Source organism: Triticum urartu, chromosome 2A (assembly GCF_056163025.1).
Source record: "Triticum urartu cultivar PI428250 chromosome 2A, HENAU_Tu73, whole genome shotgun sequence".
Classification (NCBI taxonomy): domain Eukaryota; kingdom Viridiplantae; phylum Streptophyta; class Magnoliopsida; order Poales; family Poaceae; genus Triticum; species Triticum urartu.
The window spans coordinates 11,735,657-11,807,563 of NC_141874.1; the positions used below are offsets into that span (position 1 = coordinate 11,735,657).

A 71,907-nucleotide genomic window follows, 5' to 3' on the forward strand; every position below is an offset into this window, starting at 1 on the left:
AAGAGTTCAATTTACACCCTCAAACTATCCAGCAGTAGCACTTTGCTATCCTCTAAACATTTGTAAGTGATGGCGCCAAGAAGCTCGTTGATTGCGTAAACAGGTAGACAAATAAATTATCAACTGCCTGTTAGAATAAATCTGGGGCGCTCAAGGACCAAGCAATCACACGAGCACGACACCGAGATTTGTTAACGACGTTCACCATCATGGCTACATCCCCGGGGCCTGACTACGGGCGCTCCTCCCCATGAAACCGTCACAATACTGCACCCCAGCGGCCCGAGCGCCGGCACATGATGTCGGCTCCCCCTGCGTGCCTGTGCTATTATGTTGGCATAGGTTATATCGTGTGTCTACCCTCTCATTATATAAGAGGCCTAGGATACAAGTGTCCTGTTAGGACACAACTCCTACTCTGTCTACACACAGTTCAAAACCAAGTCCAACTGTAACCTACCTTGTACAATAATATTCGACACAACTCTAACAAACTCCATCTTGACGAATATTCTTCACAACCTTAGATTCATCCATGTGTCGAACCTCCATGTACATTGGATTTGAGATACGCGAGCACCACTGCGACTCCAGACTCCATGTGACTCCACCTGCAATTGTAGTCCCTTCTTGTCTTCTTCACAGTCAACACTCGAGCAAAATTAAATTCCCCTTTACTCTACTCTGTGCTCCCAACTTCCGAATTATCGGCTCAACGCCATCACACACCGATCATTGACCTGTGTGAAAGTGAAAACTCACATATTGGGTGTCACACATAAGAGTTACATGGACTCAACATCATCGCTCCTTCTTCACTGTTTGTCTAAAGCCTGAAAGAATTTCACCGTCACCCTGTGTCACCCTGAGTCAAATTCACAGTTGCCTCATCCTTTTTCCCCAGATAGTCTTTGACATGTCCCACTGCTATAGCACTCTGCCTCCTTCTGTACTTGTCATCCGCACTTTTTCATGTGCGCTGGACACCACCGAATATACGGCCATGTACTCTTAGCTCTTGACAATTTTAGACTTTTTGCCACTTTCTTAAATTCCACTCTATCAACTCCAGTCCATCAACCGGCACCGATAGACCCAGTCACCAACTTGAATCTCATGGTGGAGCTGATGAGCGGGCAGACTTATGCCTGGTTTGCTCTGATAACACTTGTTAGAATAAATCCGAGGCGCTCCATCGATCTACCGAGGACCAAGTAATCACACGAGCACGACACCAAGATTTGTTAACGAGGTTCACCATCATGGTTACATCCTCGGGCCTGACTACGGGCGCTCCTCCCCTGACACCGTCACAATTCCGCACCCCGGCCACCCGGGCGCCGGCACACGCCGCCGGCTCCCCTTGCGCGCCTATGCTATTATGTTGGCATAGGTTACATCGTGCGTCTACCCTCTCATTATATAATTGGCCTAGGATACAAGTGTCCTATTAGGACACAATTCCTACCCTACACACAGTCCAAAATCAAGTCCAACTGTAACCTACCTTATACAATAATATTCGACTCAACTCTAACATTGCCATTGTTAGGATATCTACATGGGTGATATTGGGAGCTAAAATGTACTAGGAGAGATGATTCACCTCATTGATTGAACTCTTGGATTTGAGGAGGATAAGGTAGGAATTCTGACCAAAAAGTTCAGCAGCAAAGCAGATGATTGATCTAATGAAGAGTACTAGTCCCACCGGAATCTTATCCTTGGCTTCTGGGAAGTGCTTTTGCAGTTTACCTATGAATTCGACTTTGCAAATCTAACTTTCCATGCACCTTTGGGAGGTCTAATTTATGCAACTACTGTGCACCCAGGGTGTCATGAGGGTCTTGGTTTTCGAATGTATTAGCTAGTGTAGCACAAATCCAACTGAAGCTAGTCCTAAGAAAAATTACCTGATGCTGGTTGACCTTATGTATGTATGCTTTGTGTGTAGTTACATTGCAACAGTGCCATAGTATGACTCAACTTGTAAATTACGTAACGAACTCTGCACCTATTTGGTAGCAAAGCAATTGATGTACCCAATTGCTTTGTGATTTCTGTTGACTACCAGACATGTTCTACTCAAGCTGAACTGTGAGGCCTTCTCTTTGGAACCGTGAGGCCTCAAGAGAAATTTGAGGTACATGCATGGACGTCTCACCTGCCTCCTTACTATGATTACATGTTTGACTGTGAGATTCAGTGGCCACAGCTTGCGTTCACCAAGAACAAGTGCTGTCAGAGTGTACAGTAGCAGCTGATTAGTTGTCTAGTCTTTAATTTTTTTCTTTATTATGATTTGAATTGCGCTAAGCCAAGACTCCAGGCTCATGCATGGTTGATGGTGTCAAGATGTGAGTGGTGACTTCTCTCTGTACTGAAATACACCTACTAGTTTGTTTCCTTTCTAGAGAATTGAGAAATAATGCAAATTTCATTGTTATTTTTGTTGTAGTTTTATCAAGGGCCAGAAGTTTTGGAAGTTCCTTTTGGTGGGTGATCTCTCACCCAGGGCCATGTAGCTTTGTTTCTTCTACCCTATCTTGTATACTGACTGGTAAAATGCCATGCAAGTTTCTTTGAATGTTTTCATTTTGTCTGCCTAATAATCTTTTTCTTGATAGAACAATGCCTGTGTGTTGCAACGGGGTATAAATATTCTAGTACGTTAGCTTGTGATTTACCTTTCAATAATAATGCGATTGTGTAAATAAGTGTTCATCAAATTCTAACCGTGAATTACCTTTATATTTTGATTAGAAGTTTGGTAGGAAAATTAAAATGGAATTGGTTCAGAAGGTAAGTAAATTAAGGTGATTGATTATCATATACATGGAAGGTTGGACGAAGGAGTGGTGGGAAGAAAGGTGAAATGGAAACCTTAAGTTTTTTTAAAGTAGTAGAGATTATTATGATTTGAATTGCGCTAAGCCAAGACTCCAGGCTCATGCATGGTTGATGGTGTCAAGATGTGAGTGGTGACTGCTCTCTGTATTGAAATACACCTACTAGTTTGTTTCCTTTCTAGAGAATTGAGAAATAATGCAAATTTCACTGTTATTTTTGTTGTAGTTTTATCAAGGTCCAGAAGTTTTGGAAGTTCCTTTTGGTGGGTAATCTCTCACCCAGGGCCATGTAGCTTGGTTTCTTCTACCCTGTCTTGTATACTGACTGGTAAAAAGCCATACAAGTTTCTTTGACTGTTTTCATTTTGTCCGCCTAATAATATTTTTCTTGATAGAACAATGACCATGCGTTGCAACGCGGTATAAATATTCTAGTACGTTAGCTTTTGATTTACCTGTCAATAATAATGTGGTTGTGTAAATAAATATTCATTAAATTCTGACCGTGAATTACCTTTATATTTTGATTAGATGTTTGGTAAGTAAATTAAAGTGGAATTGGTTCAGAAGGTAAGTAAATTAAGGTGATTGATTGTCATATACATGGAAGGTTGGACGAAGGAGTGGTGGGAAGAAAGGTGAAATGGAAACCTTACATTTTTTTTAAGTAGTAGAGAAATTTGCTCTACATCCGCACCAGAAAAGGGGATGCGACAAACCCAGCTGTGATAAAACCAATCCAAGAGATTCCAAAAGGGCATCACAACTTAAACAGTTGGAGACCTTTCAGATTCTACAATTCACCAGTTAACTTTAGAGACGGTGACAAGTCAAACATGTACATTTGTTTTTGGAAGTAAGGACTATTTTTATGGGACCCAGCATTCAGCGCTTGCCATGATTAGTAAGAACCGATTGCTAATCTCGTTCGTTTGTTCTCGTGAAGAAGTCTTGTTTCCGGTAACCACGAGGTGCTCTTCTGCTCTTGCTCAATGTCGCATGCTGCGCGGAGCCCGTGGTCGCGGACAACGGTTGTTGCAGTGCAGCGCGTGGAGGGGTGCGGAGCCTCCCGCCGCGATGTGGTTACTGCTCCAAGATCTTGCTTCTCGGTATTTGAATCTGAACTGGTTTCAGTAGCTTTCTTAATCTAGTCGAAACCTAGGAAATGCAAATATGGCCCAGCTAGCCTGTGCAACGCACTGCTAATTTGAGCCTAGAACATATACAGCTTCCTTTTTGTTGTAGAACCTTAAAAATTAAACACATGTATAATATTGTTGGCTTTCCTTGTGTGGTCTCAGTAATAGCAAACGTTAATGAAAATCATGATTACTTCCTTTATCCAACAGGTTTATTCTGATGACACTATTTCTCATGGCGGCTTTTCTTTACGGGGAATTGGTGGAAAGGTTTATTCTGATGACACTGTTTCCCATGAGACATAGACTCCAAGACAAATCAAGCTCTGATCATGCTATAATTCATAACTTAGTGCTGTTGGAGCTGTCTTCGCTACTGAGTAGGTAGATATGTGACAATAGTAAGTGACCGGTCCATATCTTAATTAATCAAGCCACTATGACATTACTTTTTGTTAAGTATGGTTGAAGGCTTCCATGCGCACCCCTTTCTTTCTTTTTGTTTTCTAATGAAGGAAAAAGGTGCATAATATTCCAATCTTGCACACCTGCTACAATCCACTTTCTAGTGCCATCCACCTCGTACAGCAGCAGTTGCATGATCTGGAATTAAAGCATTAGTTGTTTGGATAGAACCTTAAAAGTACACACATATACTATTGTTGAGTGATCTTGTATGGTCTTAATAATAACAAATGTTCATGACAATCATGATTTCTTCCACGCTAGAGTGAATAATTATATTTCCAACGGGGACTGGTTTGCCAAAATAAATAAATAGAGGAGGGCAAGGTTGTTCTCTGAGAAATGATTTCTGATGGTAGATTCGTAATTTCTTTTGGTTTCTCGCAATATTTCCAACGGGGACTGGTTTGCCAAAATAAATAAATATAGGAGGGCAAGGTTGTTCTTTGAGAAATGATTTATGATGGTAGATTCGTAATTTCTTTTGGTTCTCGCAGGCGCATATTGAATTTATGCTCCAGCCAACTTATCCAAATGTCTGAATTGATGGAGAGAGGTGGGCAAAATATTTCAACACGTCCCTTCATGTCTAGGCTATTTTAGTCCATAGATGTGGGACGCATAATCTCTTTTAATACTGCGATGGCAGGTCAGTCCTCGTGGCTTTGATACCATATTGAATTCATGCTCCAGCCAACTAACCCAAAAGTCCAAACTGATGGAGAGAAGTGGACAATATATTTCAACAACTGAGTATTGTGTGGTGAAACACTGAAACTAGAGATACAAGACAATTGAAGAGGTGTTTCTTTAGAGGAAAAATTGTGGAGAGTTTTACGAGGATGAGAATTTCTTGATTCCGATGCAGACCAAGGTAGATATGTAGGTAGATATGTAGCAAGGCAAATTTTAACATGGTCCCTCTTACCTCCTTTTTTTACATGTGAGGTAAGAAGGTAAGAGTCAATCAAACCATTCATTGATGAGATCAACGGCTAAGATCTATTTTATACTTTTACCTCTCATGTGAAAAGAGGGGGTAAGAGGGACCATGTTAAAACTGCTCATGTAGCAATCATGCGTGACTGGTACATGTCTTAATATACTAAACCACTGACATCACATTGTACATTGAACTAGCACATCACTTTTTTTGGTAATAAAGAAAAAATGGGTGCATATTATTCCAATTGGGAATTCTGGTACTTAAGTACCAGCCAGGCACTGTCCTAAATGCCACCATCTCTCTCTGCTGCCAGTGGTCGTCCCCCCCTGGCTCCGCTGCTGCGACTTCGTGCTTGGACTTTGGTACTAGCTAGTGTTTCTGTTACAGGTATCACCACTTCCTCTCGTCACATTTCACTGCACTCTATATTCATTTTGATTATTGATTGTATCTATGCTACTTACTTGGGCCTGTCTTATACCAGCTTATAGTTTCTTATGAGTCATTAAAACATTGCGGTAAATCCATTAATTTACACCGATCTTCATGGGACCTAGTGTTGAGCTCCTGTTACCAGAAATCAATCCCGAATTTCCCATTGCAGCTGCGCTCCTGCTCCAGGCAGCAGAGTGGGATTCACCCTCGTGGCCTCCCCGCCGTTGGTCTGACCTGGCCAGGTGTATACAATGTAAAAATAATATAAAAAATAGAATCCCAGTAGTAAAATATACAGAATTGCACACCTGTCTTCCTACCAAAGGGATATGTTGGTGCTTGCTTTGATAGCCTGGCATAACTTATGGCTGTAGTGCACTCCTGTTGATTTGCCATCTCTTCAGAATTGCCATGTATCTGTTTTTCGTTTTTCAGTCCTGTCAGCAAAGTTTTTGCAAGCAGTGCGACTAGAATCAAGAATGCCATAGCCGCCGACACGAAGATGCTGATAAATTTTGTCTGCCGTTGTCTGCTCCCGGTAGCAAAGGCGCCCATAGGTACTTGTTTGCCAGAGTGATACAATCGTACAAACAATTTTGCTAATTCTCAGACAACTCAATATTTTTGCAATCTCAATGGCTAGGCGCACGGGTTGACACAAGTTAACGTAATCACGACAGTGGTTGCTTCTCTGCCATGCAAAGTGTTACTATCTTCTAACCATGGTGCCGAAAAACCCTACGCGATACAAATACAATTATTTTGATGCTAGTGAATGTAACCCTGAATAATACAATCCTTTGTATCAAGAAGGAAAACAAACATAATTCCAAACCAGTCTTTTTTTATTAAGGTACTCCCTCTATCAAAAATATAAGACCTTCTAGATCACTACTACATGTTTAGAGAATGTGGACTTGTAGTAAAAAGATGTGAAATCGTGTCTTCTGTAAGAAAGATTTACAATTGTGTTTTTCATACGGAAGATGTGCAGCTCATAGTGGCTTAAGTTACAGTTCTGTATGAAGATAAGGATAAGTATTCTGATACCACTATAACAACCTAGATTGGAGCAAAGAATCCTAGGGAGTAAGCACATATCTCTATGAAATCTGCACATGCTTGCACAGTTGCACTAGCCAGCCAGTGGATGCTACACAGCTAGTTAAACAGTATAAAATTAGCCAAACCGTTTTCATGGGACAGCTCCCTTGTTTACGGTAGCTGCTATCTTGATCACTTTGTACATATTCCTTTCTAAACGAGCTTAACCCACGCCGGCCTGTATGTTATCTTGGACCATAGCTCGTCTTGATCTCTCAAGCTTGCAGCATTCATCATCTAGCTAGTTGTAGATGCATTGGGTACGTGCCTAGTTAGATTGCATATGCGATATGTAATCATATATATGATTTTGATTGCAGTGCAGGAGATTGATCGTGCCACCGATTAATGGAAGAACAGGGATGGATGAATCGGGTGGCCCAGTTGCTGAATTTATGGGAGATCCGGGTCGCGGTCCTTTCGAGCTTCGTCGCACATCTTCTACTCGTGCTCCTCTCCAGCATCCGTCGGCGTAAAGCCTCTGGAGTGCTGATGCTCATCCTTTGGCTGGCATACCAGTTCTCCAGCTGGGTCGCTCCATACACTCTCAGCAACCTGTCCCTCGGCAACACTTCGTCACGGAGGCAGCAGCTGGTGGCCTTCTGGACGACGTTCCTCCTGCACCATCTCGGCGGCAGTGATAACATCAGCGCCTTCTCCCTAGAGGACAATAAGCTCTCTGCGCGCGAAGCACTTAATGTCATCTCGCGGGTTGCTGGAGCCAGCTATGTCCTATACAAGCATGTGTACATTGGTGGCGGAGGCGGGACTTTGATCCAGGTGTCCATCATCATTTTCGCCATCGGTGCTGCCAAGTACCTGGAGAGGGCATGTGCACTGTGGCAAGGCAACTTGGGCAACATCTCGAGCTCGAGCAAAAAGAAGCAAGCAAGTAGACTGTTCACTGGTGGTTCGTCGATCAGAACAGGAACGGATTGTCAGCTGGACGATGAGGATGCCCTTATGGTCGCACATGACATGCTCCCGCTCTGCAAGCGTGCCATGGCTGATTCTTCGGTCGACACCGAGTCACCTGAGAATAATAACCTTGATACAAGCAGGAAAATATTCACTATGAGGTGGGACAAGACGTGCAAGGTGGTGGAGATGGAGCTCTCACTCATGTATGACATCCTCTACACCAAGGCGGCCGTCATCCACACTCCGCTTGGATACAGCATCCGTGTCGCCTCACCTCTCGCCATTGGCGCCGCGACTGTGCTCTTTGGGTTCTACTACAACAAAGAAGGCCAGACCATACCGGATGTGATTATCACCTACGCCTTGCTGGTAGTTACTCTCCTCCTGGATACTAGATGGCTGTTGCGGGCACTGGGGTCAACCTGGACGCACGCATTCTTGGATGCTAGGCCACAGTCCTGGCTTCACCATGAGCTTTTGTGCTCTGGGAGATGGCGCCGGCTCCGTCGTTTCGTTGTTTCTCTCGATCTTGGCCGGCTATGCCTCACGGGTCCTCCAAGGAGTCCAAGTAGCCACAGAAGGTGGTCCGGCACTGTTGGGCAGTACAGCGTGCTGCAAGAGTGCATGCGGAAGATCAGTGTTTGCGGCGCAGCAGCGAAGGCGATCGGATTGGAAGACGTTTGGAATGAATACCAGCACTCCAAAGGACACAAGTTTTCACAAGATGTCAAGCGGGTGGTGTTCACAAGGGTAAGCAAAGTTCTGAGGTCAACATACGAGGAAGACAATGATGGCAGCTACTCTATGAAGGACATCACGACGTCCTGGGGTCAGGAGACAGCCAAGAGGTACAAGGAGAAAAATACCCCGAAGGGTGAGGAGGAGAAATTCGTTCTGGCCTTTGGCCGTGAATTCCAGGAGGACATCCTTGTGTGGCACATCGCCACCAAAATTTTCCTCGTCCATGCAGAGAAGAAAGGGACCCTTGTCGACGCGATCGTTGCGCTGTCCGAGCATCTCATGTTCCTCATGGCCGTGCGCCCGTACATGCTACCCGGCCTTGCACTCCGCAGCCTGTATGAAGCAACCCTCAAATCTTTGCAGGGGTTATGTTCCAGTAGTCGGACAACTGGAGAGGAGAAGCTTGCAAGGATCCTGGTCAACAAGGACGAAGATGGCAACTGGATTTTCCATGAAGAAATAACTCTTCTGGTCTTGGAGGGGGCTAATATTGCGGTGGAGCTGCTCAAGGCTGACGATTTGAACATGCCAAAACTGTTGGAGCTCGTCTTCAACATTTGGGTGGATAAGCTGTTGTATGCAGGCACCCGATGCAGCAGGGAATCCCATGCCAGGCAGCTCGGCCGTGGCGGTGACCTCACGACCATTGTATGGATTATGGCAGAGCATGCTGGCCCATTTCGAACTGGCGAAGATGGTCCAGATGTTGACGGTGATGAGATGCCAGCTGATGAAAAGCAACGAGCAGAAAAGAAGAAGCCAGATGAAAAGAAGCGAGATGAGAAGAAGTCAGAAGAAAAGAAGAAGGCAGACGAAAAGAAGGATGGAGATAAATATGAACCGAAAGCAGAATGGTCACCTTACCCACCTCAGTTTCCTTTCTACCCAACATACGGAGGACTACCGATGTTTCCACAGATCCCAGAGGACCAGCAGGCATACGGTGGAGCATGGACGGATCAGCCGACACCCGACAGACCACCGGTAGCCGCGCTGACTCCGCCCAAACCACCCAAAGGCCGCCGTAGAAGGTATGCTACGCTGTATCCAGTGTAGTGACGCCCATCGTTCTCACAGGAAAACAGTGTAATTAATAGTACTAAAAGAACGCCCGTGCGTTGCAACGGGGCCACATTAACTTTAAGAGTTCAATATTACGACATTGGCGACCTTTTTAACCATCAAATCCTCACACACAGAGACACACACTCTCCCTCCCTCTTCCTCACTCTCTATCCCCCTCTCCCTCTCTCTCTAGCACACACACATATCCATCTTATTGGGTACGGGACCATAATTCATCCATTTCACACATACACGCTAGTGCATAACAATATGGATTATGTGTATTATATTTGCCACCAGAACTGAGGGAATTAATTTCATGTAAATCGACCAGCCACAGCTCCAAGAATACGCGGACGAGGTGGCTCGGGTCGGCGTCGGCGCCGTCCAGCGCGGGCCACGGGCCCGCTTCCAAGTGCACGTGCAATGCACGTCTTCACAAATATTATAACCAGATGTGAGAAATCACATGCATAGAAAAGACATTCTGATAGCAATTCAAATACCATACTCAATTGAATACCTAACCTGGACAATACTCTTATTTCTATGCGCCAGAAAAAATGGAATAGCAAAGCTAAGTATGCCTACATACGCTCAGATTATATATAAGAATCTTGGGTGAACAATTGCAACAAAGCACTAAGCAGCGATAAATTTAAATAAAAAATCCATTAACTATGCAAGCAGCAGGCTTGTTACAACATAGAGAGATAGGAAAATGTCACCTCCAGTAATGTAGCGCAAAGGAGTGGAACGAAGCATGAATGAGCGGTTGTCTGTTCTTCTCCATGTACATGGATCAGCAGTAGAGGCCAAGTATATAAGTACTTGACTGAACTCCACTCTTCGTGTACGGAGAGCCATGTCACCTTCTCACCGCTGCAGCATGGGAGGACGGCTGGTTCACGTGACCCTCCAGCTGGGGGATCCATGGTGGCTGACCATCGAGCTCGAGGCAGAGAAGTTGAGGGCAGCAGTGGCGAGATCCATGCCGGCCAACCGGGCGAAGAGGAGGTCGTCGGGGAGGGACACATCGGCAAGATCCGGTCACCACGCGACCTGAAGAGCAACAGTGATCTCCACAAGCTGTAGGCCGACGGCGTGCTCCATCCCCTACAATGGGGTGACCATGGCGGTGGCCACAGCTCCTCATGCTCGCCTCGATCTCGGCGACACACCCTGAGTGTAGGAGGCAGCAACGACCTCGACGAAATCATGGCCTCCATCCCGGAACGCATGAAGGACCTCGGCCCCGTCGCTACTCCTCCCGCCGTAGCCGCACACGGCAGCGGACTGTGGGTAGGAGGGCAGGCGGCGTCGCCTCGGCTGACGGCAGGGAGCAGCGTTGATTTCGGGTAGGTGGCATCGCGAGGACGGCCGCGGCCGCGGGGAAGCACCCCGATCATGCTGCCAGGCCAATCCTTCTCCTCCGATCCCCTATCCCCGAAGATTGCGCCGCCGCCCCGGTCGTGTTGTTTCCATATGCCATTTTTTCCTGTACCTAAACAAACGTGGGCGAGCGGATGGCAGAGTTTTGGTCCGCCCTCTAAAATTGCTAAATGCACTTTTGGTGAGGATTATTGTTAATAAATGAATTCAATCATGTCGCTCTAAATAAATGGATTCAATCATGTGACTCTAATTACTTCGGATTGTTATGTGCACACTAAGCGGGGTGCAGTTAGGAAAGAAAATGTTTTCTAATTAAAGTGATTTAGTGATTTAAGGTAAGGTTAATTAATTTAGATTTGATTTTTAGTGATTGTTAGTAAAGTATGATGGTCTTTAAAATCTTTTATTTGTTTTCTTAAAATCTATTATTTGTTTCCTAAAGAAATTTGCAATAATGGAAGGTATCGGTTGATTTGGATAAGTTAGTAAATTTAGATCCGTGATTGCGTGCACGTTTGGAAAGTGCTGATTTGCAAGGAAAGAGCTGAGGGGTAAATAAACCAGTGAATAAGAAACCAACATCGAAAAAAATCTACGACGGTTAACCTAGAAAAAAACCGGACGAAAATGGTGGGACGAAAAAAAACCTGGAAGCGAGACCACCAACTGCTTCATTAGGAGTAGAGATTGGGTAATGCGTCACAGTTATACGCACGCTTCAACTTTCTGTGTCTCAACTCAGAGAGAGAGTGTGTTAGACTAGGTATATTGTAGATATACGTGTTATAACACAATACATGTACATGTACTTCTCTTCTATATATACATGACAACTGTACCCGCTTAGGGTATCGAGTATTGTTCCAACCCTAGTTTGTCTAACATGGTATTAGACGACTCGTTTGATCCGCGCCGTGCTTCCGCCTCCTCTGCCGCCGCCGCGTCGGCCTCCGCCGCCATGCCGCCTCCGTCAACCCTGGCGATGGAATCGCCTTTCATGGCATCCTCCCCGCTCGCCTGGGCTCGTCCGGTTGCATCGGGCTCGCATCCTCAAGCTTCCCGATCCATGCATCCATCGATCTCCCACGCCCGTGATGCATCTCTGCCGCCGACTGCAATGCATCCATCGATCTCCCATGATGCACCTGTGCCGCCGAACTCCTACGGCACCGCTGCGCATCCATCGATCGTTCGTGATGTGTCTCTGCCGCTGCACTCCTACGGCCCCTCTACGCAGCTGCCCTACGGCGGGACTCCCGCTTCGGCCCGTGATGCGTCTCTGCAGCCGGCTCCAGGCCCCAATGGTGCCCCCGTCCAGGTGCCCTACGGGCCGTATCCCGCGCCGTACGTCGCGCCATCGCCGGCGCCGTATGCTTCATCCTCCGCAGTGCCCTACTGCCCTACGAGGCGCCGTATGGCGCACCCTACGCCGCTCCTGCGCCGTACGTCGCGCCTCCCCTGCAGCCCTACGGCGTGTCTCCTACAGCGCCCTACAGTCATCACCAACACTATCGTGCGTCTCCGTCGGTTGATGCGCTGATTCCATACAGTGCTCCTCTGACGTACGACTCGCAGCTCTCCGCATCAGTGGCTGAATCAGGACCGTTTCACTTCGCTTATCTGGTGACTGTGAAACTCTCTGCCGATAACTATCTCTTGTGGCGCGCTCAGGTGTTGCCGCTGATGCGTAGTCACTATCTTGAGGGATATGTTGACGGTACGCTGCTGTGTCCTCCGGCCATGGTTCCGGTGCCCTCGGCCACTGGTGGCTCCGTCATGGTGCCGAACCCTGCTCATCGTTGGTGGATCGCTCAGGATCAAGCTATTCTTGGTGCAATTCAGTCCTCGCTCACTCCCTCCGTGGCCGGCATGGTGGTCTTTGCCGCGACGTCGAGGGATGCATGGGCCACGCTTGACTCCAGCTTCTCCTCACAGTCATTGGCACGGTCATCTGCTATTCGTAATCAGCTGGGTGAGGTCAAGAAGCATAATCTCTCTGTCACGGCCTTCTTCAACAAAGTCAAGAATCTGGCTGATACATTGTCTTTCATTGGGAAGCCTCTCCTCTCCGTGATGAGGAGTTCACCTCATTCATTCTCAATGGCCTTGATGAGGATTATGATTCTCTGGTGGAAAATATTAATGGACGTGACACACCAATGCCACCCTGTGATCTCTACGCGCGGCTCCTGAACACAGAACAGCGGCTTGCTGCTCGTCGCTCTGTTGGGGTCTATACTGAGGGCTCGTCTGTGAATGTTGCTCACCGTGGGGGACCTCGTGGTGCCAAACAACCCCCGCCGGCCACACCAACCCAGCAGTCCCGCCAGTCTGCTCCCACTCCCCTGATGATCGGGCGCAAGCGACTTCACTACCAGGCATGTGGTGGTGGGGTTGAGTGTCAACTCTGCGGCATCGAGGGGCATTTGGCGTCTCGCTGCCATCGTCGCTTCAAACGTGATTTCCTTGGCATTGGGAACAACGGGAAAGGCAATGAGAAACAAGCTGCCCTCGCTACACAGGAGCCTGGGTTTACTCCTTCATATTCTGTGGATCCTGCCTGGTACATGGACACAGGTGCCACGGACCATCTGACGAACCAGCTCGACAAGCTGACCACTCGCCAGCCCTATACTGGTCATGACCAGGTCCGCACTGCCAATGGATCAGGTATGCCCATCTCACATATTGGTTAGGCATCTCTTCTTTCACGTATCACTAAAACCTTGTGTCTCCTTGATGTTCTTCGTGTTCCTTCAGTCACACGTAGTTTGCTCTTGGTTCCTAAATTAACTCTTGACAACAATGTGTTTGTTGAGTTTCACCCGTTCCATTTTTTTGTTAAGGACCGGGACACGAGGGACGTTCTTCTTAGTGGTCGAGCTCGCCTTGGCCTATATGCTCTTGATGTGCCACCTGTTTCTGAAGTTTTCAGTGGTGTTCGGGTGTCGTCGTCGCAGTGGCATTCTCGCGTCGGTCATCCTGGCACTCCCGTGGTGCGCCATGTGCTTCATCGCCATAGTCTTCCTGTTGAGTCCAGCAATAAAGAGTTTTTAGTATGCTATGCCTGTCAACAAGGCAAGAGTCATCAGTTACCTTTCTCTGTATCGAGTCGTGTTGTCAAGGCTCCTCTTGAACTTGTGTTTTCGGATGTGTGGGGCTATGACCAAACTTCTGTTAGTGGTCACAACTACTATGTCAGTTTCATTGATGCCTTTAGTCGCTTTACTTGGATTTATCTTATTAAGCGCAAATCTGATGTGTTCCATGTCTTTATGCAATTTCAAGCCCATGTTGAGCGGTTTCTTAATTGCAAAATTGTCCATGTTCAGTCTGATTGGGGGGGGGGCGAATATCGCAATCTTAATACCTTCTTTCAGAAACTTGGCATCTCGCATCACGTGTCTTGCCCTCATACACATCAGCAGAACTGTACAGCTGAGCGCAAGCACCGTCACATTGTTGAAACTGGCCTAACACTGCTTCCACATGCCTCTGTCCCATTCCGGTTCTGGAGAGATGCCTTTGTTACTGCTTGTTTTTTGATCAATAGGCTTCCCACACGACTTCTTCACATGAAATCTCCTCTAGAGGTATTACTCAATGAAACTTCAGATTACTCCCTTCTCAAAGTGTTTGGTTGTGCTTGCTGGCCACATCTTCGTCTGTAAAATAAGCATAAACTCGAGTTTCGATCTAAGAAGTGTGTGTTTCTTGGGTACAGTCCTCTTCACAAAGGTTACAAGTGTCTTCACTTTCCGACGAATCGTGTTTACATTTCCCGCGATGTTGTGTTCGATGAGACAGTTTTCCCTTTTTCCATGCTCTCACCATCCACTGGTTCTACCGCTACCGAGCTGCACTCCTTTCCAGTTTTGCCTGATCAATTTGTAGATGCTACATATTCTCCTCTGTTGTTGCCTAACCATGATGCAGGAACTGGACGGGGCGCTCGACTTGAGCTTATTCACGATGACGTTGGTCACGATGACATGGTTGCCGCTGCACCAACTGTAGCCGCTACGCCGGATGTGTCGCTCGACGGGGCGCTCGACGTCGACCGCACGTGCATGCCCCATGCATGTGGATCAGATGGGGCGGCGGCCTCGCCTAGCCCGGCTGACACTGCAGTGCTGTCGCCCAGGCCGGCGGCCTCCCCTATCTCCGCCATGCGTGGGCCGTCCTCGCCTGGTCCGCCTTCGCCGGCCACCCCGGGCACAGCATCGTCCTTGCCCTCGTCTCCGACAGAGCCCGTGGACTGACCCTCAGCAGAGCCCGTGGACTCGCCCACTGGTGTGTTTTCCGCGCCGCTCCCAGACGATGGCTCTTCTTCTGTGGTGCCTTCTCCGACACCTCCACCACCTGTCATACAGCGCCCTCATACGCGCAGCAAGAGTGGCATCTTCAAGCCTCTCCAACGCACGGATGGTACCGTCGCATGGCTTGCGGCCTGTGTTGCTCGTGCTGAGGCCGATCCTACGACGGAACCGCGACATTTTCAGGCAGCGCTTGGCATTCCACACTGGCGCGCTGCTATGGAACATGAGCTTCATGCTCTTCGGAAAAATAATACCTGGCGCCTGGTTCCACCTCCATCTGGTGTAAATGTTATTGACTCAAAATGGCTGTTCAAGGTGAAGAACACATGCTGATGGATCCATTGAGAGATACAAGGCACGATTGGTTGCCAAAGGGTTTAAACAAAGGTATGGCCTTGATTGCGAAGATACGTTTAGTCCTGTTATTAAACCCACGACTATTCGTGTTCTTCTTTCATTGGCTGTCACTCGAGGATGGTCGCTTCGTCAGCTCGATGTCCAGAATGCCTTTCTCCATGGAGTTCTGGAAGAAGAGGTATATATGCGTCAACCACCAGGTTTTGTTGACCCTGATCAGCCTCATCATCTGTGTCGCCTCGACAAGGCTCTCTATGGTCTGAAGCAAGCTCCTCGTGCGTGGCATGCACGCCTTGGCGCTGCTCTTCGTGCGCATGGGTTTGTACCGTCTACAGCGGACACGTCTCTGTTCACTCTTCAGCGCCCTGAGGTGACTATGTACATTCTGGTCTATGTTGATGACATCATACTTGTCAGTTCATCTGTCACTGCTATAGACCGGCTCGTGGCTTCTTTAGGGGCTGTTTTTGCTGTCAAGGATCTTGGGAGACTACATTATTTTTTGGGCCTGGAGGTTCTTCATTCTGATAGTGGCTTGACTCTCACTCAGCAAAAGTACTCTCAAGATCTGTTACGTCGCGCGGGTATGATGCAGTGTAAGACTGCTACGACTCGCATGTCTTCCACAGACAAATTGTTAGCTTTTGATGGAGACTTGCTCTCCTCTGAGGATGCCACTGAATACCGTAGCATCGTTGGTGGACTGCAATACTTGCTCGTTACTCGACCAGATATATCCTTTGCAGTTAACCGTGTGTGTCAGTACCTTCATGCACCGCGTGATCCTCATTGGACTGCTGTTAAGCGCATTTTGCGCTATGTTAGACACACTGGTTCATATGGTCTACATCTGCAACCTGTGCCTTCTGGTTTGATCTCAGCCTTCTCTGATGCTGATTGGGCTAGTAGTCCCGATGATAGGCGATCCACGGGGGGACATGCTGTGTTCCTTGGTCCTAACTTGATCGCCTGGCAAGCTCGCAAGCAAGCTACAGTGTCTCGGAGTAGTACTAAAGCTGAGTACAAAGCAGTTGCTAATGCCACGGCTGAGATCATATGGGTGCAGTCATTGCTTCGAGAGTTGAAGGTCTCTCAAGCTCAGCCGCCTATCCTTTGGTGTGATAACATTGGCGCTACACATCTTTCGTCCAATCCGGTATTTCATGCCCGAACGAAACACATCGAAGTTGACTATCATTTTGTGAGGGAACGTGTTGCACGGAAGCTACTTCAGATCAAATTTGTTTCTTCTAAGGATCAGCTTGCTGACATTTTCACTAAACCCTTGCCCTTACCTTCTTTTGAAGGATGTCGACGCAATCTTAACTGTTGGGGAACGTAGTAATTTCAAAAAAATTCCTACGCACACGCAAGATCATGGTGATGCATAACAACGAGAGGGGAGAGTGTTGTCCACGTACCCTCGTAGACCGAAAGCGGAAGCGTTATATCAACGCGGTTGATGTAGTCGTACGTCTTCACGATCCGACCGATCCAAGCACCGAAACTACGGCACCTCCAAGTTCTAGCACACGTTCGGCTCGATGATGATCCCCGGACTCCGATCCAGCAAAGTGTCGGGGAAGAGTTCCGTCAGCACGACGACGTGGTGACGATCTTGATGTTCTACCATCGCAGGGCTTCGCCTAAGCACCGCTACAATATTATCGAGGAGTATGGTAGAGGGGGGCACCGCACACGGCTAAGAGAACGATCACGAAGATCAACTTGTGTGTCTAGAGGTGCCCCCTGCCCCCGTATATAAAGGAGCAAGGGGGGTGCGGCCGGCCCTAGGAGGAGGCGCGCCGGAGGAGTCCTACTCCTACCGGGAGTAGGACTCCCCCCTTTCCCTAGTTGGATTAGGACTTGGGGGGGAGGAAGAGAGGGGGGAAAGGAAAAGGGGGGGCACCGCCCCCCCCCCCTCCTTGTCCAATTCGGACTTGGGGGGAGGGGCGCGCTGCAGCCCCTAGGCCTCCTCTCCTCTTCCTCCACTTGGCCCATTAAGGCCCATTAGGTTACCGGGGGGTTCCGGTAACCTCCCGGTACTCCGGTAAAATGTCGATTTTACCCGGAACACTTCCGATGTCCAAACATATATAGGCTTCCAATATATCAATCTTTATGTCTCGACCATTTCGAGACTCCTCGTCATGTCCGTGATCACATCTGGGACTCCGAACAACCTTCGGTACATCAAAATATATAAACTCATAATGAAACTGTCATCGTAACGTTAAGCGTGCGGACCCTACGGGTTCGAGAACAATGTAGACATGACCGAGACACGTCTACGGTCAATAACCAATAGTGGAACCTGGATGCTCATATTGGCTCCTACATATTCTACGAAGATCTTTATCGGTCAGACCGCATAACAACATACGTTGTTCCTTTTGTCATCGGTATGTTACTTGCCCGAGATTCGATCTTCGGTATCTCAATACCTAGTTCAATCTCGTTACCGGCAAGTCTCTTTACTCATTCCGTAATACATCATCTCACAACTAACTCATTAGTTGCAATGCTTGCAAGGCTTATGTGATGTGCATTACCGAGAGGGCCCAGAGATACCTCTTCGACAATCGGAGTGACAAATCCTAATCTCGAAATACGCCAACCCAACATGTACCTTTGGAGACACCTGTAGAGCTCCTTTATAATCACCCAGTTACGTTGTGACGTTTGGTAGCACACAAAGTGTTCCTCCGGCAAACGGGAGTTGCATAATCTCATAGTCATAGGAACATGTATAAGTCATGAAGAAAGCAATAGCAACATACTAAACGATCGGGTGCTAAGCTAATAGAATGGGTCATGTCAATCACATCATTCTCCTAATGATGTGATCCCGTTAATCAAATGACAACACATGTCTATGGTTAGGAAACATAACCATCTTCGATTAACGAGCTAGTCAAGTAGAGGCATACTAGTGACGTTTAGTTTGTCTATGTATTCACACAAGTATTATGTTTCCGGTTAATACAATTCTAGCATGAATAATATACATTTATCATGATATAAGGAAATAAATAATAACTTTATTATTGCCTCTAGGGCATATTTCCTTCATTAACCTCCTGAGTGTTTCATGATATAGTTAAGATTGAGGGAGGGTGTTAGACTAGGTATATTGTAGATATACGTGTTGTAACACAAGACATGTACCTATACTTCTCTTCTATATATACATGACAACCGTACTCGCTTAGGGTATCGAGTATTGTTCCAACCCTAGTTTGTCTAAGAGAGAGAGAGAGAGAGAGAGAGAGAGAGCTGGTACGAGGTTGTATTCAACTGCGAAAAGTCGCATCATGAGTGGAAGTAAGATGATAATTGTGAGCCGCTCTGACAAGATCACAAGCTTGGAACCACAGAACCCCTGAGATTACAGTTCTTAACTAAGGAAGCATAATGGTACTTCTTCATGGTGCGTTCCTTTGGGAGCACGAGAGCAGAGTGTGCGACTTGCGGTAAACGTCTTAGCCTTCCTGGCCGATGTGTTGCGTGTTATATAGAAGGGTTGCGAGCCCATAAACACGTACAGGTTGTTGAGATAGATTACATCTTGTGAAGGAAGAAAACTAGAGATAAGAGGAGATAAAGATACAAAAGATTTCAGCTAACTAACTACTCCTACGGCTGTGTGGATTCTTCCTTCACGTATACGCCTTGTGCACGCCTGCAACAACACAACTGAACCATCACGTTTGACACCCTCCCTTAATCATAACTTCATCAAGTTGAGATTATGTTTGAAGTCTTCAAAGCTTCTTGTGGGTAGAGCCTTGGTGAAACCATCCGCAACCTGATCTTTAGAGTGAATAAACCGAATGTCCAAGAGTCTATTCGCAACTCTTTCTCAAACAAAGTGAAAGTCTATTTCAATGTGTTTAGTTCTGGCATGAAAGACTGGATTTGCTGATAAATAGGTAGCACCTAGATTGTCACACCACAAACATGGAGCTCTAGTGCTTCTCATACCTAGTTCCTTTAAAATTGACTGCACCCATATGATCTCTGTTGTTGCATTGGCCAACGCTTTGTATTCTGCTTCTGTACTAGATATTGAAACTGTAGCTTGCTTCCTTGCACTCCAAGATATTAAGTTAGGTCCAAAGAATACTGCAAAGCCACCAGTTGAGCATCTGTCATCTAGACACCCAGCCCAATCTGAGTCAGAGAAGGCACTGATAAGTGTAGATGATGACTTGCTGAAATTTAGACCAATGCTCAATGTATTTTTCACATATCTTACTATACGTTTTGCAGCAGTCATGTGAACAGTGGTAGGTGCATGAAGAAACTGACATACTTTGTTAACAGCAAAAGAAATGTCTGGTCTGGTCAGTGTTAAGTACTGAAGTGCACCTACAAGACTTCTGTATTTTGTACCATTTTCTGGACTTAGAAGCTCTCCTTCAGTAAGAGATAATTTTTCTGTACTAGATAAAGGAGTGGGTGCAGGCTTACAGCTTTGCAAACCAGCCTTTTTTACTAAGTCTGTTGCATACTTTTCTTGAGAGAGGTGAAGACCATCCTTGTGTTGCTTGACCTCAATACCAAGAAAATAATGTAGATCACCTAGATCTTTGAGGGCAAATTCTGCACTCAAGTCCTTCAACAGTGCTGTTATTGCTTCATCAGATGAACTTGTCACAATTATATCATCAACATATATAAGAACAAATATTGATATACTTGACTTGTTATAGATAAACAAAGAGGTGTCAGACTTTGAAGGAACAAATCCAAGTGCTTGCATCTTTTTACTGTGACGGGAATACCATGCTCTTGGGGCCTGTTTCAGTCCATACAATGCCTTGTCAAGCTTGCACACATGAAGTGGTGCATGTGCATTTACAAACCCAGGTGGTTGTTTCATGTAAACCTCTTCTTCCAGAACACCATGGAGGAACGCGTTTTGAACGTCTAACTGACGTAAACTCCATCCCCTGGACATGGCAATAGACAAAATAAGTCGAAAAGTAGCAGCTTTCACAACTGGACTAAACGTGTCCTCATAGTCAATGCCATACCGTTGTTTAAAGCCCTTTGCAACGAGTCTGGCTTTATAACGGTCAATGGTTCCATCAGCTTTCCTTTTTATCCTAAAGACCCACTTACAGTCAATAAGATTTTTACCTCGTTGTGGAGGAACCAAATGCCATGTTCTGTTTTTCCTAAGTGCCATGATTTCATCATTCATTGCTTTTCTCCAACGTGCATCACCCAAAGCATCTTCAAGAGTATTGGGTTCTCCTGGTTCACCTGTTGAACATACTAATCCATATTTTGTAACATGCTTATAGTTAATAGGTTTAATTACCCCTTGTTGAAGTCATGTTCGGCGCGGAGTGGCAACAGGAACCTCTGCAGAATACTCCGGCACAGAGGATCCAGGGTCTGGATCAGGCCGATCTTGTCCCGATCCCGAGGAAGATCCGTGCAGGGCTCCAGGATCCGCTGTGTGGGCAGTCGATGCCGAGGTAGGATTTTCTGTGGCCGTGGCGCGCGGTGCAAGCGATGATTTGGCCACAGAGGATCTGGGCCGGGGCGCATCATCATGGCCCAATGATTGCCGCCTGGACCCCGCGCCAACAGGGCCTATCCCCGCATCCGCCGAACCAGACGTGGCGCGCCGCTTGTAGACGCGTAGTTGGCCGTCTTGCTGGGCCCGGCCCAGACCAGAGGCGGCCTGCCACCTGTCAGGCGATGGTTCGGGCGCGCGAGAGGAGGCGGTGCGGCCCACCAGGCTCTGCCCCGTGGCTGACGCGGGCTTGCCTGCACGCCCTCCTGCGTCGTCTGTCGGGACTGGCGCGGCAGATTCGCTGCCAGGCGCGGATCCCGGGGAAGATCGGCTGCGCGTCTGCAGCGCTTGCTCCGATCCCGAGGAGGATCTGTCCCCTGGACTAGGACACGTGAAATAAGGACCTGTTGGTCCATTTTCTTCACCATTTGCTGCAGTTTTTGCATCGCTGTTTTCTGCATCATCACAGGGCTCATGAAGACTATTAGTAGGGTTAGTCATATGATCATCACAATTTGTAATACCCCCTTGATCATAGGCAGAAAGATGAGAGGGTAGTAGCAAAATTTCTTTGCGGAGGAGTGCGCCGGCGTTGGGGTGGAGATCCGCAAAGGGAAATTTGGCCTCATCAAAAACAACATCGCGAGAGATGTAAACTCGACCAGTGGAGATGTCAAGACACTTGACACCTTTGTGTTGGGCACTATAACCAAGAAAGGCACACTGTTTTGATCTAAACATGAGCTTGCGTTTGTTGTAAGGCCGAAGATTGGGCCAACAAGCACAGCCAAAAACACGGAGAGAGGTGTAATCTGGTTTTGTGTGGAGGAGACGTTCCATAGGTGTTTCATTGTTGATAACACGACTAGGTAACATGTTGATAATATGAACGGCTGTCAGAAAAGCCTCATCCCAGAACTTGAGGGGCATGGATGCTCCGGCTAGGAGGGCCAAGCCAACCTCGGCAATGTGCCTATGCTTGCGTTCGGCGGACCCATTTTGTTGGTGAGCGTGAGGGCATGATACATGGTGAGATATGCCTATGCTTTCGAAGAAGGAATTTAGTTTTTCGTATTCCCCTCCCCAATCAGACTGGACAGCAAGAATCTTACTGTCAAACTTTCTTTCAACAAGTGCTTGAAAGTTGTGAAAAACTTGGAACACATCTGATCTTCTCTTGAGGAGATAGATCCATGAAAATTTGCTATAGTCATCGATGAAACTCACATAATACGTGTGTCTACCAACAGAGGAGGGGGCAGGCCCCCACACATCTGAAAAGATCAATTGCAACGGTTTGGTGGAGACACTAGTAGATATAGGGTACGGTAATTGATGACTTTTAGCACACTGACATGAATTACAAATAGTTTCAATGTTTCGCTAACCAACAAACGGGAGCTTATTTTTCCTAAGTAATTTTTCAACCAAAGAGAAAGAGGCATGTCCTAAACGATCGTGCCATCATGTGGACGATAGCTTGATAGCACCACAAGCTTGTTTATTGAATCTTCTAAACTCCGGAATCAACGGGTAGAGCCCTCGAACACATCTACCTCGATAGAGAATTTTCCTCGTTGCCTGATCCTTGATCAAAAAGAAATAGGTATGAAACTCGAGAAAAACATGATTGTCAATGGCAATTCTATGAACGGAGAGAAGATTTTTATGAGCACTAGGAACATGCAAGATTCTTTTGAGATGAATTTTACGACTAGGGGTATTAAAAATTGAATGGCCAATGTGACGTATGCCCATACCTTCACCACTGGCCGTGTGAATTTGATCCTTGCCACGATATTTCTCCTTCATGGTGACTTTCTCGAGCTCGTTGGTGATGTGGTTGGTGGCGCCGCTGTCAACGTACCAGTTTGTGTCAACTCCATAGGAGCCATCGGCCGCAACGACAACTTTCTCTTCATCTTGCGAGGAGTCACCATCATCTTCTTCGTAGCGGTACCAACAATCCTTCGCCGTATGTCCTGGCTTACCATAGATTTGACAGCGGGGCAAGTCCGGGTGGGATCTGTTGGAACCACCACTGCCACCACCGCGACGCCCTTTGGAGTTTCCCGAGCGGCCGCCGCCGCGCGAGTTGTTGGAGTAGCCGCCACCACCGGAGCTGAACCTCCCCTTGCCACGGGGAGATAAGCGTGAGCGAGAGCCACCGCCGCGGCCTCTGAACGCAGAGTTGGCCGATGACTTGAAGCCACCACCGGAGCCTTGGTACTGCGCCATGCGTTGATCAAAGCTACTAAGCATAGCAAAGAGTTCATCAAGAGTTACCGGGGTGATGAGTGCATCCAGTGCAGAGAAAAGAGGCTGATAGTCTTGGTCCAGCCCGTGGATGATGTAGGACATGAGCTCATCATCTTGGATGGGTTTGCCTGCCGCGGCGAGTTCATCGGCGAGACCTCTCATGGCGGCGAAGAAGGAGGCCACCGATTGATTTCCCTTCTGCGCATTGATCAGCGCTGTACGGATGTTGTTGACGCGGCTAAGTGACTGTGACGAGAACATGCTCGCCAGTGCCACCCAGAGTTCGTGCGCCGTGGTGATTGTGGTCATCGTGACGAGCACCTCCTTGGAGAGGTTCTGGAGCAGGTAGCCGAGGACCTGCTGGTCCTCCCTCACCCAAAGTGGATGAAGAGGATTCGGCCCGGTGGTCTCCTTGCCTGCGGCGTCCTTGCTGGTGAGGATCTTGGCCGGCTCAGTCGCTGTGCCGTCGACGTAGTGGAAGACGCCGGCGCCCCGCAGCTGCGGCGTGATCTGGGTCCGCCACAGAACATAGTTGGTGCGGGAGAGCTTCACCGGGACTCCACCGCTGAGCGGCGACTAGAAGGAGGCGCAGGAGGAAGACATGGCTGCGCACTTGATGGAGATGGATTAGCTAGGGTTTGTGGAAGAAGAAGGCTCTATATACCATGTGCGACTTGCGGTAAACGTCTTAGCCTTCCTAGCCGACGTGTTGCGTGTTATATAGAAGGGTTGCGAGCCCATAAACACGTACAGGTTGTTGAGATAGATTACATCTTGTGAAGGAAGAAAACTAGAGATAAGAGGAGATAAAGATACAAAAGATTTCAGCTAACTAACTACTCCTCCGGCTGTGTGGATTCTTCCTTCACGTATACGCCTTGTGCACGCCTGCATCAACGCAACTGAACCATCACGTTTGACACAGAGGACCACCCAAAGCTCGCATTAATGGCCATGGACTATCTTTGGCCCTCGACTGCTGGTCCGGCCGCCAACTTGTCTCCGCCGAGGAAAACGCGGCCCTTACGGCCCCCTTCTCCGAGGACGAGGTATGGGATGCCATCCACGGCATGAACCCTACCTCGGCCCCGGGCCCGGATGGCCTACCGGTGAAATTCTTCCCGTCTTTCTGGAATGTGATCAAACCGGAGATCATGGCCATCTTCGAAGAGTTCTATGTTGGGTCTATCGACCTCGCGCGCCTCAACTATGGGATCATCTCGCTCATCGCAAAGGTCCCGGGAGCCTCGGACATCCGTCAGTTTCGTCCAATCACGGTCATCAACATGATTTTTCGGATTCTGGCTAAAGGGTACGCCAATAGGGTGACCCTCCTCGCTGACCAGATTACCCACCCCAACTAGTCCGCCTTCATTCAAGGGCGATACATTCTGGATGGGGTGCTAGTCCTTCACGAAGTCCTCCATGAGGTGCGCGCTAAACACCTTAAGGCGGTCTTCTTGAAGATTGATTTCCATAAGGCCTACGACACGGTCAGTTGGCCCTTCCTTCAGGAAGTTTTGCTCCGTAAGGGCTTCGACGACCGTTGGATCTCCAGGGTAATGCAGATGGTCTCTTGCGGTCGCACTGCCGTGAACATCAATGGGGAGATCGGGCCTTACTTCCCCACTTCCTGTGGGGTAAGGCAAGGTGATCCCTTCTCCCCCTTCTTGTTCAATATGGTGGTGGACGCGCTTGCCGCCATTCTAGATAAGGCTAAGGCTGCCGGCCACATTCAGGGAATCACTCCCCACCTGGCTGGCGGCTCCGGGATCTCCCTCCTCCAGTATGCCGACGACACCATTATCATGGTCACAGGCTCGGAGTCGGATATCGCCAACCTTAAGTTCCTCCTCCTCTGCTTCCAACAAATGTCTGGCCTTAAGATTAACTTCGACAAGAGTGATGTGATGGTGATGGGCTACTCTCCGACCGAGTCGCTTGCCATTGCCACTACAAGAAATCTGTTAATACGTGACGGATCTAGTCCGTCACAAATCGGTCGAAAACTGTCATGCGTGCCCGTCCATGACGGATTTAGAATCCGTCATGTATATCGCGTCATAATTTGGCATCGTACCTTCCATGACGATTTTTGACCATCATGGATCTGCCTTAAGCCCGTCCAAGCCCAGACTAGGCCCAATCCTTCATGACGAAACAAACCGTCATGGACCAACGCCACGTAGGATTTTTAATTCAACAACTAGAATGATGTGGCTGCCTACGTGTATGCTACTTTTCGTCACAGAAACCGTCATGGATTTAGGATCAAATTAAATTTGGTATGCTTCATTTCTTTCAGCCCAATTTGAGACGAAACACTTTTTAGCATAATGTGGTGCACAAATCATAATGCCAATTTTGGCCCAAGATAGTATTTCCAAAGTGTTAAACGTCACACAAGTCATTCAATATACAGCCATCCATAGGTATATATGCAACATAGCAGTTTGTAAAATCCTCCATAATATGATAATATACAACATATATTGACAATATATATGTCACAGCAAGGTTAGGAACAAGTACAATGCAATTTACATCAACAACCCATATAAACTAGTAAGGTTGTTATTCATGTTGTCGTCGACCCTCCTGCTGGAGGCTACATGTCATGGCAGATTGTGATGGATAGCACCAAGGTAGACCGCTACCCAATCATACCTATCATATTTACAACAACATTAGACATTTTGTAGACATGAATTAATAGTAGAAATATGAGAATTGTAAGAAATTAAAAAAATAAATTACATGCTTTCAAAAATCCTCAAATCTTAGCTTACAAATGAGAATAAAAAGTTTCTAATCAAGTTGATACAAATAGAAATGTGTCAAATGAAAGTCTAATCAAATTGACCTATAATTGACAACGTAATATAAATGTGTCAAATGAAAGTCTAACCAAGTACTATAGCAGCAGCAGTAGAGGCCATACAAATCCGCCAAAAAAAGGCATCATTAATAAACAATATCCATGACGCGAAGCCACTGCTCGTCTACCTGGATAGCGTAAGCTTCTAACGTTCATGTCTCAACAAGTTTACACATGAAACTAAATACTTATCAAGGCACTGACAATAGTAAACAACACCTGATTGCCAAGTGAACCCGAAATGGCATGCAAAATAACTAAGAGCCATGGCCACTAATAAATCTATACTAGTGGCAAATGGTTCCGTTAAGAGATACGGAGATAGTGGTTAGGATGTATCAGTTATTGGTCTTAACAACATGCATACTGGGATTACTTTGATTCGAGTGCATAAGAACATAAATTTAACCACCAAGATCCATGTGGCACAAGCAAATTAGTTGAAAATCACATCCTCATGAAATATGCGTAACTCTGAACTGGATCAACCAAATAGGTGCATTTCAGTAGCAGTTCAGCTAGGGAATGGAAATAGCAGAGAAATCATAGGAATGGCAGTAGAGAACTAACCCCTGGTTGATCGCGGAGCAGCTCCATCACTACCACCGTTGTTGCCCTCTCAAGCTCTATTGTGTGCCATGCAACGGCACGGCTGTTACGGCACTACCAGACCTGCATCCCAGAAACAAGAGATCATAATCAGACAATTCAAGTGTTATGTGATCGAAAAAAGAGGAACAACATCAAGAAAAAGATTTAGGATCACTTGCCAGTAGCACTATTGAGGAGGGCGACCTAGGCATGGAGCAAAGGAGTTCAGAAAAATGTATTGTGCCACTGTGTTGGCAAGTGCTAGCCCAGTTTGTGCCTCAAGACTGATAGACAGTTTGCTAACATGTGGCCTTGGTACTAGTACTTCTAGGTGCACAATTAATAGTAGTACTACTACTCTAAATTGACTCACTAATACATATGCTTAGTACAGAAATTTAATAACAGGTTTAAACCTCTATATTCTAGCAATAGGACTGCCACACTGTTGTAATTTTCTTCTCAGATTCAGATTAAACTTATTTCTGGAATACATGTTCACCAGGCAGCAGGACACAACAAGGACAGAAAAAGAAATGCCTAGGGAGAAAACTCTAAACAGAAAATGTCGACATGTTAATATAGTAACAAAATTCTGCGCACCAGGACCTAGGGGAAAATCTAAACCGAATTAGATCTTGATAGAAGGCCACATACCACAGTGCAGCGGGTTATCTCTACTTAGTACCCTGCTGTTAGTCTCTATTTGGTACCCTGCAGTGTACAAGATACAGAGAAAATAAATTTCAGAGAGGAAGCACGCACACACAAGACACAGGCTGCTGAACCAGAGCCCTCGATAGCAATTGCTACCACCATATCAGCACACATAGACACACACCGTTAAGAGTTAGGGTACGCAGTAGCCACACTAGGCAATTAAAACTAACAGTGTTGGACCTTTCTTTATCAATTATATGATAAATGAAATTGGGAGAGCTGCACGATCCTACTTTCCATTTTCCTTGTTAAAACTTTATTCTTAATATTGCATTCTTTTTCAGAAAATGAAATACGACCTCACCAATACAGAGTATAAATTAGTTGATGAGAAATTGAGAAGATATATACAGTACACAAGGATACAAAACCTGAACTTAATAATCCCAGCTCTACAAGCTGGCTCGGGTATTATGTCCTTTCGCAAAAAGAACTTGCAAATAAATAAATGAAATTGTTGTCTACAGATAGTTTGCTTGAATGAATCAAGCCCAAAAAGACTAACGCCGATCTCAGCAGAATCTACAGGCAGCTAGCAAATATATGATGCGGAGTCAGAGACAAGATGCTAGTTGGTTGTAAGAATAGGAAATAAGTACAGAGCATTCATACAACATTAGTACTGGATAGGTTTGCAATTATGGTGCGTAATGTCCCAACAGTTATATCTGTAAATATGTAACCGAGCCAAACAAGATAAGAAAATCCTACGCTTAAACTGAACTGAGTTATCATGTATCTCTAATTATTATATAGATACTACAAAGTACACAAAGGACATTAGATATTTCTGAAATCAGGGGAAACTATAACAACAAATAGTAGCATGGCCATCAGAACACAACATAGTTTCTGCATCTGAAATACGCATTACACTGAATCATTGGGAGAAAATTAGAGCATCCACACATGTAGCTAGCTTGACACCAAAACTATTACTACACACGGCAAATAGATGTTCTATGCTTGCAAGAACCGGGACCTGTTCAGATATATATAGATGAAGACGCTGAGTCAGTCAAAGCACATCATAACAAAAAAAGAAGATGGCAGGAGGAGAGGAAGATCGGGTTTGAGGTGCTCACCTGGGCAAGGGAGGGCCTGCAGTGGTCCAAATGCTGCAGAGGAGGTTGCCATAGGATGCACGGCCGCGTCGGAGCCGCGACAGAGGAGGTCGGGGTCGCAGCCGTGCAGCCCGACGCCCGTGAGCAAACCCAGCTAGGGGTTGCCATCCAGGAGGCGGTGAGAGCACGAGGGCGCGCGGTCTGGAACACAGCGGAGTCGTCGGAGACGCGCCGACGATGGAGGCAACACCATAGCCGAAACCCTAGCCATGGACTCGGGGTCGCGGGCGAGGTGGATCTAGCCGGCCTGGAGGGCTAGGGTCGGAGACCAGCCTATGTGTGTGCTGTGAGATGGTGAACATCGCCGGAATCGATGGCTGCCGTGAGGGGTCATACGGGAGAGAGAGAGAGAGAGAGAGAGAGAGAGAGAGAGATTGTTTGTGACAGGGATGGATGGATGGGGGATGCGGCTGATCTGGTAGCTGCCGGAGACGCTAGGTGAGAGGAGAGGAGGGGGAGGGACGGCGGCCTGCGGTGGGAGGAGGGGGCGAGGAGGTGGTGGGTGGCGGCGATGAGGAATCGGGAGGGGCTGCGGAGGAGGGAGAGAGGATGAGGGTTAGGGTTAGCGCTTTATATGGGTAAAGGTTAGGCGGGCTTAGCGGGCTTTGGCGGGCTTGGGGGGCTGTACCATGACATCCATGACGGATTTTGAAAATGTCACCAGAAATCCATCATAGATTAACAGGTTTCTTGTAGTGTGCCAACCGGCTTAACTGCCGCCTCGGTGCCTTTCCCACAACCTACCTGGGAACGCCCATTAGCGACTCTCGGCTTACCGTCGCGGACCTGCGCCCGACCGTGACCAAGCTCCAGACGCGCATCGAGCCTTGGCAGGGTAGATGGCTGTCAAAGGCGGCTCGGACCATTCTCATTAACTCATCCCTCTCCAGCCTCCTCCTGTTCCTCATGAACTTCTACAGCCTCCACGAGACCCTGCACCATGAGATTGCGAAAATTCAGTCCCGCTTCTACTGGGTCGGCGATAATAATAAACAGAAATACCACATGGTGAGCTGGCCTGACATTTGCAAACCTAGGGATCAAGGAGGCCTCGGGATCATGTGCTCCAAACGCATGAATATCGCCCTCCTTTCCCATTGGCTCTGGCGGATCTCGCAGGGCCAGGTGGTCTCTGGCTTGACATCATTCGGAACAAATATCTGAGAGGCCAACCCCTCGCATTTTGTCAGAGATCTGGTGGCTCTCAGTTCTGGCAGTCGATCGTCCAGCTGCTCCCGGTCCTTCGCATCGGGACTTCCATCTCGGTGGGCTCCGGATCGGTGACTTTGTTCTGGTTTGACAGATGGGCTGGAGATTCCCCCCTCGCTGCGCGCTTCCCCGGCCTCTTCTCCATCGCGGTATAACCCCTGATCTCGGTTGAGAGGGCCCTTATTGACCTAGGGCGCCTTGCCTTTCGGAGGCCCTTTGGCCCCCCGGAATCCGCCGCCTGGCGTGCGTTGCTGGACTGCGTGGCTCTTCACGAACCGGTGGTGGATAGTGACCTTGACCGGGTGAGATGGCGCCTCGAACCTTCGGGACAATTCTCCACCAAGTCTCTATACCAGGCCATCGCTCCCTCCTCCGCCCCTCCCCCCTTGTGACGGTGTGGTCCATCCGCCTGCCCCTGAAAATCCGGATCTTCATGTGGCAGTGGATTCGCGGCCGACTCCCGTCTGGCGTTGAGGTCCGCAAGCGCAATGGCCCGGGATCCGGCATCTGCCCTCTTTGCGGCGTTCCCGAGGACTCGAATCACATCTTCTTCTCCTGCGTCTCCGCGCGATTCGTATGGAGTTGTTTCCGTGATGTGGTGGGCGGAAATTGGTGTCACACCAACTTCCCCGACTTATTTGACGAGCTCCAGTCCTCCCCCTTGTCTTCTCGCCACATTAGGTGGCTTGAGAACGGTGTCCTCGCTTGGACCCTCTGACGATCCGCAATAAGCTTGTGATCCAGCGCGTTCCTCTTCGACGAGTTACTGAAGCTATCTTCAAACTGTCTGGTTTCTTGCAGCTTTGGCGGCTGCTTAGCCGCCCCCAGGACCGCGACGCCATCTCAGCCTTCATCGCTGACCTTCGCTCGATGGCTGTCCGCCTGTCTCCGCCGCCCCCGCCGCCACCGCCGGAACCCGACTAGTCGGTTGTTGGGCGCCCCCGCCCTTTTCGTTTTGTTTCTTTTTCGGGCTTGTTGAGTTGTGCCCTCAGCAGAACCTTCTTCGTGTTTGTGAGACTTGGGTGCGTGTGAACTAGTCCTTGTATGTGTGCTCTGTGGCGGTTTGCTTTATTTATAAAGCGGGGCGAAAGCCTTTTTCGGTATTAATGGCCATGGAGATGGCCAATTTGACGAGTGGGTGCTTCATGTCTGCAAACATCATCAATGGAATACTGAAAGCAAATTTGAACCCCCATTTCTGGAGCATGACCCTTGCAGCCCTCAGGAATTTGAAGAAGACAAACATCTCAGTGTATGGGGATCGTTTCACTCATCCTTGGCAGATGGTGGAGCCAACATATCTCAGGAGGGTGAATAAAAGTTCTTCTGAATGTGTGGTGTTGTTTCTTGACTACGAGACATGTTCTGCTGAAACTGAACCTGAAGCTCTAGGTATGATGAGCGCACAAGATCTTCTCTTTGGAACTGTGAGGCTTCGAGGGAAATTCAAGGTCCATGCATGGACATCCACCTGCCGCCTCACTACAGCTACATCGTTCACTGTGAGGTACAGAGGCCACGTCGGATGGTCGCAAGTAACAAGCGTTTTCTGAAGAGTAGTGGCTGATTAAATTGTCTAGTCTTTTATCCAACACTCGAAGCTCATGCATGGTTCATGGTTCGCAGAAACTTGAAGAGAATTAATCAGAGTAGGTACAGGTTGTGAGATGAGAGCCTGAGACAGCTCTGAAATAGTACAAATTTCACTGTTATTTTTTATATCCCAGCTGTAAGTAATAAGCAACTAGGCAAACTGTACGGGTCAGAAGTTTGGGAAGTTCTTCGGGTTGGGGATATTAGCCAGGTACGTCTGTTGTTTTAGTCATGTGTACTGACCATTGAGAAAGCATGCAAGTTTCTTTTATTATTTCCATTTGTCCACCTAATTTTTTCCAATTTCCATGATACCACAGGACGAGGCAAAGATATCCTGATAGTACTGAAGGTTATCCTGATATCGACGGTCGATGCATTGTTTATTTATTTTTACTTGTTGACAAAATAGACCGCAGATGACCACAAAGTTTGAAATCAAGTCTGCATCCACATCGGAAAAGGAAAAACGAAACCAAGAGGCAGACCAACTTCAATAGTGAGGCCTTTCGGGTTCTACATACATTGTGTCAAGTAACTTTAGAGACGGTGACAAGTCAAACATGCACATGTTTTTGGAAGTAAGAAGTATTTCTGTGGGACCCAGCATTCAGTGACTGCTGTCAGTGGTAAGAACCGATCCTCAATCTAGTTTGTTCTTTCTTGGGAAGACGTGTTTCTTCCTCCAACCACAAGGCGCTCTACTGCTCTTGCTTGAGGCTGCAGGGAGACCTACCCATGGCGACGGCGTGCTCCGCGTAGCCTGTGGTCAGCTGACGACAGTCGTTGTAGCAGCGCGGCACATGAAGGGAGGGGAGGCGCGAAGGCTGGTGCTCCCTGTGAGTTCTCCTTTTTCGGTTTTTGAATCTAAACTGGTTCCGGTTTCTGTATTTTCGCAACTAAATTTAAGAGCCTAGTTGCAGGATTCATACAATAACACAGATAAAATATATAAGTTTGGGAGTGATTTTACTGAGATTGATTAGATTACAGAGCAAAGTTGAGGCCCAACCATGACAAGGGGCGGCCAGGATGTAAACGAATACAAGGATAGATGCCCAGTGCTGCTCCCAAACCATGGCTTTAGTGCAACAAAGCTATTGTTGGAAAGTTAATGTTTAGAAAACCGTTAGCCGTCAGATGTAGGATCCACATTCCTAGTGAGACTGCCTCGCGACACGAAACAGCAAGTAGTCACCTAGTCGGCGCTGTAACAAAGCGAGCTGCAGCTTTCATTCTTTGGAGTTAACTGTTGATTTCATCAGGTTTTTCAGGTTCAGATCCTGACAAAAGCTCTGCACTTGCCACGGCTGCTACTCAAGTTTGTAGTGCCATCCACCTCCTCATAAAGCAGGTGCCACATGATCTAATAAAGCATTGGTTGATTGGATACAACCTTAAATATTAAACACATATATAATATTGTTGGTTGGTCCTTGCATGGTCTCAATAATAGCAAATGCTCATGGCAATCATGATTTCGGTATTTGAATCTGAACTGGTTTCAGTTTATGTATTTTCACACAAAAAAGTAATCATTCCGGGAAGCTTACCCGGGATCTTGCTGTGTATGTAGCACTTCTTTTTTTTTTTTAGAAAAGGAGGATGACCCCCGGCCTCTGCATCTGGGCGATGCATACGGTCACTTTATTAATTATTCTCACAAGACCTTACAAGGTAATACAACAGCAAGACTAAAGCCACCGTCTAAGCAACAACTGTCGCTACGCCTATCCAAATGATGAAGGGGCGCTGATAGTCTGGGCCTAATACCAAACAGACATCGCAGCCAAACCTAAACATCTAAGATCTGAGGTCCCAACCAGGACGCCTGCCTGGTATGGGGCACCTACCAGTCCGACGCACTTCTCAACCAGGACGCCTGCCGGGTATGAGGCCGCCGCAGCCACCTGCCACGAGTCCATCTTTAGAGCTGTACCGTTGCATCTACCATGCCATCGACGTCACCACGACGCCAGACAGCGTCGTCCTCCTGCGTGAGTCCATCCTCCCGAACTCCGAATCTGCACTGCGCCACGCCGTCAAGATCCGTCGCCATCAATGTATGGATGAAGCACCGCTCCACCAAAGAAACCGTCCGCTGGTCCCACGAAGCAAGGCGCGGCACCAAGTAGAAGGCCGAAGCGCACCGCCACCACGCCACCAGCAGCCCCGCCACCAAGAGTTGTTCCCAGCCGCCGCCTTCAAGAAGGAGCACGACACCAGGGTGCCGTCGACGCCCAGACCAGGGGAACAAAAGCTTTCGCCATAGCTCGAGGAGGAGGCGGAAGGGAGAGGATCCAGCCCAAAGCCTTCAGGAAGGGGATCGGCGCCAAAGGCGTCGACTTTGGGGAGGCTGCCGCGCCAGCCAGGGGTCTCCCCCGGAACCTCACCCGCACGCCAGATCCGCCAGGCCGGCCATAGGGGCGCAAGGACCGGCGCCAGCACGGATCGGGACAGATCGAAGCAGGGGCGGATCTTCTACATGTAGCACTTCCTTTAATCTAATTGAAACTTGGAAATGCAAATGTGGTCTCTAATCTGCAAGTTTAACCCAGCACATTGGTAGTTTCAGCCTAGCAACTTGTCAATACATTTTCGTGGCATCCATCCAGGCAGGCATGCACATGTACACCTTTTTTTGTGATATTCTTTCGAGAGAAAAAACAAACAAAGGGAAGCTCTGCACTAGGCATACCTGCTACACTCCACTTTGTAGTGCCATCCACCTCGTACGGCATGCATTTTATGATCTAGAATTGAAGTATTAGCTGATTGGATAGGACCTTAAAGATTAGACTTATAATATTGTTGGTTGGTACTTGCATCGCATGGTCTCAGTAACAACAAATGTTTATGACAAGACCTTATGACAATCATGATTACTAATTATATCCAAACCATAGCCGCCCCAGAGTGGATAATTATATTTCCACGAATACGTAGTGTTGGTTGGGCCCTTCTGTTGGAAACAGAAATTGCCAACAGGAACTGGATTGGGAAAAAAAAACTGGAGAAGGACATAGTTCTTCATTGAGAGTTAATTTCTGATGGCAGATTCCTATTTTTTATCGTTTTTTGCTGGTGTGAATTCTGAGTATTTGGTGGTGAAACTCTGAAACTAGAGGTACAAAATTCTAGAGATACTATAATACACTGCAGTGGTTTTTCTTTGGAGGGACACAGGAAGGATTTCGCAGATGAGATTATATTTCCCATGAGACATAGACTCCGATGCAAACCAAGGTGTGCTCTTGCTATACTTCTTAACCAAGTGCTTTAGGGCCTATCTTCGCTACTGAGTAGGTAGATATGTAGCAACAGTGAGTGGCTGGTGCATGTCTTAATTAATTAAGCCACTATGACATTACTTTTAATTAAGTATGGTTGAAGGCTCAAAAGTAGTTGTTTTCTTCCATACGCATCCCTTGCTTTAGTTTGTTTTGTAATATAAAGAAAAAAGGGTACATACTCTTCCAATTTCGAATTCTGGTATTTAAGTTCCAGCCAAGCACTGCCCTCTCTGCTGCTTCCGGCTTGCACTTCGGTACAGCTAGCACTGGTGCTGCTGCTACAGGTATTGCCACTGTCACATTTCACTGACTTATATATATGCATTTTGATATCGATTGTCTATGCCATTTATTTTGGCCTGTCACAGGTATATATCCATTTCGATATCGATTGTATATATGCACTTGTACGAGCATACATTTTAGTACTAGTAGTGAAAACACTGGTAAATTCATTAGTTCCCACCGATTTTCTTCACGTGTTCAGGGCCTCTCAACAGGAATCAATCCTTAATTCTCTGTTAGTTGCTCCTGCTCCAGGATTCACGCTCGTTGCCTTCATGCTGTGGCTTGGACTGGCCAGGCTGTTAACTACCTCCTATGCCATGACATGCTCTTGGAGTATAGTATTGTTGGTTGATTGAATGCAGCCTGTGCACTGCATGGTCTCAACCATGAAAAAGAACTCATGAGAAATAATGGAGGCACATGCTTGAGACTGTATTTATCCACCTAGTTCGTCTTTTCCTTACAAATGATTAGTTGGCCTGACAGACGCATCCAGCGCGCACGTTCACATGTGATTCCTCACTATTTTCAGTGTTCTTAATTTCTTGATTCTTTGGTACTCCTTGTTGCCTAGCTCTGCGTTGGTCTTGACATGGCACTTGACGGCCGAATTCACTGTTTTGACCTTTTTTGTAAACTTTAGCGCGATCTGACCTCGATCTGAAAAAATTTCGTGATCTGACCCTTTTCCTACCGCCATCGTCCTTCGTGGTAGGGTAACACAGCCTACCGCCGAGGACTATGGCGGTAGGATTTGATTGCGCCGTCACGGGTCGTTTGAGGTTGAAAATACCCTACCGCCATAGTCCTTGGCGGTAGGGGCTGGAATGTATATATTGGCTAGCGTGTGTAGGTTTACCAGGTTGGTATTGGGTTCGAGCCTTCCATAGGTCACTTTTTGTTTATTTTTATTTTACGCAATAAACAATAAATAATTTGTACAATTAATATTAGGATATGAATTGTTGATAAAAATATAGTTTTACTTATGTGTAAATGTTTTATAAAATCCTCGCAAAGATATAAATGAATATGTTGTGATAAAAAAATTGTCCAATTAATGTTAAGGCATGGATTATTTACATAAATATTTTTTTGAAACTGCTCAATCCATTTTAAACTGCTCAACACTTTTGGAATCAGTCGGCCTTCTAATTTGCAGTTTGTATATGTTCTTTTGAAACTTGTGTTCTGACATTGGAACCCAAGAAAGGATGAAATACGGCTCTATGACCATTTATTTATCCTCTTCCATATCCACAAATAATTTGCTTACCTAGTGGTTGTACTACTTCCTGCTATTTTTCTTAGTTAGTTTAAAGTTCGAAAGACCATTGCACACCATTATTTGTAACAGTGTTTGGATGATAATACTGAGAACGAACTTACATCGTATTTGACCTTACTGGAGAGGTCATGTTTGTATCGCAAAATTTATAACATAGTAGCAACTAGCAACTAAACCATCGTCTGTGATCATTCAACTAGTTAAATTGAAGGTCAGATCTTTCTGATTATTGTGGGAATTTCTAGATAATTTCTATATTTTTAAGCGTGCAGGACAAGAGCAATGGCTGGAGGGCCTATAGACTTCTGGAATGCGTGGGCGGTTCAGAGCCTGGTGCTGACGAGCCTAACTCTGCAGGTTGCCCTCGTCCTGTTAGCGGGGATCCGGCGGCGTGGCACATCCTGGCGTACGTTCAGGTTCATGCTCTGGCTGGCGTACCAGCTCGCCGACGCCACCGCGATATATGCTCTCGGCCACCTCTCATTCGACGGTGCCACACCCCGCGAGCATCGCCTGGTTGCGTTCTGGGCGCCGTTTCTCTTGCTGCACCTTGGCGGCCCGGACAACATCACCGCCTACTCGCTCGAAGACAACATGTTGTGGCTGCGACACCTACTTAATCTCGGTTTGCAGGTGCTGGGAGCTTCCTACGTCCTCTACAAGCATTACATCGGCACTCAAGACATGCTCCTTCTCGCCGCCATCTTGATGTTCGTCGTCGGTGTTGTCAAATATGGCGAGAGGACATGGGCGCTCAGGTGCGGCAACATGGACATCATCCGGGGCTCCCTCAAGAAGAAACCACCTTCCAGATGTGACCTTCTTTACCTTGAGTATGAGCTCCCACAAGGTGGATGCAAGGGTAGTGTCGATGAAGAAGAATTCCTCATGCGGCATGCTCATTCCCTGTTTCAGTTCTGCAAGCGCGCAATAGTTGAATCGTCAGAGGACAGGGACCCGGCCAACCCTGAAATCAAAGTTCTTCACCACCTCACACATGAACAGTGGTATGTGGTGATGGAGTTGGAGCTGTCACTGCTCTACGACATCCTGTACACAAAGGCAGGCGTGGTGCACACCTCATTTGGTTACTGTGTCTGTATTGCCTCACCAGCCGCTGCTGCAGCAGCGCTGTTGTTCTTCCAGTTCAGTGGCAAAGATGGTAACAGCAGAGTAGATGTTGCTATCACCTACATCTTACTGGGTGGTGCGTTACTCCTGGAGATAAGATCCCTGCTGAGTGCACTTGGGTCTAGTTGGACACTCCCCTTCCTGTGTGCCACAAGATGGAATTTCCTGAAACATGCATTTCTCTGCAGGGGGAGATGGGATCGGCTTCGCCGTTGGATAGTATCTCTTCACCGGCTCATAAAGGTCATGAGAGTTAGTGGGTGCTTGAGGCCGGCAAGGAGGTGGTCAGGTACTGTGGGGCAATATAACATGTTGCATTTGTGCAGCCGTCCCAGCAAAAGGAACAGTCCTCTGCCCGGTAGATTTGCCATGATGCTGGGATTCGAGGAGTGGTGGAACAGGGAGCATCACTCACAGACCGCCAGGATTTCAGAGTACCTGAAGGAGGAATTGAGGCACTACATTCATAAATTAGTCAGGGAGGGCCAAGTGAGCACCCAAGGCATTGTCAGGAAAAAATGGGGTGAGTATGCAATCCAGTTGAAATGTAGGAAGCTGTACAAAAAGCTCACAGGCAACCTGCTAGGCGTTGAGTTCCAAGAGGGCATCATTATCTGGCACATCGCCACCGACCTCTACCTCCTCGACCACAAGCACACTGGGATGGAAACCATGGCAATGTATGAGTCGGTGAGGGTGTTGTCCAACTACATGATGTTCCTCCTGGTGGAACGTCCCTACATGTTACCAGGCCTTGCCCAGAGCAGATTGTACCGGCGGACCTGTGAGAATCTAGTCAAAATATGGGGCCAAGAAGGCCAAACGCACCCAGCCCCCAGCTGGCGCGACATGTTCCGCCTTCGTGATGGGCCCAATTCCCGCTCTAGTCTCCAACGGAGAAAGAAGCTCGCCGACATGGTACAAGAAAAGAAACCAAAAGCCGGCCCTGAAACCCCCCGTCTCAGTTACGCAATCGACGTAGCCAAAGAACTGGCCAGTAACGACGAGAACGTAGACCGTGAGTCCAACTCATTGCAGGTGCTCCTCTTCGTGTGGATGGATTTCCTGGTCCACGCGGCAAACAGGTGCAGCAGGGAGTCCCATGCCAAGAAGCTTAGCAGTGGAGGTGAGTTCACAACCGTCCTCTGGCTTCTCATCGAGCACCTCCACCAACTAGTCGAGCCTAATCCATCGTCATCGTCAGCGCAGGACGACGATGAAATTAAGGGCACCCAGCGCGCAACCGTGGACAAATAGTTGTAAGAATGTAATGTGTCCCTGGACAAGAAAAGGGTTTCCTCTTAATCAAATAGCTCACAGGCTATATATTATGTACTGTATAGGAGTTAGGACGTCTTGCACACGGCGACCCCTGATGCGTGCTATCTCGCCATATTTATTTTAACTGTTGGGATCCGTGCCTTTGTATTCTATTTTTTTGCAAAGAACCTCATACGAGGGCAAGGGGTTCCTGCATTTCAGTAAGAAGAATAGAGATGATCTAGTTCATAAGGACAACCGGATCCAAAGAACCTAACATTACCCAATTAATTAGGAAAAACCGAGTGAGCACCCAAGAACAAAACAAAAAAAGAAAAGGACACTAGAGCTTGGAGGTAGGGACTAGGACACCCACACACGATCTCAATGAACGCCGTCTGAGCCAGACACAAGAGCGCCAAGGCCCAAAGCGATTAGGTTTTTTTTCCAAATGTTCACCAGGGGGAAAAGGCTCCCCACCTGAATATATTTCAACATGGCCATAATGCCATGAGATTGATCCAGTCTATAAGGAAGAACGGATCGAAAACCTGAACAAGTTGACCCTGTTTATGAGGAAAACCGGGTTAAAAACCAAACAAGAGAGGGTAAAACAAGAAGAGAAAAAAAAGAGGACGCCCAGACAAGGCACACCTAGCTAGCAGACCAATGACATCACAACGAGAGGCACAAGTAGATGAGGGGAGTCGTCAAGGGGTCACAATACCGACACTTGGCAAGCAGCATATCACACCGCACCGGCATGCGTACCGAACACCATGGCGCAACAGAGGAGCATCCACAACCAACGAGTGACAAGCACGAACCTTGAACGGCAGCTCCGCCATGAAAATTCGGGAACGATTAGCAAGTTGGGGAGGCATCTTGCGACATCATTGAGCAAAGATGAACCAAGATGACGACAAGAGGACGAAGCTCGCCGCACCACAACGACAGCCATGGGATGTCTTGAGCATGCACAGCAGCAGGGACGACATCAAGAACACTAGCAAAAAACAAACACATACCATCATTGACCCATCCGGCCACACCACCACGACCAACGTCCCACACCAAGCTCCACCCGCAAGCATACCCCAAGATGATGCCTTCGAGAAGGGTCGTGAGGCCAGTTGCGCCGCCACCATCTGCACCAGAAGGAACTGGGCTAGGGGTTTCCCTCGGGTCTCATCTTCCATATTCATCTTACCAAGCAAGGTGAGCCTTGAACGTTATGTCGTCTGGTCGCCATCCAACAACACCCCGCAGAGGGAAGAGGTGTCGTATAGGAACGAGGTGGTCTAGAGAGGATCACACCCCGCTAACCCAGCATCGGATGGAAGAATCGGAACCACACGCCACCGTCATCTTGGGGGTGGCATAGAGTCTTTAGTAAAGTCACAATGGTCTGGAGGAATCTGGCTAGGCCCGAGTGCATACCGGACAAAACTCCAAAGCGCGCGAGTCGCCGAGAAAGATAAGAGGATGTGGTCTCCGTCTCGGGTACCCCACAAAGGGGACATAACCCATTACCCAGGCCATTCCTCTTGAGGTCCCCTGGCCCCGATGAAAGGCGATCCCTCAACAATTGCCACACAAAATTTTTGATCTTCAAGGGTAGTGGCACCTTCCATAGGGGTGCAAGCCAAGTAATAGTCATCCTAAGGTACAACTCGTGGTAGGCCGAGGCAAAAGAGAACTCACCCAAGGGGGTTGGGCTCTCAGATGCGGTGTCCGGGGAACCTGCGAGCAACGGTTGGACGGCTGCTCGCAAGTTAGCCCACTCCAACACCTCCACAGGCCCAAAAGAGCGACGAAACAAGATGTTCCATTGACCATTTTGAACTGTCGCGCGGACCAAGAGCAACAGATCCATGCAAATGGCAAATAGGTATGGAAACCCCGTGCATAACGGGGGTCCGTAGACCCATTGGTTTAGCCAAAACATGACACCCTAGACATTGCTGACAGGAAAGGACAACCCCAGGAGAATCTCATGTTTTATGTTATGGATTAACTTCAAAATTGGCAAACCTCCGAGAATGCGCACGAAAGAAGCGGCAAGCCCCAAAGGTACTTTGCCTGAAGAAGCTGCAACCAAAGTCTCCCTCCCCTGGGATGATACGCCAGACCCACCTAAGCATCAGGGCCATGATCATTTGACGGGAGCCAAGGATGCCCAACCCTTTAGGTCCCTTGTCAAGCAAATGTCGCCCCACTTCACCATATGGCATTTCTATCCAATGTTCATTGCATGCCAGAAGAAACGAGAGAGGTCTTTACTAAACGAGCTATGCACACCCTACTGTAAGATATACAACCCCATCATATATATGGAAAGGCTAGAGAGATTAGAGTCAATCAAAGCCATCTTACTTCCATTGGAAGTAAACCACCCGCACCAAGGTTCGGTCCGCTCGGCAACCTTCCCCATAAGAGTTCATATACATTTTGTCGAGTAGTGTGATCGTGTGATGGTCTTTAACGTGCTCCCTGCTGCTACTAGTGGTATTGTTGTCGACGACGGCACGACCAGTGGCACGTAAGGACCGTCGTCGATCAATGCTTGATTCGAGATGCTTTGGAGAGGCCCCTTGTCTCGATGGAGCTTTTATTAGCACATGTTAGAGTCGGTGGTGGGTATGCTCCTCGGTTGTTCCAAGCATTTGAATTTCCCATAAATACGTGCCTGGCAAGCGTTTTAAATCGCTTGTTCGGTTATGGGTTTAAGTATTTCACCGCCAAGACTGTATGCGGAGCAACTTTTAGTGTTACAGATTACACCTAGGACAATGCATTTGATACCTGTCAGTGTTAAAACCGGCGGATCTCGGGTAGGGGGTCCCGAACTGTGCGTCTAGGCGGATGGTAACAGGAGACAAGGGACACGATGTTTTTACCCAGGTTCGGGCCCTCTCGATAGAGGTAAAACCCTACTCCTGCTTGATTAATATTGATGATATGGGTAGTACAAGAGTAGATCTACCACGAGATCAAGGAGGCTAAACCCTAGAAGCTAGCCTATGGTATGATTATTGTTGTCCCCTACGGACTAAAACCCTCCGGTTTATATAGACACCGGAGAGGGCTAGGGTTACACAGAGTCGGTTACAATGGTAGGAGATCTACATATCTGTATTGCCAAGCTTGCCTTCCACACCAAGGAAAGTCCCATCCGGACACGGGACGAAGTCTTCAATCTTGTATCTTCATAGTCCAGGAGTCCGGCTGAAGGTATAGTCCGGCTATCCGGATACCCCCTAATCCAGGACTCCCTCAGTAGCCCCCGAACCAGGGTTCAATGACGACGAGTCCGGTGCGCAAATTGTCTTCGGCATTGCAAGGCGGGTCCTCCTCCAAATTCCGTGTACTTGTTGAATAATGTCCGGTTTCTTGTGAATGTAGTGCTCCTTGGCTTCTACGCCCAATAATGGCCGTCTTCCACGTGTCAAACGAATACGAAAAGTCTGGGTGTTTTTACATTCACACCCCTAGCCGCGTAAATGAGCCGCCTATTTAAAGGGACGGGGATTTAGATCCAAACCACACCTTCTCCCCTCCGCGAGTATTCATCAGAGTGCATCCGACAAAGGGCTATTCCACCATGGCCAGCCGTCGCAACTCCTCCGCTCGCCCTTCCAGTCCTAAGCCTGGAGATTGGGAGAGATGCTCCATCCCGCACAGCGAGCTAGTGACGCTCCAGACCAAGGGATTTCTCCCCCCGGCCTTGCCACCTATAATGGCGGAGAGCAAGCGGAGAGCGCCCCCAATCCCTCCAAAGGAGAGCGGGTATGTCTCGTCCCTTATTTAATAAGAGGGCTCGGATTTCCAATTCATCCGTTTCTCCGGGGGCTCCTGGAGTTCTTTGGTCTCCAGCTGCACAACCTCACGCCTGCCTCCATATTGCACATCGCGGGCTTCGTAGCCCTTTGCGAGCTGTTTTTGGGTGTTGAGGCTCATTTCATGTTGTGGAAGAGGCTATTCTGCCTGGTGCCCCGTTCTCAGGAGGGGTCAATATATCAAGTGGGCGGAGCCGAAGTGTGGCGCATCGCCGGGACCGAATATTTATCCGGAACCCCAAAGAAGGCGTCCGAGAATTGGCCTTCGGAATGGTTTTATATAGAGGACGTCCCGTTGCCGGATCCTGTTCGGATCGGCCTCCCTGAGTTCGACAATGCTCCCCTGAAGAAGCGCCTAAGCTGGCGTCCACGGAGCCCTCAGAGGGAAAGTGACAAGGACGTCCTTCACCTGATTGGCCGGATAAGATTATTAGCTCATTCCGGACTAACCATGATCGGAGTCATGGCCGCATGCATCATGCGGGGGGTGCAGCCGCTTCAATATAGAGGCCACCCTATGTGGGACTTCAACGGGGAGGACGACGCCACCCGACACGGACGTAAGGGGCCGGACTCGGCTGCCGCTCTAATAAAGATCTTGTCCGCTTTGTACAAGGGAGAAGAGGAGGAATTTCTCTGCGTCAACCCTCAGGGTGGATTTACAATGTATAATCCTCCAAGCTGGGTAAGTGGACACTTTTACTTGTCCATCCGTTTTGTATTCCCATTGTTAAATATATAGTCTAACGACTTCAACGCAGGAACTGCGCCAGGCTGTTAAAGAAATAAACAGCCCCCCTCCACAACCCGAGGATCCGAGACGGTCCCTCGACCCATCCTCCCAAGAGGATCCGGAATTATCTGTGGAGCTAATTGATGGGGTGTTTCATCAATTGAGCAAGGACAACGCCTTGGTGGCCATTACGGCCGATTACCCAGGGCTACTCCCAGCCTCCCAGGTAACTGAGACCGAAATCCCAGCACTTCGAAAAGGGACCCGTCCTCGCGTGTTTTCGATTACCGTATAACAACCGCGTTTTGCAGAGGAGGTCCTTGAGGCAGAAGGCCGAGCCTGCGGCGACTAGCCAACGAGGGGCCGCAAGGCCCCAGGGGCTGAAAAGAAGTGCGGTCTGGACTGAGATGCCGGCGCAAAGGTATAACGCGCCATCTCATCCCCTGGTGTTATTCCTTCAAGGCATATTAACACTCGTGCTCTCTTCAGGATAAAGAGACCTCGCCGGACTATATCCGGAGAGGCTGCCAATCGCGCCTCCACCAGCCAGGCTCCAAAGCCTGGTCCGGAGGCGGAGGCGAACACGAGGCGCGCACCAGACGCTCCTCCAACAGAGGATGCGGACAGGCTATCTGCCACCAATTCTGAGGTGGAGAGTGCCATGAACCACACGCGTCGCCGGACAGTTCTTCGCGACGCTTGTTTCTCCCCAGAGGCATTGGATGCCTTCAATTCGGGAGACGCGTACCTCCGTGCCGCTCAAAATGGTCTAGCCAGAGCCATGGAGCAGTATGTGAAAGACATACGAGTGAGAAAATTTGATGGTTATGTATATCAGTAGCCCCCAAGACTTGAAACAGTTAGAATAACTGATTTAAGGATCATGTAATATGCAGGTTCTTTCAGAGAAGAATACCCAACTGTCCCAGGAGCTAGAAGAGTGCAAAGCCCAACTTGAGGCCGCACTAGCCGCGACAGGGGAGCCCAAGGAGACCCCCTCTGGTAATATATGCTTCAAAAAGATAAGTATTGTGTGAAGTGCGGCGTGTGTGCAAATCTGACAAATGAAATTGCAGATGGCGCCGGATTAGATCCGGAAAAGCAACAACTCCTACGCCAGCTAAAGGCTGGTGAGAGCGTGCTGACAAAGGTGAGGCGGGAGAAGAATGGTCTCCAGGATGCCAACACAAAGCTGTGCATTAAACTGAAAGATGTTCATGCCCAGCTGTCGGACTCCGCTAAGGAGAATCAGCGTCTTCGACGCGGCATATTTTGTAAGTCCTTGAACGAACTTTGAAAAAAAAAGAGTTCGGCGAGGAAGTCGACTAACAGAGTGATGTCTGTAGGTGTGCTAACAGGTCGTCCTGCAGAGATGCCCGGTTCCACGGGTGACCTTCTTCCCGAGCTCTCGCAACTGCACGAGCGAGTTCGGCAGGTGATGCAAGGCGTTGCCCAGGCCTTGTGGCCATCCATCTCCATGTCCGAAGACCTTGGAGAGCTTGCAGAGAAGCTGAAGGGAGCACGGCGGCGCTTCCGATTGTGGAAGATATCGGCCTGCCGTCAAGGCGCTAGGGAGGCCTGGGCCATGGTGAAGACGCGGTACACGAAGGCTGACCCAAACCACATGGCCAAGGTCGGACCTGTGGGGCCCGACAGGAAGGAGATCCCTGTAAGCTTAGTATACGGCCAAGTAGAATTGGCCGCAAAGTATTCCCAGCAGGACTGTAAACTAGACAGCCTGTTAGATGGTATTGAAGAGGAATACAATTAGTCAGAATGACTATGTAATTTTAATTGACATGTGTAATGCCTTCTAGCCGGATTGTAGATCGTTTGTCATGGCCGACCTTTTCGCTTCAGCCTCGGGACCTGACGGTCCGGAGTGTGTCCGAATACCCATGCGGTTATATAAGAACCGGGGTATGCATGGAGACCAAGTATAGGGGTCATTAGTGCTTGAACAGACAAGTGCCCAACTAGTTATGTTATATTACATGGTTAGTAAGAAACATCTTCCAGGGAGAATAGTTCCGTTAGGGGTTCCTTTCCCTGGGAGGCATGCCCTAAAGTGCATGTCCATGCTGCGAAAAGAGACGCAGGAAAAATCATCTGGGGGCGCATAAATAAATAAGTGAAAAGATCATATTTAGTTCACCGACCAAATATTCCCTTAAGAACGCTAGCTTTCGGCTTCACCCAGTCTGAGGTACACATCCGGCTGACCCGGCAGTAACAATCGCAGAGGTGCTCCCTTTACCACCTAGCCGAACAATCGGGAACGTAGGGGTAAGCACAGGAGCCAGGCAACCTAGCTTGGCCAAAACTTAAGTCATATCGATGCATATAATGGTGAATAAAGGTACATGCGGAATTGTGACACATGTGTTGGGCATGAAGCCCATATAAATAAGCTTCTGTTTAAAGAAGCCCCCAGGTTTAATGAGCGCGGATAGCGCGTCACTTATTGGGCCTTTAAAGGCTATAAGAGAAAGGAAGGGGAGAAGGAGAGAAATGTAAGACAGAAAATATAAAAAATGGACAGAGGAAGGAGACGAACACAGAGTCCGGCGCTAGGCATAGAATCTTCGGAGATGGGCTGCGTTCCATGGGTTCGGCTCGAGTCGGTTATCCGATGCATCTCGCAGGCGGTACGCTCCACCAGTTAGGACTTGGTCAATTAAGAAGGGACCTTCCCACTTGGGCTTGAGTTTGTCCTTTTTCTTGTCCGGCAGGCGTAGAACTAATTCGCCAACGTTGTAATTTTTGGCCCATACTTCTCTGCTTTGATATCTTCGAGCCTGCTGTTGATAGAATGCGGAATGGGCTTTTGCCACATCATGCTCCTCCTCCAAGGCGTCCAAACTGTTCTGCCGATCGAGCTCGGCTTCTCTTTCTTCGTACATGCGCACTCGAGGTGAGTCATGAATTATGTCGCAGGGCAAAACTGCCTCTGCACCGTACACCATGAAGAATGGTGTGTATCCGATGGTGCGATTCGGCGTGGTCCGCAGCCCCCAGAGTACGGAGTCGAGCTCCTCTACCCAGTGCGTATTAGATTCCTTAAGGGACCGCACTAATCTAGGTTTCATGCCGCTCATGATAAGACCATTTGCACGTTCGACCTGGCCGTTAGTTTGTGGGTGATAGACGGAAGCATAATCGAGCTTGATGCCCATGTTTTTGCACCAGAGTTTTACCTCATCGGCCGTAAAGTTCGTGCCGTTATCAGTGATGATGCTGTGGGGGACGCCATAACGGTGTACGACCCCGGATATAAAGTTTATCACCGGTCCGGATTCGTCCATCTTAACAGGCTTGGCTTGTATCCATTTGGTGAACTTATCCACCATGACCAGTAAGTATTTTTTCTTGTGGGTTCCGCCTTTAAGGGGTCCAACCATGTCAAGCCCCCAGACCGCGAAGGGCCAAGTGATGGGGATAGTTTGGAGGGCGGTGGGTGGCATATGGCTTTGGTTTGCAAAAAGCTGGCAACCGACGCATCGCTGAACTAAGTCCTGAGCGTCTGCCCAGGCCGTCGGCCAATAAAAGCCTGTACGGAAAGCCTTGCTTACGAGGGACGGAGCTGCAGCGTGATGACCACCGAGTCCGGCATGAATTTCCGCCAGCAGGTTCTGCCCTTCCTCTTCGGAGATGCACCTTTGAAGGACTCCAGTAGTGCTTTTCTTATAAAGCTCTCCCTCATGGACTTTATAGGCTTTAGATCGCCGCACTATGCAGCGTGCCTCGTTTTGGTCCTCTAGGAGTCCCTTCCTAGTAAGGTAGGCTAGGAATGGTTCTGTCCACGGGGCGATGACGGCCATTATTACGTGGGCTGAAGGTGTAATTTCATTGGCAGAGCCTCCAATTATGTCAGATTGTTCAGTGTCGGGCAGTGCGGTTGGATCCGGGCTGTTATTGCCAGGTTCCCCTTCCCCTACTACGGATGGCTTGAACAGCCTTTCCAAGAAGATGTTGGGGGGGACTACATCGCGTTTTGCGCCGATGCATGCCAGGACATCTGCCGCCTGATTATTTTCCCGGGCTATATGGTGAAATTCAAGCCCTTCGAACCGAGCTAACATTTTTAAGACGGCGTTGCAGTAAGCTGCCATTTTTGGATCCTTGGCATCGAAGTCTCCAATTATTTGGGATATCGCGAGGTTTGAATCCCCGCGCACCTCTAGGCATTGAATGCCCATGGATACTGCCATCCGGAGACCATGTAAAAGGGCCTCATATTCGGCTGCATTGTTGGAGTCTGTGTACATAATCTGGAGTACATATTGAACTGTGTCTCCTGTGGGGGACGTCAAAACGACGCCAGCCCCTAGACCGGCCAACATTTTGGAGCCGTCGAAATGCATGATCCAGTTTGAATATGTGCCGTACTCTTTAGGGAGTTCGGCCTCCGTCCATTCTGCGACGAAGTCGGCCAAAACTTGCGACTTGATAGCTCGCCGTGGCTTATAAGTTATGTCGAACGGGAGCAGCTCAATGGCCCATTTTGCAATCCGGCCCGTTGCGTCGCGGTTGTTTATAATATCGTTAAGTGGTACTTCCGAGGCTACTGTTATTGAACACTCTTGAAAGTAGTGTCGCAGCTTCCGGGATGCCATGAATACCGCGTACGCAATCTTTTGATAATGCGGGTACCGTGATTTGCACGGAGTGAGGACAGTGGCCACATAATAGACCGGCTTTTGAAGGGGGAATTTGTGTCCATCCGTTTCTCGTTCGACGACGAGCACTGCGCTTACAACCTGATGGGTTGCTGCAATGTACAATAGCATTGGTTCGCCAATGTTTGGCGCGGCCAGGACTGGGTTTGTTGCCAATATGGCTTTTATTTCGTCGAGTCCGGCCGTGGCGGCATCCGTCCACTCGAAGTGTTCGGTGCGCCGAAGGAGGCGATAGAGGGGTAGTGCCTTTTCTCCCAAGCGGGAGATAAAGCGGCTTAGAGCCGCCACGCATCCGGTTAATTTTTGTATTTGTTTGAGGTCCTTTGGGATATCCAATTGTGACAGAGCTCGGATCTTGGCTGGATTTGCTTCAATTCCTCTACCGGATACAATGAAGCCCAAGAGCTTTCCGGCTGGAACGCCGAAAACGCATTTTCCGGGTTGAGCTTGATGTCGTATGTTTGGAGGTTATCAAATGTGAGCCTCAAGTCGTCTACTAGAGATTCTGCATGTCTTGTTTTTACGACCACATTATCTACATATGCCTCCACTGTTTTGCCAATCTGGTTTGCCAGACATGTCTGAATCATGCGCTGATATGTTGCGCCGGCGTTTTTGAGCCCGAAGGGCATTGTGTTGAAGCAGAATGGGCCGTATGGTGCGATGAATGCCGTTGCCGGTTGGTCTGACTCTGCCATCTTGATTTGATGGTAGCCGGAATATGCGTCGAGGAAACACAACGAATCGTGTCCTGCGGTAGCGTCGATAATTTGATCGATGCGGGGGAGGGGAAGGGATCCTTTGGGAAAGCCTTGTTAAGGTCTTTAAAATCAACGCACGGGCGCCAGGTTTTGTCCTTCTTTGGTACCATCACCAGGTTTGCTAGCCAGTCCGGATGTTTTATATCTCTGATGAATCCGGCCTCCAATAGCTTGGCTAGCTCCTCTCCCATGGCCTGTCTCTTAGGTTTGGAAAAACGCCGAAGAGCTTGTTTGACAGGTTTGAATCCTTTTAGAATATTTAAGCTGTGTTCGGCCAGCCTGCGTGGGATTCCTGGCATGTCTGAAGGGTGTCAGGCGAAAATGTCTCGGTTCTCACGTAGGAACTCTCGTAGTGCGGCGTCTACATCAGGGTTTAATTGTGCCCCGATGGAGGCTGTTTTATTGGGGTCCATTGGATGGACCTGGAATTTGACTATTTTGTCCGCTGGTTTAAAGGAGGTGGACTTGGATCTTTTGTCGAGTATCACATCGTCCCTGTTCACCGTGGAGCGCAGCGCAGTCAGTTCCTCGGCCGCTAGGGCTTCAGATAGTGCCTCAAGGGCCAGTGCGGCTGTCTTATTTTCGGCGCGGAGTGCTATGTCCGGATCACTAGCGAGAGTGATAATTCCGTTCGGCCCAGGCATCTTGAGCTTCATGTACCCGTAATGGGGTATTGCTTGGAAGATTGTAAATGCTTCCCGCCCTAGCAGAGCGTGGTATCCGCTACTGAACGGGGCCACATGGAACGTGACCTCTTCGGACCTGTAATTATCCGGCATGCCGAACACCACATCTAGTGTGATTTTTCCTGTACAGCGCGCTTCCCGACTGGAGATTATTCCTCTAAAGGTTGTGCTGCTTCGCTCAATGCGTTTCCAGTCTATTTCCATTTTTTGAAGGGTTTCCTCATAAATGAGGTTCAACCCGCTGCCTCCATCCATGAGTACCTTGGTGAGGCAAAAGCCGTCCACTATTGGATGGAGGACCAATGCGGCTGATGCTCGGGCTGTTCGGAATTTAGGTTCATCACTGGCATTAAAAGTAATAGCCGTGTCACTCCATGGGTTTGTTGTTGCTACTTGGTAGACTTCGGCAAGGCTGCGGAGTGTTCTTTTTCGCATATTATTTGATGTGAAAGTCTCGACGACTGTTAATACCGTATTGGTGTCCCTGGGGTGGCTTTCTATGGCCTCCGGAATTAGGAGATCTTCGCCAATTTTGGCCACCTGCCGGAGTATCCAACATGCTCTAAGGCTGTGAGTTGGTGTGGCGCCCTCTGTACTGTGAATTTTACAGGGTCCATTAAGCCATCCTTCCAGTACGGTTCCATGCTCTGTAGAGGGTTTTTGCTTTTTGGTGTTTTACCCGGGTGTCTGGCGATAATGCACCCTTTTATTTCAGACTGGGTTTGTATTCAGGGCCGGATCGTCCCAATATTTTATTTCGGTTTTCCAGGCGCTTTCCACCGCATAGTACTTTCGTACTATGGACGCCAAGTCAGTGAAGCATGTAATATCACGGCGACTTATGGCGTTGAGGATTCCCTTGTCCGTGCAATTATTGCAGAAGATTGAGATCGCGTCTTCCTCGCGACAGTCCTTTATCCTGTTCCTAACCAGGAGGAATCTGGCCCAGTAACGATGTATTGTTTCTTCGGGCTTTTGCCTGATTTGGGATAGATCACTTATGTTCAGGTGGGTGGGTGGAATTAAATCCGAAACCTCACCCAATCTGAGACTCAGAGGCCAAGGAGTTTCCGAACTCGAAAGTTTGGATTCTTGGATGTTGCCCAATGAATCCAGCCCGTCGCCTGACTCTAAGTTCAGGCCTTGAGTGATATCCTTCCCTCCGTGGGTATCCGGCTTGGAGGGATCGGGAATCCGGACATAGCTAGTCCTTAAGATAGATGAAGGTTCGCCGCACTGTCCCTCTACGACGGCAACGTGATGGGTGACTTGGGGAGAGTTAATCTCCCTCAGATCGGGTTTAGGCCCAATCTGGTCGTAATCCGTAGCGACTCCCAGGGCGGCGATGCGATCCAAGAGCTCGTTTACGGAAGAGAGCTCCATAGGATCTAACTGCTCGGCGAGTTCCGAGCTGACATGAAGATTGCTTTTGATGACCCGAGAGGTCATCATCGGCGCAGCAGCCGAACAGGCGGTCATAAGAAAACCACCTAGCCGGAGAGTTTGGCCGACAGCTAAAGCTCCCATAGTAACGGTGCCACCTTTAAAGACGGGATGAGGCATCCTTCCTGATGGTGACGGCACAGAGGAACTCTCAATGAAAGCACCAATGTCGGTGTCAAAACCGGCGGATCTCGGGTAGGGGGTCCTGAACTGTGCGTCTAGGCGGATGGTAACAGGAGAGAAGGGACACGATGTTTTTACCCAGGTTCGGGCCCTCTCGATGGAGGTAAAACCCTACTCCTGCTTGATTAATATTGATGATATGGGTAGTACAAGAGTAGATCTACCACGAGATCAAGGAGGCTAAACCCTAGAAGCTAGCCTATGGTATGATTATTGTTGTCCCCTATGGACTATAACCCTCTGGTTTATATAGACACCGGAGAGGGCTAGGGTTACACAGAGTCGGTTACAATATTGGTAGGAGATCTACATATCCGTATTGCCAAGCTTGCCTTCCACACCAAGGAAAGTCCCATCCGGACACGGGACGAAGTCTTCAATCTTGTATCTTCATAGTCCAGGAGTCCGGCTGAAGGTATAGTCCGGCTATCCAAACACCCCCTAATCCAAGACTCCCTCAATACCGATTAAGCAAAAATCATGAACTTACCGTTGACCTCTGATAGTGTTTGTCTAACGCTAAAGCACACTTTCGAGTCGCACACGTACACACGCGCATCACTGACATCTCAGATACTTTTCTATTTACATCAAATATTGCTTGTTGGCTTGGCGCGAGCACGTTGACGAGGTTAGCGCCCCGGAGCTAGCTGAAGAACTGGCGCTATGGCATGCACTGGCTCTCACCCATCAGGAAGACTTTCAAGGGCCGTTTTCCAGTCAGACTGTTTGTCCGTTATCCAGAGAACCAATGCTTCGACGGTTGATCGTTCATCGGTGGGGCTCATCACATTAGGTATCAAGGGTCTTGAACTCAAGATCTCTTGGGTTGGATACCATGTAAGGTCATGATAGGAAGTGTATCTCCACCTATTGGTGGCCGCGTGGTTTATATTGATTAGAGGCGACAGCCGGCCACGGCGTACAAGGCATGGAACTATCGCTAGGTGTTCTAGTATAGGAGATTGAGATCGGGAAGGGATAGAACATATGAAGTTTAAACATAATTCTGTCTATCTCTATCTAACTATTTAACACTTGCCTTCCATCTAAACCACGTTGAACTTTACTGTCGGTGTACTAGAGTAGGGGTACCCTAGTATCCCGAACTTGTGCACGGGCAGTCGCAGCATCCCGCGGCAAGGCTTGCCGGGTGACCGCCAAGGTCCTCCGTGGTTCCCCTGGAGCCATTCAAGGAGACAAGACCCCGGCAAGAGGAGCTGCCGGGAAGGCCAACCAAGGCATCTCAAGGAACTTGCCGCGACGCGCCACACGTCCCGGCAAGGCCCGGTGAGCGACAAGCTCCCGGACGCGACAAGACAACGACCGCGGCAAGGCGCTTGCCGCGGCAAGCCACCACTCTGTGTCCGCGCTCCAGCACATCCACGAACGTGTCGCTCTGGGACCCTTCCAAGCGTACGTGGCGGGAGGCTGTGCAGCCAGCGGTGCGCGGTGGCAAGCGGCGCTAACAAGATTGCCATCATGGCGGGTGGTGGCGTCCCTGACGGTCCCTTTTGCACTATTTAGGCGACGCAGACGGGCATTTAATGCCCTTGTCCCCTGCCGTCAGGGTTAGGTATGATACACTGTAGCAGGTAGCTGTACCAACCGCAGCACCTTTCCATTTTTACCCTTGTCTACGTTGCCATCTGTCGGTGACCCCTTGAGCATATAAAAGGAGGCCCATGCGCAACGTAGAGGGGGGTCGGCGAAAAAGAGAACACTCACGCTCGGTCTCGTTAGCTGCTGGAGTGTACTGTAGCACTCCGCGCTCCCGAGCAAGAACTCAATACAAACAACAAAGCAGGAGTAGGGTTTTACGCATCCGTGCGGCCCGAACCTGGGTAAACTACTCGTGTGCTTCCCCTCGATCCGCTCTTCGTGCGACCCTCGCCCCCGCCGAACCGAAAGGGACTCGGACCGCCGGTCCCATAGGTGCTCGTGGGTCAGTACCCCGGCATCTTTGGCGCGCCAGGTAGGGGCGTCGAGGTTGTGTGAACCAGATCCGGCGTTCACACGAGCTAGATCTTCATCATCTTCATCGACATGCCGCCGAAGAAGAAGGCTTCGGAGGCGGCTGCTCCGTCCGCGCTGAACGCACCACCGCCGGAGCAAACGGCTGATGGGGCAGACGCCGGCGGAAGAACGGGCGTTGACGAGGGAGCTCACGGTGCTGCCAGGTCCAAGGACAAGGCTGCGCTGCCCATCGGCGGCGTAGCCGGCTCCCACAACGACCGGGCGCACTCCAAGACCTCGGCGTCCGTACATGCACCGCGCCCATCTCAGGAGGCACGGGACCGGCAGCGTCATGGTATTCACGGTACCATGCGTTTGCTGGACCAAGATCGAGCTGGTGGATCACGGAGTGCTCAGGACCAGCATGCACGCCAACATGCTGGCACGAGCGAGGAACGGTCGCCTGGACGGGATACTGCTCCTTCTAACATAGTTAGAAGTCCGAGCATATCCCACTCCTCGCACCGTTCGCCACCGCCACCCGCCACTGCAGCAGAAGCTTTGGCGCGAGCTCAACTGCTCCTGGACTACCCTCCAACGGCAGACAAGATCGACGACTGGAGGGCCACCATTCAGAGTCTCATCGGCTTCGCCAACGGCGACACTCAACAGCAGCCGAGCGCGTCGCAGCCGCGGCAAGTCAGCCAGGCACGAGCCGGTGGCGACAAGACCGGTGGGGTGCAACCACTGTGCGCTCTCCGCCCCAAAGGCCAAGATCGCCGACTCGCCGGATCCACCTCGACAGCAACTCCACCGCGTCATCAGATCCACGAGCTCGTCGCGATCAGCGCCAAGTTCTTCACGAACAACAGCAAGAAGACGCTCGTACTCGCATCGAGCGCCGAAGAGAAGCGCGGCGTCAATCGGACCAGCGTGCTGGGCCCTCTGTCAACATGCATGCGCCAGGGGAACCAGGCGGCTTGCCGTACGCGGTAGGTTGCCCTGCGTTTACTCGTGAGCTGCGGCAAGTCCAGTAGCCCAGCACGAAGAATTTCAAGACAGATGTACCAGAGAAGTACGACGGCAAGTCGCATCCGTCGGAGTTGCTCAGCATCTACACCATCGCGGTGCAGGCTGCCGGGGGGCGGGACGACAAGATCCTTGCCAACTACTTCCCGCTGGTGCTCAAGCCCAACGTCAGGTCCTGGCTCATGCACTTGCCGGACAACTCCATATCTTCCTGGGCAGACCTATGCCATCAGTTTGTCGGCGCCATTACAGGCGGCCACAAACCTCATGGCCAAGAGAGTGACCTTCATCTGCTCGCCCAGAAGGAAGGAGAGCGCCTGCGCAAGTACATTCAGAGATTCAACCGTGTACAGCACAACATCCCAGATGTCCACCCTACCGCGGTCATCAGCGCGTTTCATCAGAACGTGCGTAACCGCAGGATGCGGGAGGAGATGGCGATGTGCAAGATCAGAGACGTCAGTGAGCTGTATGCCCTGGCCGACAAGTGTGCATGTGCTGAAGAAGGGAGGAAACTCCTCGGAGAGAATGCAGGAGCAGGAGGATCTGACAGCGAGGATGCTGCCCCGGCAAAGAAAAACCGGCGGCGGAACAACAGGAAGAAGAAAGGCAAAGATGTGCTAGTCGTTGAGCAGTCCGGCAATGAAGGTGGCGCCAAGAAAGCCAAAGCTGGTAGCTCCGGCAAGGAGATTGCCGCATGCACCAACTACCAGGCTGTGGCGATCGCCGACAAGCAGGACGGCACCGACAAGCAGTACTGCAAGATCCACCGCACTAAGGGCCATGACCTCCAGAGCTGCAAGAAGGTCGAGCAGCTTGTCCAGCAGCAAAAGGCTGAATACGAGCGACGGGAGAAGGAAAGGGCCCAAGGGGGCGCTGGAGAATCTGGCAAGAAGCGCGCCGGCCGGGGAGGACGCCGCGGCAAAGCCAAGCAGCGGCAAGGAGACAGACCTCCCCGCGGCCGCGACAAGGATGAAGATGACGACGATGACGAAGACATGGATGATGTCAAGACCAGTGAGCAGGAGTTCCAGAAAGCCACAGAGGTTTTGTGCGTTGACGGCGGTGCTTCTCTGCATACTTCGCACCGCCAAATCAAGCAGTGGGTGCGGGAAGTCAATGCGGCGGAACCACCTGTCGAGTCACGCAAGCTTCTGAAATGGTCCAGCACGCCTATCATCTTTGATATTGAGGACCACCCTGATCGCACAACTGCCGTCGGGTGCTTGCCGATGTTGGTTTCACCAACTATCCGCAACCTCAAGGTCACTAAGATGCTAGTTGACGGCGGGGCCGGCTTGAACCTGATCTCCTCCGCTGTACTCCACAAACTCCAGATCCCTGACAGCGAGCTTGAAGAGACCGGCACATTCCAAGGAATCAACCCGGGAAGGAGCAAGCCGAAGGGGAAGGTCACGTTGCCAGTAACATTTGGCAGCGAGTTGAACTTCAGGACTGAGAGGGTCACTTTTGACGTTGCCGATTTTCCATTGCCTTACAATGGGATACTCGGCCGTCCAGCACTCGCCAAGTTCATGGCAGCCTCTCACTACGCATACAACATGCTGAAGATGCCAGGCCCGATAAGCGTCATCTCTGTCCCTGGCGACAAGAAGGATGCTCTTATCTGCGCCGATAAGATCTACCGGGAAGCGGCAGTCGCAACAGATCGCAAGTCACCTGCCGTTGAAGCTCCCGGGGGGAAGAAGAAGACCAAGTCCGGCAAGAGTTCTGATGCCCACTCCGGCAAGCGCACCTCTTCGGAGTGCTGCGCTGCCGTCGAGGACGCACCATCAAGCTCCACCGGCAAGTGTAAGAAGACAATGGCAGCTCCGCCAGAGACCAACAAGGTGTCCACCAAGGAGGACGGCACTGGTGGTACCTTCACCATCAGTGCCACCCTCGACCCTAAATAGGAAAGCACGCTCATTGCTTTCCTGCGGGCGAACGTCGACGTGTTTGCGTGGCAACCGTCTGACCTCCCCGGAGTTCCCAGGAAAGTAATTGAGCACCATCTTGCCGTTTGTCCTCATGCGCGGCCCGTCAAGCAGAAGGTCAGGAAGCAAGCAGTGGAGCGCCAAGAATTCATCGCAGAAGAAATCAAGAAGTTGGAAGCAGCAGGCCTTGTCAGAGGAGTGCTCCATCCTACGTGGTTGGCCAATCCTGTAGTCGTGCGCAAGGCGAACGGGAAATGGAGACTTTGTATCGACTTTACCGATGTTAACAAAGCTTGTCCCAAAGACCCATTTCCTTTGCTGCGCATTGACCAGATTGTTGACTCCACGGCCGGATGTGACTTGCTTTCATTTCTTGACGCATACTCAGGATACCATCAGATCTTCATGGCAGAAGAGGATGAGGAGAAGACCGCATTCATTACTCCATGTGGCACGTACTGTTTCATACGGATGCCTTTCGGTTTAAAAAATGCTGGTTCAACATTTGCAAGGGTAGTCCATGTCACTCTTGAGCCACAAATACACAGAAATGTGGAAGCCTACATGGATGACATAGTGGTCAAGAGCAAGGACAAGGCAACCCTGATTCAAGATTTAGACGAGACCTTTGCAAATCTGCGCAAGATCAGCCTCAAGCTCAACCTCGAGAAGTGTGTGTTTGGAGTCCCCTCCGGCAAGCTTCTCGGGTTCTTCGTGTCTCAGCGGGGAATCGAAGCCAATCCCCACAAGATCAAGGCCATTGAGCAGATTGAAGCACCAAAGCGCGTCAAGGATGTACAAAGACTTGCCGGTTGCGTGGCTGCTCTCAGCAGGTTTATCTCTAGGTCTGCTGAGCGCGTCCTGCCGTTTTTCAAAATATTGAAAAAGGAAGGTCCAATGAAATGGACTCCGGAAGCGGAGGCTGCACTGCAAGACTTGAAGAGATACCTGTCCTCCGCTCCAATACTTGTCGCACCTAAGCCACAAGAGAAGTTGCTGCTGTATATAGCGGCAACCAATCAAGTGGTTAGTGCTGCGTTAGTAGCAGAGAGGGAGGCAGATGACGAGCCAACAACCACGGCAGGCACATCCAGCGACAAGCAGGGGGCTTCCTCGACAAGCTCTGGTCCCGACAAGGATGGATCTGCGTAGACGCGCGAGGAGATACAGAAGAGGATGGTACAGTGCCCAGTTTACTTTGTCAGTTCCCTTCTGCAGGGGGCTAGGTCAAGGTACTCTGGCGTGCAGAAATTGCTTTTCGGCCTTCTCATGGCCTCGAGAAAGCTACGCCATTACTTCCAAGCACATGAGATCACAGTTGTCACTCTCTTTCCGCTGAAGAGGATACTACAGAATCCAGAAGCAACAGGCAGGATTGTTGAGTGGGCACTGGAACTGTCAAGCTTTGGCCTCAAGTTTGAGAGTACTTCAACTATCCAAAGCAGAGCATTGGCAGAATTCATAGCAGAATGGACGCCAACACCAGATGAAGAAATTCCAGGAACGAGCATCCCCGTCGAGGAAGCAAGCAAAGACTGGCTGATGTACTTTGATGGTGACTTTTCACTGCAAGGCGCCGGCGCTGGCGTGCTGCTTGGCGCACCCACCGGAGAGCACCTCAAGTACGTAGTCCAGATGCACTTTCCCAAGGAGCAAGCAACAAACAATACTACAGAGTATGAAGGCTTACTTGCCGGTCTCAGGATCGCGGCAGACCTTGGGATCAAGAAGCTCATTGTCAGGGGTGACTCGCAGCTTGTCGTCCGCCAAGTGAACAAGAGCTATCAGAGTCCATTGATGGAAGCCTACGTCGACGAAGTGAGAAAGCTAGAAGAGCACTTTGACGGCCTACAGATGGAGCATGTTCCAAGAGCTCAGAACGACATTGCCGATGGCCTATCAAAGTGCGCCGCACTTAAGTTACCTGTGGAACCAGGGATCTTTGTGCTCAAGCTGACTCAACCGTCCGTAATGCCATCAACTGGACAGAGCAAGAAGAGGAAGTTGATTTCTGGTGACTATTTTCCGGCAGAGCTTCCCGAAGCCGCCGCCAAGAAGGTCCCCAAGATCAACGCCAAGAGCGCTGAGGAGCAGTCTGCTCCGGCAAGCCCTAGGGTTTGTTCCGTTGAAGCACAGACTCCCGACAAGTTTTGCTTCGGCAAGCTTGCCGGGGAACGTCAAGCTCCGGCAGAGCCGCAGGTTCTCGCCGTAGAAGCGGATGTTCCCGCAGCAGCAGATTTGCCTTTAATCCTTGTTGTCGAGCCACAAGCTCCAGCATGGGCACAGCAGATTGTCCATTTCCTTCAGACAGGAGAACTTCCCGAAGAGCAAGAAGAAGCGGAAAGAGTAGCCCGGCAGTCAAGTATGTACCAGTTTGTCGACAACACGTTGTACAGAAGAAGACTCAACGGTGTGAAATTGAAGTGTATTCACCGGGAAGACGGACAAAAGCTATTGGCAGAGATACATGGAGGCATATGTGGTCACCACATTGGCACAAGAGCACTTGCCGGCAAAGCATTCCGGCAAGGTTTCTTTTGGCCGACAGCCCTCCAGGATGCAACTGCGCAAGTAACCAAGTGTGAAGCGTGCCAGTTCCATTCCAAGCAGATACACCAACCAGCTCAAGCTCTTCAGACAATCCCTTTATCCTGGCCATTTTCGGTCTGGGGGCTTGACATCCTCGGCCCCTTTCCCCGAGCAATCGGGGGCTTTGAGTACTTGTACGTTGCAATCGACAAGTTCACAAAGTGGCCGGAAGTGGAAGCAGTGAGGAAGGTGACATCACAGTCAGCAGTCAAGTTCTTCAGGTCGATTGTTTACCGCTTCGGGATCCCTAACAGGATAATCACTGACAACGGTACGTAATTCACGAGCCGCACCTTCATGCAGTACGTCCAAGATCTTGGCGCCAAGGTCTGCTTTGCTTCTGTTGCTCACCTGAGAAGCAACGGTCAAGCGGAGAGGACAAATGCTGACGTGCTGCGTGGGCTCAAGACCAAGACTTTCGACAGGCTGCACAAGTGTGGAAGAAACTGGATCGAGGAGCTGCCGGTGGTTCTTTGGTCGATCAGGACGACGCCAAATCGAGCCACTGGCTAGACACCTTTCGCTCTAGTCTATGGAGCAGAGGCAGTTCTCCCCACGGAACTCGTATACGGGTCACCTCGAGTGCTCGCTTATGATGAGATTGAGCAAGAGCAGCTGCGACAAGATGACACGCTGCTCCTTGAGGAAGACCGTCTTCAGGCTGCTGTACGAGCTTCTCGCTACTAGCAAGCTTTGCGCCGCTACCATAGCCGCAAAGTTAATGCCAGAAGTCTCGAGGAAGGCGACCTTGTTCTTCGGCGTGTTCATTCCGCCAAGAATTCCAACAAGTTGACGCCGAAGTGGGAAGGCCCTTACTGGGTGAAACGAGTCACTAGGCCTGGGTCTGTCCGCCTTGAGACCGAAGATGCCATTCCGGTGAGCAACTCCTGGAACATTGAGCATCTTCATAAGTTTTACCTGTAAGGCGCGGTTGCTGGAACCTGTTCCGGCAACCACCTTTTGTACAAGTCTTGCCGCTGTTGCATGTAATCCTTTGTACAAAGCCGAGCGCAGACCCCGTGCATAAGTAAAGCTCATGTGCTCCGCACACCTTGTCAATTTCATGCTTTCTATTTTTTGCATGTGTTATCTGACACTTTGTGCAGCACCTACTCCCCGGTAAGCAATAACGAGCCGTAAGGCTCCATATCTTTATTTTCTCCTCTTTCTTTCTTCTCAAGGAAAGGAAGGTTCCCTCGCCCACAAGTTTGCCGGGGGAGAAGATAATGGTATGGACCAGGCGTCGTTCAAGAAAGTTTCACCTTACCGGGAAGCAAACAACAGAAAAGCTAAGTTGCCAAAGCTTGAGCAATCAGATTTTTTAAATTTTTAAGTTATCTCCCTTGAACGACCGCACTTTGTATGGAAAACCTGTGCGCGGAGGAACCAACTCGCAGCTAGTTGCGCCCTTACTTTGTTTCGAGTCCGCTCAACAACTTAAGTGAGCTGCGACTAGTTGCGACAAGGTTTCTTGTCGGTAGCGCCACCGCCAGCAGGCTGCTGACGTCCCGCACTCAGCGCTCGCGGCTAAGGTGCCTGCACCGGCAAGTTCCCTAAAAACGTAGGGAAAAACATACAAAGGGAGGAATCAAGTAAAGGGAATAACATTGCAATCATTACCCAGAATAGAGTTATATTACAAGGTAGCTTGTCGCCGCTCTAACAGATTGTTCTCATAACATGACCAGCAGCGACAAGAAAAGAAGAAAATGGGCGGCCTAGTCTACGCGATCGCCCTCAATCCTCTTGATCCCGCTCACCTTATCCACAATGGGTGTGACAAGGGTCTTGAGCGCCTCCAGATCAGCATCCGGCGGCAGGGTCTTGAGGACGTTGGTGAGGTTGAGACCCGGATTGCGGAAGGCCACCTTCACCAACACCTTTTGAAGAGCTCCCGCGCAGATCTTGCGCGACTCGTCGGCCAGCTGCTTTGGGATCTTCTCCCGGAGCCGCTGGAGGGCCGTCGCCGCGCCTTTGAAGAACAAGGTGAGCTTGGCGCTGGGTTGGAGGTTCTCATCAGAGGGATACCCGAGATCCTCCACCCCCAGCTGCGCTAGCTCCCTGTCGATATCTGCGGCAGCACTCACGAGACCCTTCGTCCAGTGCTCCACTTTCTCCAGCGTCTTGGTCAAAATGGTCAGCTTCAACTCAAGATCTGCGTTGGAGTCCTTGGCGGCGCTAAGTTCTTTGCCCTTCTCGGCGAGACGAGCCTGCAGCTCTGAGTTGCTGTGGGCGTCCTTCTCCCGCTCAAGCTTGAGCGCGGCAAGCTCTTCACCACTTGCCTTGAGATCGGCCTCCAGCTGCGCCACCTTCGTCTCCAGCTCCTTCTTGGCGGCCTCGGCAACTGCGGCAGCATCCTCTGCTTGCTTAAGGGCTCCGCCGATTTCTTGCTCACGCGCGGGAAGCTCCTCCTCGTGGCTGTCGAGGTTAACTTTCCGCTGCGCCAGCTCGCCCTCCTGCGCAGACAGCTTCTCAGCGGCAAGCCGCTGTTGCTCTTCAACTTCGGCCTTCTCGAGCAAGAAGGCCTTCTGCTCGTCGGCGAGTTGCTCCCGCTCCTCTGCCAGGGACCGGAGAGCTTCCTGGTTGAGACCCCGGAGCACCTCCGTGCGCTTCTCGATGTCCGCTCCCGCCTTTGCGACAAGCGCCTCGCGGGATTCCAGCTTGGCTTGCCGCGCGCGGTAGAGCGACAACAGCTTCCGCAGCAGCCGCTCCTACTCAGGCTCACCGCTGCTGCTGTTCGGCGCATCAACTAGCGTCAGCCCAGCGGAGGCGAGCACTTCTCCATCAAAGCTCTCTCCCTCGACCGGCGCCCTGGAGCTTGACGCCCAGGGGAGGTTGATGAAGACGCCATCGCCGGCCTTCAAGTAGACGCTTGGCTGGGGCTCTTCGGAGCCTGGCGCTGCGGTAGCGGCGGACGGGTCGGCGGTCGACGCAGCGCCTGGCGCTCCTGCGGCCTCAGGGCCGTCAGTGCGATCGCCAGACCCCCCGCCAGCTGCTGCGGCGGCAGCTTTGGCGGCCTCGTCGCCGGCGGGATCATCAGCGCCGGCTGCTTCTTCAGTGGCAGCGGCGTCGTCGGCAGCAACCTCGATCTCCATCGGCTCCGCAGCAGATGGGTCTGATTGCCGGAAAAGGGGAGAAAAGTTAAGCAAATACCCAAGAAGAAGAAGAACCCAAGGGAAGCTTTGAAGAGAAGATTACCTCTACTGGGTTCAGCAGTCGTAGTCTCCGTCGCCGGGGGAACGCTGGTGCTGTTCCTTGCCGGAGAACTCTCACTTGCCGGAGGACTCTCCTTTGCGTTTCGGGGGCGGCCTCCGGGCGCTCCTGGTGGGGCTGCTCTGCTCCTACACAAACCAACAGTCAGATGTCAGTAAAGAAAGAGTATCCATGCACGCCTAACAGCGGAAAGCAAACCATATACTTACGCTGGGGGCTGCTTTGGAGAATAGTTGCCGGGTCCAGCAAGGTTGGCTCGGACGCACCCCCTGCCGTCGCGGTGGGTTCGTCCTCGATGACAATCACCGGGACCTTGGCTCTCTTCGCTGCTCTCTGGGCCAGAGTCCTGAAAAGGAACAAGTTCAGAGTAAAGCAAATGAGGTACAAGACAAAACAACAAGAATTGAAGAATTACAAGTACAACAAGAGAATCTTACTCTTCTTCTTCCTCGTCGGAGCTGAACGCGGAGAAGTCGAAGTCCGGCCCACGTCCAGCGCGAGGAGGCGGAGGAGTAGTTTCCCTTGGCCGCTTGGCGGGAACGGTGGCGGTGGCCTGAGACGACCCCGCTCCAGTTGCCGCAGCAATATGAGGTGCTCCCGCAGCAACAGTGCTTGCCGCGGTGGAGCGCGTCACGCAGCGCGGCGACTGTTCACTCGCCTGCCGCCCAGCTACATCCCTGGCCTTGCGGAGACGCCTTCTTGGTGGGGATGGAGGCTCTGCTTGCGGCGAGCTGCCTGAAGATGAGGAGGAAGAGGAGTTGATCTCCAGCGAGCCGCTCGTATCCTTGGCGGGCTCGCTCGACTCGGCGTTATGCCCGGCAAGCTCTTTCTTGCCGACGAGCTCCTCTCGCTCGGTATGGCTTGCCGCCTCTGCTGCATCTGCCTCCTCCACGATGAATCCAAATTCGCCCGCGGCTGCGGCTGCCGCCGCCTCTTCCAGCCTAGTGGCGATGCGTATCATCTCCGCATTGGTGGTGTCGCGGGTGAGGCTGTCCTTTTCGTCGGGGCGGACCGGCACTTCTACCAAGCCGTCAAAGAACTGTTGCACGACGTCGTCTGCAGGCTCTTGCCAAGTTGGGACAATTCCATGCGAATCGCACAGCGGCATCATTGCACGGATGCGGTCGAGCGCGGAGTTGTTGCACAGCGGAAGGACACCCGTCGGCAACCTGAACACTTCAGGATGTTGAGGGTCGTACTTGAACAGCTCCTGGACCATCGCGTTGAGCTCCAGAACAGTGAAGTTGAAGTTGAGGCCCGGACGCAGCCTCATGATATCCGTCGCATTCTTGAATTCCCAGGTGGGTCTCCCCCGTTCCTGCAGGGGGGCGATGCGGCGGCGAAGGAAATCTGCGCCAACAGCACCTACAGTGAGCCCGGCAAGCCTGAGGCGTAGGATCCGGGTGACGGCAATCTTAAGCCTATCATCTTCCGGGGCCACGTCACTCCAATCGCTGCCGCATGGTACTGGGGCTTGGCGCCGGGCAGTAAACGGCTACGGGTTCTCCTCGACAATCCAGCACCAGTCTGCTCTCCATTCCTCCCACTTGCCGCGGAACTCTCCCTCCAGATAAGTGTCCTTCTTGCCGGCCCTCGAGATCCAGGCGATTCCGCCGGATAAAGGCTCTCCTCTCTCTACTCGGGGCATAAAGAAGTGGCGAAAAAGGGCTACATTGGGATGGACTCCGACAAAGTTTTCGCAGAGATGTGCGAAAACTGCCATGGTCAGAACGGCATTGGGGGTGAAGTCAAGGAGGTGGAATCCGTAGGTGTTCATGATATCGCAGAAAAACTCAGAGAAGGGCGGGCAGAGCCCGCAGTAGAAGAACAAGGCGAAGAAAGGATATCAGTTTGGAGCCATTTTCCAAGCGGCGACTGGAAGTACCTTCGTGCGCGGATGCGCTCGCGTCTCCGTCGACCAGAAGAGATAGTAATCCTCCCTCAGCTTCCTCGCGGCAAGCTTGGGGGGGAAGATTGCCTGCTCCTTTCGCAGCGCCGCAAGCCGCTGCGCCTCGGTCGACTTCACAACATTCCCCTTGTCGGCTCTCGGAGCCATGGCGGAAGTGGTGGAGGAGGTCGACGGCGTTGGTGGTACTGGTGGCGATGGGGGGCGGGGCACTGCTCTCTTTCAGCTTTGGGAAGACGAGGGAGCGGCGGAGGCTTCCAAGATTGGAGTAGCAATCGGTGAATGGGCGAACTGCCCCTGTTTCCCCTGCTTATAAGGAGGGAGGAGGCGGACGTTCCGCATTTCTGAATAAAGAAACCACCCACGATCTCTCCCACGACGCCGCATTCAACGCGTGCCGTTCGGGGAGGGCGCGGTGGATACGGAGAGAGATACGACGTAACCCAGGCCGCGCGTGCCCGTGCCCTGTTTTGGGCCTGGCCCAACAGCGCTCGGCACCGTGTATGGCCCAGGCCCGGGGGCTCCTGTCGGTGTACTAGAGTAGGGGTACCCTAGTATCCCGAACTTGTGCACGGGCAGTCGCAGCATCCCGCGGCAAGGCTTGCCGGGTGCCCGCCAAGGTCCTCCGTGGTTCCCCTGGAGCCATTCAAGGAGACAAGACCCCGGCAAGAGGAGCTTGCCGGGAAGGCCAACCAAGGCATCTCAAGGAACTTGCCGCGACGCGCCACACGTCCCGGCAAGGCCCGGTGAGCGACAAGCTCCCGGACGTGACAAGACAACGACCGTGGCAAGGCGCTTGCCGCGGCAATCCACCACTCTGTGTCCGCGCTCCAGCACATCCACCAACGTGTCGCTCTGGGACCCTTCCAAGCGTACGTGGTGGGAGGCTGTGCAGCCAGCGGTGCGCGGTGGCAAGCGGCGCTGACAAGATTGCCATCGTGGCGGGCGGTGACGTCCCTGACAGTCCCTTTTGCACTATTTAGGCGACGTAGACGGGCATTTAATGCCCTTGTCCCCTGCCGTCAGGGTTAGGTATGATACACTGTAGCAGGTAGCTGTACCAACCGCAGCACCTTTCCATTTTTACCCTTGTCTACGTTGCCATCTGTCGGTGACCCCCTGAGCATATAAAAGGAGGCCCATGCGCAACGTAGAGGGGGGTCGGCGAAAAAGAGAACACTCACGCTCAGTCTCGTTAGCTGCTGGAGTGTACTGTAGCACTCCGCGCTCCCGAGCAAGAACTCAATACAAACGACAAAGCAGGAGTAGGGTTTTACGCATCCGTGCGGCCCGAACCTGGGTAAACTGCTTGTGTGCTTCGCCTCGATCCCGCTCTTCGTGCGACCCTCGCCCCCGCCGAACCGAAAGGGACTCGGACCGCCGGTCCCATAGGTGCTCGTGGGTCAGTACCCCGGCATCTACCAAGGTTGAGATTGTACTTGAACTCATCCAACCTTCTCATTGTGAGAAATTTCTTGAAGCCATCGACGAGCTGATCTCCAATAGGTATGAATCGGATGTCAAGTAGCTTGCAAGCTACCTTTCTCCGACAAAGCGAAAGTCAACTTCAATGTGCTTTGTACGTGCATGAAAAACAACATTGGCTGGGAGATAGGTAGCACCAGTATGAGCACACCATAATCTTGCAGCCAGTGAACCTTTAATTCCAAGCTCACAAAGTAAAGTTTGTATCCACATTACTTCAGCTACATAGCATTTGCGAGAGCTTTATACTCAGTCTCAGTGCCTGGCCTTGAGACATTAGCATGTTTCTTTCACTACATGACACAAGATTTGTTTCCAGAAATACAACAAAGCCACCCGTTGATCTTCTATCATCAACACACTCTACCCAATCTACATCAGAATAGGCAGTACAAGCATAGATGGAGACTTGACAATTTAAAGTCCAAGTCCTTTTGTACACTTTAGGGACCTCAAAATTCTTGTACCTGCAGTCTAATGATTTTTACTAGGAGCATGCAAATATTGACATGCTTTATTCATAGAATACGAAATGTCAGGACGACTAAAAGTCGAGTATTGCAATGCACATACAACACTTGTAATTTATTGAATCCTCCGGTCCAAGTGCTTCTCCACTCTCAACTGTAAGTTTTTCTGAAGTTGATATTGGTGTACTTACACATTTGCGATGTTCCAATCCTACTCTCGTAAGTATGTTATCGGTATATTTTTTCTGTGTAAGAAGTATGCCATCTTTTACCTGCTTGATTTATATAAGAAGAAAGTAATGGACTGAGCAGGGAGTATGTCCTTCAGAGCAAACTCCAACTTCGAATCCTTAAGCAAGCAGGTAGTAGCATCTGGACTAGGATTGGCCACAATTATATCATCAACGTAGACAAGAACAAATCTAATAATGTTGCTTTTACTGTAGAAAAATAGTGAGGTGACAGCCTTAGATGGAGTAAACCCAAGCTGTTGTATCTGTGTGCTCAACTTTGAGTATCATGTTCTTGTTGCCTGTTTTAATCCATATAAAACTGTAATTAGGGTTTGTGCGATTAATGTCTTTATACATGTAAGTGAGATTAATGCATGATGTTCTGATGGCATGATGATGAAAAATAAAATAATATAAGCAAAATCTATGGTGGTATTACTCTTCTGTATTACATTAACCTAGTGCATTCTCATAAAAGCACTCCCTCGGTCTTAAAATAATTTTTGTGGACTTACTACAACTTTAGTAGTAAGAATGCTATGTTTATTTTGGGACGGAGGGAGTACATGGTATCTATGAAAATAAACCTTTTTGTTTTTGGTGTTCTCTTCTCGTTTCATTAGAATGGGTACTAATGTATCTGCCTCAATTACATTCAGCCGCACCAGCACCGGCGCCAACCTTTCTCTCCCATCTCCAAAGCGTTGCAGCCATTTCTCCTCTCTTTTTTTTCATTTTAAGTAAGCAATCACAAAGAACATGGAACTAGTCAACCGCAGGTTAACAAAACAATACTACTCCCTCCGTCCAAAATACATCCTCGATTTGTTGTCGATTTTAATGATTTCTCCAACCAACCAGTAAATAGCAGGATAGCAAAACAACATGCATAATTGACACAGAGTTATGTGGAATAACCTCCTCAGATTAATAAGACCTGACTGATCCACACAATTTCCTTTGTGAGAATCAAAGGACACGGTGTCTCTTGTCTAGAATCTTTACATATTTACAACACACTTAGCACATTGCCAGAATCTACAACCAGTGTAGGCTCTTTAAATATTTTCAATAAGTGTAGTAGGTTGAGGAGTAACTCTTTGTGCTTCTGGTCGAGGTGAAGATACCCCGAACAAGCCCCTAAAAAGATTTTTTTAGGACCATGGCAACACTTAAACCATGTGAGAAACATACTCATCTCTCATTACAAATCTAGCATCTAAAGGGACGTTAGTGACCATAGAGAAATCGCCTGTTCTCCTTGCTATGGCTGCCAGTTCGTGGGCCAACTTGTTTTTGTCCCTGGTGATGACGCTGATTTTCGAGCTGGGGAAGCTAGAAAGGAGCCTTTTCGTGTCATATGGCACAGCATGACAGGCTGATCTGCAAATCTGACTAGATTGCAGTCCTTGTCCCAATCCGGCGTTGTCCGTTTCAAGAACCACTTGGCCATCGAAATGCTTTGCTAATTATGTGAGACCCATCATAGCTGTTGCGCCTTCTGCTTCTTCTGCCGAGTTGCAGCGGCCAAGCCTACGCCCGATCGAGATGAGGACATGCCCCTTGTGGTTCCTAGCCACAGCACCTCCCAACGTTTCTCCTGTTTCCTCGAAGTACGTCGCATCGCAGTGTAGTTGCACTTTGCCCGGGTCTGGGGCAAACCACTTGCTGGGTATAGGGTATATCGGAGTGCAAACTCTTTCTGGGAATAAGGACGGTTTGTTCTTAAGTCCCACATCGGTAGGGTCACCTGTGGCCACCATGAGATCTTATTTTAGCCTAAGAAGATACTGTACTGAACCAACGACGGTGTCTTTCTTATCACCATGCACCAGGTTGTTCCTCAGACTCCACGCCTGCCAAAGAACTAACAGAATGTTATTTCTGACATTCTTTGTTTGAGACAACAATAGCATCTGAAGCCAGTTCACTCCAGTATATCTGAGATCAGACTCCCTAGGCAATTCCCAACAGTTTCTCATTGCATGCCTTAGCGCCCGGCTTCTTGTGCAGGTGATAATGGCATGGAATTCATCCTCTTTCTCCATCCCATAGATTTTACACACATTGTCGTCCACTATGGTTCGTCTAAATGTGTTATGCTTTGTGGGTAGGGAATTAGTGGCCACTCTCCAACCGAAAATCTACAGTGACAATAAATTTCAGCACATAATATAAATTTTTCTTTACCAAATTTCACTCACCAAAAGCACTTCACTCCTGAGAAACGGCGCCAAAAAAAGAGTCTTGATGACCCACAAGTATAGGAGATCTATCGTAGTCCTTTCGATAAGTAAGAGTGTCGAAACCCAACAAGGAGCAGAAGAAAATGACAAGCGATTTCAGCAAGGTATTCTCTACAAGCACTGAAATTATCTGTAACAGATAGTTTGGTGATAAGATACGTAAAGGATAGCAAGTAATAAGTGCAACAAAGGTGCAACAAGGTGGACCAATTCTTTTTATAGCAAAGGATAAGCATGGATAAACTCTTATATAAAGCAAAGCGCTGGTGAGGACACATGAGAATTATCGTTAAGTTAGTTTTCATCATGCACATATGATTTGTGTCCCTTACTTTGATAATTTGATATGTGAGTGGACCAGTGCTTGGGTGTTGTCCTTACTTGGACAAGCCTCCCATTTATGATTAACCCCTCTCATAAGCATCCACAACTACGAAAGAAGAATTAAGATAATAAATCTAACCATATATAGCATGAAACATGTTGATCCAAATCAGTCTCTTACGAAGCAACGCATAAACTAGGGTTTAATCTTCTGTCACTCTAGCAACTCATCATCTACTTATTACTTCTCAATGCCTTTTCCTAGGCCCAAATCATGGTGAAGTGTCATGTAGTCAACGTTCACATAACACCGCTAAAGAAAGACAACATACATCGCATCAAAATATCGAACGAATACCAAATTCACATGATTACTTATAACAAGACTTCTCACATGTCCTCAGGAACAAAAGTAACTAGCACTAGTAGAAAACGGGCCATTAGCACCGGTTTGTAAGGGCCTTTAGTGCCGGTTATGGAACCGGCACTAACGTTTCGGCACTAAAGGCCCCCCCCTTTAGTACCGGTTCAGCACGAACCGGTGCTAAAGGGGAACCACGTGGCACGAGCCAGCTCCGGGGGCCGGGAGCCCTTTAGTACCGGTTGGTAACACCAACCGGTACTAAATGGTTGTGGGTTTTTGTTTTATTTTTTATTTTTCAATTAAATTTGTGTTATCAATTTAATTTAGGATTGTTTTACGTTATAATGAGTTGTAGCATGTTAATAAATAAATAAACTCTAGCTAGCTAAAAATCATCGTAGTCGTCTAATTACCACTATTTAATCATCATAGTCATTACCGCGCTAGCTATCTAATCATCATCAACGCTGGCTAGCTTAAAGAGGAAACATTCACTTTGTAACAGAAGCAAAGATATCATCAAGTTCAACATAATCGTCACCAAGATCGAAGTTCAGGACACGGACATGAGACAAGTACTAATTAAGAGCATGAACTAGTAGCTACTGATCCTGCTGCTCCCTCTCAGGTAGAATAGCATAGAACATGTATAGCTCTCCTGATTCATCATACTGGAGCATGCAGATGAATCTGTCTCCTAATCTTGGGTTGCGCTTCACCTTACTGCCCCCTAGTACTTCTCTGCGATCGTTAACAATTTTGCTCCAATCTTTCACTATTAAGCATTCTTCGCTTTCAGAAATCCTGAATGCACTCATGTGCAATGTAGGAAATCTTGGTCGTAAGCTAACCATTGACATGCGACCTTTTGTCTCGATCCACTGAGGCACAACTGTCATCGGAAGTCCCTGTTAAACAACATCATATAGTAATTAATATACTAAGCAATGAAAGTTTAGCTTCAAAAATAATGTATGCAAAAGATGCACTAATTAAGGACAAATATTTAAAATCTTACCATCTTTTGATTATAGATGTGACCGTAGTTCAATACGATCACCATTGGTCGCACGTTTTGAGTACTAACATTTCTAAATTTAGGAAAAAAATTTGTCTTGACAGTATTAAGATCCTCAAGCCATGAAACATAATGACTTATCTCCTCGCAGTTTAGTTGAGCCCCGGGGCAGTAGTAGGTCCTGTCTACCAAGCGCCGAACATGTTTGCTTGAACCGAAATAAGCTGACAATACAAATTAGTTGTCAACTATTTTTGAATAAACTGTATGAAAGACATAAACATATGCATGCATGGTTGAGAAAAACTCACCAAATGGTAGAACTGGAGGCGTTTGCACATCGACCCAGATGTCTATATTACCTTCAATATCATCTTCCGGACGAATATCAAAGGTGATAACCATATCAGGCTCAAATGCATAAGCCTTGCATAGTGCTTGCCAAGTTTTGCATTCAAAATGGGTGTATGTGTCTCCATTATATAATTTGACGTTGAAAGTATACCCATGCTCCGTCTTCAAGTAAACTCTCTTTACCTCCATATCATCTATAGCACTAAAACCTATCTTATCCAAGACAAAAATTCTTGCATGGCAGGGGATGCACTAGTAGAATAGTGAAAATTTAAAATTATAAGTTGAAGCAAATGAAGCATAAGTTTTGCATTCAAATAATAATTGACAAAGTGACTTACTGTATCAACTTCGAATGTCTCATCCAGCTTGATGCTGAAGCGCCTACCATCAACAAGGAAATTTTGGTCGCACAGGCCGCGCTGGTCATCACAGTGTTCGCACAAAATAAAATCTTTTTCGTCGTCAGATGACATTTCCTATGTTCATATAGGTGAAACATTAAACACGTATATCTAGCCAAATATATATTCATCTAACATTTGACATTAATATATCTAACTATATATTCAATTGACATTACTATATATTTAACAGTTGACATTCGACATTAATCTAACATTTATATAAACTCAAAAAATATAAAAAATTAAATAAACAGAAAAACTCATTAACAAATAATATTTTAATTAGATCATCAAATCTCATATACCTAAATTTTCTTACTAAAATAAACTAGTTATATTAATTATTCAACTAGTTCTAATCTCATATACCTAAATTTTCTTACTAAAAATAAACTAGTTATATTAATTATTCCACTAGTTCTAATCTCATATACCTAAATTTTCTTACTAAAAATAAACTAGTTATATTAATTATTCAACTAGTTCTAATCTCTAGTTCGACAATTTTTCTATCTAGCTAGCTAATTCATCTAACATTCGACATTAATCTAACATTCGATCATCTAATTAATTTTTCTAAAAAACAGAAAATAAGTAAAAAAAAATGTGTGTGTGTATGTGTGTGTATGCATGTGTGTGTGTATACGTATATGTGTGTACGTATGTGTGTATGTGTGTGTATGCGTGTGTGTGTGGTATATGTGTGTGTGTGTGTGCGGCCCCGTACGCCGTCGCCCCGTACGTACGAGCGGGGGCGCCGGCGTACGGGGCGGGGGCGCCGGTGTGTGTGTATGTGTGTGTATGTATGTGTGTGTATGTGTGTGCGGGAGCGAGAGAGAGACGTACGGCCGCGGCGATGGCGACGGACGGCGCCGGCGTTCGGGGCGGCAGTGCGAGACGACGACGATGACGGGCGGCGGCGGGGACAGCGACGATGACGACGGACGACGGGATCGAGCGGCGCGCGCGGCGAAGGTTGGAGACGAAGTGGGGATGAAACTGAAATTTTCGTAAGAGCTATATATGTAGGATGGGCCTTTAGTACCGGTTGGTGCCTCCAACCGTTACTAAAGGCCTATTTTCGCCAGGCCAAGCGGCGGGAAACGAAGGCTTTTAGTACCGGTTGGAGCCACCAACCGGTAATAAAGGGGG

At 49.1% G+C, this 71,907-nt stretch overlaps 2 protein-coding genes, 1 long non-coding RNA gene and 2 pseudogenes across 3 annotated transcripts; 3 read left to right on the forward strand and 2 right to left on the reverse strand.

Annotated features, from left to right (window-relative positions):
• The first annotated feature begins 7,286 nt into the window (after nt 1-7,286).
• On the forward strand, nt 7,287-9,669 carry LOC147982865 (uncharacterized). The gene has a single exon (XM_087539376.1). The coding sequence runs from the start codon at nt 7,287-7,289 to the stop codon at nt 9,654-9,656; it is 2,370 nt and encodes a 789-aa protein (XP_087395502.1). The 3' UTR covers nt 9,657-9,669.
• Nucleotides 9,670-13,123: 3,454 nt separating this feature from the next.
• Nucleotides 13,124-13,262, forward strand: LOC125530073 (small nucleolar RNA Z247; annotated as a pseudogene).
• A 10,247-nt stretch (nt 13,263-23,509) lies between these two features.
• LOC125541927 (small nucleolar RNA Z247) lies at nt 23,510-23,648 on the reverse strand (annotated as a pseudogene).
• A 2,263-nt stretch (nt 23,649-25,911) lies between these two features.
• Nucleotides 25,912-29,363, reverse strand: LOC147982866 (uncharacterized). The gene is made up of 3 exons (XR_015615530.1): nt 28,800-29,363; nt 26,974-28,696; nt 25,912-26,192 (listed from the first exon to the last, which is right to left on the reverse strand). It is a non-coding gene; the product is annotated as an uncharacterized LOC147982866 (long non-coding RNA).
• Nucleotides 29,364-35,154: 5,791 nt separating this feature from the next.
• On the forward strand, nt 35,155-39,032 carry LOC125528825 (uncharacterized). The gene is made up of 2 exons (XM_048693262.2): nt 35,155-35,217; nt 36,782-39,032. The coding sequence occupies exon 2, from the start codon at nt 36,792-36,794 to the stop codon at nt 38,895-38,897; it is 2,106 nt and encodes a 701-aa protein (XP_048549219.2). The 5' UTR covers nt 35,155-35,217; nt 36,782-36,791; the 3' UTR covers nt 38,898-39,032.
• The last annotated feature ends 32,875 nt before the right edge of the window (nt 39,033-71,907 follow it).

What these genes read in the sequence shown, in the direction of transcription:
- LOC147982865 (XM_087539376.1), top strand. Translation starts at nt 7,287, where the DNA reads ATGGAAGAACAGGGATGGATGAATCGGGTGGCCCAGTTGCTGAATTTA.
- LOC125528825 (XM_048693262.2), top strand. Translation starts at nt 36,792, where the DNA reads ATGGCTGGAGGGCCTATAGACTTCTGGAATGCGTGGGCGGTTCAGAGC.